Here is a 72,089-nt window from a genome sequence, read left to right as displayed (position 1 = left end):
CTGAAGCTGCGGCACAGGAAGGTGCCGTTGTGTTCTTGGAGGAGCTGGTTGGTCAGCAGTGGGATCCTCAGGGACAGAGTCAGAGCCCACACCCCGCAGGACATCGCGGAAGCCCACTTCACAGACAGATGGTTGATCCTGTGGTGTGGGTGGACAATCTTGAAGTAGCGTTCGGCGGCCACCACCGTCATGAAGCTAATGCTGGCCGAGCGGTTCACAGCCAGCATGAAGAGGTTGATGCGGCACAGGGGATCCCCGAAAATCCATTGCTCCCCTCGCATGAGATTGTCGATCCTGAAGGGCAGGCTGAGGATGAGCAGGAAGTCCGCCAGCACCAAGTTAAGCAGGTACACCATGCTCGGCCTCCGGACTTTCATACGGAACCAGAAGATCCACAAGGCGATGGCATTCCCAGGAATCCCCAGCAGGAACTCAATGATGAGAACTGGGGGGAGGATGGCGGCAACGTTGGTCTGCGAGGACAAGCAGTGCATAGTGCTGTTCTTCATAATGGTGACCCTGAGAGGCGCACAGTACTGAGAGCTTTATTTGTAAAGGACAGCACTTCTGCAAATTACTACCTTATTGGTTTCCTGTCTTACATCCGTTACTTCATGAGATTCTGTGAAAAAAGACACAAAATTCAAAACAGTAAAAAGAAAACTGCTGTGTTTTCATGCGACGTTTTCTTCACTGAACTTAAGTTTCTCAGTATTTCTAACTTTAGCACTACTGAGTGTTTGATACTTATGGAGGGTTTTAATAAACTCAAAACAAAAATAAACTGTGTCTCACAATTATTTTAACAATTAATCACACCTGTTTGCTAGTGACATGAAATTTTATTGAAAGACAATTACAAGTAATCACTTTTAGTGACATCATGATCTGACATTTTATTTTGAGCTGTACTGCCCTGTTTGCGTTTCCTTCTGCCAAATAATATGTCTAAGAAAAAGATTAAAAATACATGAAGAGTGTATATATTACTGTCAATTACCAGTAGCACTACAACCTAGAGTACTGTATTTAACAGATCCATTGCTGGAGTACCATAAGTTTTAGGTTCGCTGAAGAGAAATGTTATTTATTGAGTGCTATTTAATTTTAGTTAGTTGAAGACAAATATAGCTGTAAATTGTTTAAAAGAAATAAGTTGGACAAAAAGAAAAATCAACTTAATTGTGAAGTTTCAGCTAAGATGATACGATAAACTGCCATGAAAGCAAAGCATTGATGTGCAAATAATGCAGTATTATTTTAGTTCTTAGCAGAAGCCCTTATCCAGGGCGACTTACAATCGTTACAAGATATTACATTATTTTTACATACAATTACCCATTTATACAGTTGGGTTTTTACTGGAGCAATCTAGGTAAAGTACCTTGCTCAAGGGTACAGCAGCAGTGTCCCCCACCTGGGATTGAACCCCCAACCTTCTGGTTGAGTCCAGCACCCTAACCACTATGCCATACTGCTGTCCTGCAAATGTTGCAAGTTACAGTCTTTTTTGCTACATTCTGAGATTTTTGCCCCATTTCAAATTTGCCCTTTCTAGCCAAACTACTAGAACGAGCTGTCACTAGGCAATTAAACTGGCATCTCACTGCTAACAATCTTTCTGAACCCTTTCAATCTGGCTTTCGGCATCTTCATAGCACTGAGACTGCCCTGGTCAAAGTAACTAATGATCTGTTAATGGCTGCTGACTCAGGTGCATTATCAATTTTAATCCTCTTGGATCTAAGTGTGGCATTTGACACTGTAAATCACGAGATCCTACTTGATAGATTAGAGTGTCTATTTGGCATCTCTGGCACTGCCCTCAACTGGTTTAGATCATATCTAACAGGACGTCAACAATTTATCTCCCTGGGTGGGTTTAGTTCTGAGGCTGGGCCATTAACTTCTGGCGTCCCGCAAGGCTCTATCCTTGGCCCCCTGTTATTTAGTATTTATATGTTTCCCCTCGGCCACATTTTAAGGTCTCATGGCATACACTATCATTTTTACGCAGACGACACTCAAATCTATATTAATTGTAAACCTGATATCAATGTTGCTGCCTCTGCCCTAACTTCCTGTATCTCTGATATTAAAAATTGGATGTCGCAAAATGTTTTACATCTTAACTGTGACAAGACTGAGGTAATGCTGTTAGGTACTACCCGCCAGCTAGGAAAAAACAATGTTTTAAATTTGTCTGTTGATGGAACATTGCTTGAGTTCAGATCTAAGATGAAAAATTTGGGTGTGATTTTTGATCCTGGGTTAACTTTTGAATCGCATGTGCTGAATACTGTCAAGGTTTCTTTTTTTCACCTTAGAAATATTGCCAGACTGTGTCCCATGCTTTCTATACCTGCAGCTGAAAAACTGGTTCATGCTTTTGTTTTCTCCAGGATCGATTACTGTAACGCCCTGCTTGATGGGGTGTCTAACAGCATCCTCACTAAAATTAAATTTGTCCAAAACTCTGCAGCCAGAATTTTGTCTCGGTCCCACTCAAGAGATCACATCACTCCTGTCTTGGAGGCCTTGCACTGGCTGCCTATCAGGTTTAAACTGATTTTAAAATTTTAATGCTGACATATAAGGCTCTTCATGGGCTAACTCTGAGTTACCCGCAGATCTTTTATCTTTTTACACTCCTACTCGCAACCTCCGCTCTGCTGATCTCAGACTGCTGTGTGTCCCGCCTGTTCGTCTGCGCTCTATGGGCGACAGGACCTTCTGTTGCTATGCCCCCAAATTCTGGAACTCAATTCCACTAGAGATCAGGGACTCAGCTTCTTTGAGTGTTTTTAAAGCTAATTTAAAGACTTACTTTTTTAGAAAGGCGTTTTTATGATTTTTATGATTGTTTTATTTCCTTGTTCTTTTTTATGTATAATCTTTTTATTTTATTTCTGTACTATTAATTGTGAAGCGCTCTGAGATGATTGCTTTTAAGGGCGCTATACAAAATAAAGTTTATTATTATTATTATTATTATTATTATTATTATTATTATTATTATTATATTGTGAAGTATCCTCCACCATTTTTTAAAGATCTCTTTTTCATGCAATGTTTTTTGTTAGCGCACTCAGGTAGACAAGGTTAATCGATCAATTATGTTTTAATTGATCAAAGCCCACAGGTGTGATTAATTGATTAATCATGAATCGATTCACCCCTCTAGTTTTACTGAATTAATTGCCTGCCTTTATCATTACACTTTGAATTCACTTTTTGATTTTGTTTTATCACTCGTCATGCTCATTGAAACAGCTTTCTGATGCATAACTATGCTTTATTACTACACTTTGCTATGAGACACACATCAATTGTGAATACAGCCATCAAGGCAGAAAGAGAACGTAACCTGAAAACAGGAACTGCATTAGCAGAACTAACCCTAACACTGCAGAAACAGGTTTTATTTATAGTCATGTTAAAATGTTTTTTTTTTTTTTTTTTTGGCTTAATTTTCAAAGCTTTTGGTTAAACTACTGTCCTAAATGTTTTAGTTGAAAAAGATCACCTTTGTCAGGAATAAAAAAGTAGGTCATTTATATACGTCGTTTGTAACTACAACTAGTTTTGTAACATTATCATTTAAATACATATAAACACAATTCTAATCTAAATAAGGATCCGAACATTTTATTAAACTTCACCAACAACTTGAAATGGAGAGTTATTTTTAAACTCTTAGGGCTGGTTTCACAACCCCCGATTATCACTAGTATTGGACAATGCTAAATTAGGTCAGGTCATCCAGGATTAGTGCTAATCAGGGTCTGTGAAACCACCCAATAAACAACCAGCCTAAACCCAATAATAAGTTACAGAAGGCATCTACTAATTACAAGCACTAAGAAACAAACAGAACAAAGTGTACAAATACAATATATTTTACAATCAAACCGTTAACAGTTGTTTTCTCTTACCTCAACGACATGTCAGCATGCTCTAACCAGTTCAAAGCACAAGGACTGTATGGAAGTTATAGAGAAGCCTTCACATTTGCTAGACTTTCTGTTTCTAAACTGTTACATTATCAAACACCATCTTTCAGCAGATTAACACTGACGTGGCATTTCTCATGTGCAATACACAGTGTTATGTGTTTGGTTATTTTACGACATGTCTTCTAAAGTTAGAATGCCTGTAACAATTCCAAATTCTAACAGCAACAAAAGTGATAATGAATAAGTGTCAAAACAAAATGGCAGTTGAACTTATACAGATTGATACTTTGCAAGATGCACTACTACATAAAAATAAATAAATAAATGCTTTCCAAAAATGTTCTAAACTTTTAATGGGCACATTTGATGTGAAACACCTTGCTCCAGTGAGGTCTTCATACCCAGCTTTCCCTCTGCATGCATGCAGCTTTACAGCATGATAAACATAACAGGTATGTACACTGTAATAGCACAGTAACTACACAGACTGGCCATGTAATTACAATAAAGCCAACGTATTTAAAAAAAAAATGAACCTTGCAGCTAGTTACTACCGTCTTTAGTGATTACACAAGATTAATATGGGCTAATTTATAAGTGAACAACATATCCGGTGACAAACACAAAAATATGGTGTGAAATTTGTTCTTGCACTTGTGTGGTAAGAGAGAACTGGCACAGACTCTGCAGCTTTAATTCAATCAGAAAAGATCTGCTGCATCTGTTTGGGGGATGCCTGCAAGTCCAATTGAATAGTGCCAGAAAAATAGCATATTCCGTAAATACAGTATAGTTCCTGTATTTCACATTCAATTCAAGACCCTTGTTCTTGCCTACCACTCTCTTCAGCACACTGCCCCCTACTACCTCCAATCCCTCATGTCTCCCTACATCCCCTCTCGCCGACTAGTAATGCCTTCCCTCCACTCTCCATCCTCCCGTGCCTGCTCCTAGCTCCTCTGTGGTGGAACCAGCTACCGGAGAACTTCAGGACTTCTCTGACTCTCACTGCCTTCCGCTGTCTCCTCAAGACCCACCTGTTTAGACTGTAATTGTACATCTCTTGCTCTACTGCTCCTATAATGCACTGGACTTGCTTGACCTATGCACCACGTTACTGGATCCTCAGCTAATGCACTCTCCTTGCACTGCTATGTCATTGTAGATATAACTTGTAATCTTAACTTGTTGCATCCTAGTTCATATTGTATTTTGGTCGTATTATTTGCACTTACTGTAAACTACACTGTATTTAAATATGCAGCATGTATAATCCTTTACTGCCCTGTAACACCTGTAAGTTGCCTTGGATAAAGGCGTCTGCCAAATAAATAAGTAAGTAATAATTTTCAACTGCATTTGAAATCTTAACAGAAATCTAAAGCAATGGCTGTATTATACTACAAGTGTTGAAACTGTACTTGTCCATATTCAACATTTTTTTTTTATCCGGATCTCAAATTTGAATCTACCCTGAATGAATTAATATCCAGTGTCAGAATGATTAGGTAAATCACACTGTTCCAAATCGCACCCCCTTGCTAAGCAGATGCAGAGCTTGATCTAAGAAAGTAATTAATTTTGTTCTGTTGTTTAATTCAGGTTTAAACATACTTTTCTCCATACATTGTACTACTTACCTAAAAAGAATACCAATACAGTACTGTAGTTATTTTTACTTATGATTTTGGAATAAAAATGAATGACTTTTCATCTATTTATTCTACAGTTTTTTTTAGGAGTATCTATATTACTTACAAACACTTCTGTAGCAATGTTTCTGAATTGCCAGTGGTGTGGAAGAAGCCAGGACCCTGATTGCTTGCAATCAGTGAATTAATGAATGCATTTGGTTAATTATAAAAGGCTGCAGGATGTCCATTCAGGGTGGTAGAATGTAGGAACAGTTTGTGAAGGAAGCTGTTTCAGCTCTGAGACGAGCGCAGACTGGTTAGGGCTGTGTGTATCAGGAGAGGCTGTGGCTCACTTTAAAATCCCCTTTTGTTTATTTTGTGTCTGGCAACTATGTAATAGCGATAAGATATCAGTACAAATAATTCACTGTTTTGAGTAGGGTGCCAAACAGGCAATATATCAACTTTGAGATATATATATATATATATACACATCAATGTTTGATATATATGGATTGATAATTGAGATAGATATATATATATATATATATATCTATATATCTATATATCTATATATATATATAAATTGTGAATGATTGCACCCTCTCGGGTTCGTTGCCCCTTTAAAAATAGACCCAACACGACAAAAATGGATTTTTTAAGCGCTGGTGCGCTATGTTTAATAAACACAAAAATAAACAAAATACAAAACAAACGCCTAGCTCTGTACGAGCATTAACTAACACACAGGAACACCCTGACTAACACGGGACAGCTACGCTGTTTCCCCGTCCTTACAAAACACACTGGTTTTCTACAGCACTTACTTTTTCACTCCCGACTGCCAGGAAGCAGAGCACCCCTTTCTGCCTCCTTCTCCTCAGCAGCCTCGAGCAGACTGCCTGCTCCCCTTTTAAACCCCACACCTGGGTCTAATTCCCCAATAACGCCCAGGTGCGGATGATCATTAATAAAACAATTAAACAATTAAATTTAAACAATAAACCAAAAAGTGCATTCTCACATGTTTCTTTTGCAGGGAGGTTTTAACCCCCTCCCTGCTGTCTCTCACAACCCGCTATCTTACAATATATATATATATATATATATATATATATATATATATATATATATATATATATACAATGTTTGATATATATGGATTTATATTTGATATATATATATATATATATATATATATATATATATATATATACACAGACGTGCTCAAATTTGTTGGTACCCTTACAGCTCATTGAAATAATGCTTCATTCCTCCTGAAAAGTGATTAAATTAAAAGCTATTTTATCATGTATACTTGCATGCCTTTGGTATGTCATAGAATAAAGCAAAGAAGCTGTGAAAAGCGATGAATTATTGCTTATTCTACAAAGATATTCTAAAATGGCCTGGACACATTTGTTGGTACCCCTTAGAAAAGATAATAAATAATTGGATTATAGTGATATTTCAAACTAATTTGTTTCTTTAATTAGTATCACACATGTCTCCAATCTTGTAATCAGTCATTCAGCCTATTTAAATGGAGAAAAGTAGTCACTGTGCTGTTTGGTATCATTGTGTGCACCACACTGAACATGGACCAGAGAAAGCAAAGGAGAGAGTTGTCTGAGGAGATCAGAAAGAAAATAATAGACAAGCATGGTAAAGGTAAAGGCTACAAGACCATCTCCAAGCAGCTTGATGTTCCTGTGACAACAGTTGCAAATATTATTAAGAAGTTTAAGGTCCATGGAACTGTAGCCAACCTCCCTGGGCGCGGCTGCAAGAGGAAAATCGACCCCAGATTGAACAGAAGGATAGTGCGAATGGTAGAAAAAGAACCAAGGATAACTGCCAAAGAGATACAAGCTGAACTCCAAGGTGAAGGTACGTCAATTTCTGATCGCACCATCCGTCGCTTTTTGAGCAAAAGTGGGCTCCATGGAAGAAGACCCAGGAGGACTCCACTTTTGAAAGAAAAACATAAAAAAGCCAGACTGGAATTTGCTAAAATGCATATTGACAAGCCACAATCCTTCTGGGAGAATGTCCTTTGGACAGATGAGTCAAAACTGGAGCTTTTTGGCAAGTCACATCAGCTCTATGTTCACAGACGAAAAAATGAAGCTTTCAAAGAAAAGAACACCATACCTATAGTGAAACATGGAGGAGGCTCGGTTATATTTTGGGGCTGCTTTGCTGCGCCTGGCACAGGGTGCCTTGAATCTGTGCAGGGCACAATGAAATCTCAAGACTATCAAGGCATTCTGGAGCGAAACGTACTGCCCAGTGTCAGAAAGCTCTGTCTCAGTCGCAGGTCATGGGTCCTCCAACAGGATAATGACCCAAAACACACAGCTAAAAGCACCCAAGAATGGATAAGAACAAAACATTGGACTATTCTGAAGTGGCCTTCTATGATTCCTGATCTGAATCCTATCGAACATCTATGGAAAGAGCTGAAACTTGCAGTCTGGAGAAGGCACCCATCAAACCTGAGACAGCTGGAGTAGTTTGCTCAGGAAGAGTGGGCCAAACTACCTGTTAACAGGTGCAGAAGTCTCATTGAGAGCTACAGAAAAAGTTTGATTGCAGTGATTGCCTCTAAAGGTTGTGCAACAAAATATTAGGTTAGCGGTCCCATCATTTTTGTCCATGCCATTTTCATTTGTTTTATTATTTACAATATTATGTTGAATAAAAAATCAAAAGCAAAGTCTGAGTTCTATTAAATATGGAATAAACAATGGTGGATGCCAATTACTTTTGTCAGTTTCAAGTTATTTCAGAGAAAATTGTGCATTCTTCGTTTTTTGTGGAGGGGTACCAACAAATTTGAGCACGTCTGTATATATCAAACATTGATGTATATATACCAACAAACATTAATCCATATATATCAAACATAGATGTATCTCAAAGTTGATATATTGCCTGTTTGGCACCCCATAATAAACAAAGGAATGTGAACCGGGAACAGAGAGTAAAGTTATTGCTCATTTTCCTAAACCTAAAAGACTTAAACATCATTGCAAGTGATCAGCTTTTGAAAAGTACAGAGGCAAAATGTAAGTGGGCTGTAAGCTTGTTTTGAATGATGGTTAAATGAAAGAAATGCAAAATCTAAGTTTACATCTAACGTCCACGTAATTGATGGAGATTTACTAAGTGATGATGAAATTGCTGTTGTTCCTCAACCTGTCCAGAAGAAATACAAATTAGAAAGGGATGTTTATGTGGAAGTGAATTTCTAATTTTGGAAACTTTTTTTTTTGCATTATGTTAATAATGTATAATAAAATGCTTTTCTGTTGTGTTGTTATGGCTGTGGAGAATTAGTTAATCAACAATATATCTTTTGGTTAAACTACTGTCCTAAATGTTTTAGTTGAAAAAGATCACCTTTGTCAGGAATAAAAAAGTAGGTCATTTATATACGTCGTTTGTAACTACAACTAGTTTTGTAACATTATCATTTAAATACATATAAACACAATTCTAATCTAAATAAGGATCCGAACATTTTATTAAACTTCACCAACAACTTGAAATGGAGAGTTATTTTTAAACTCTTAGGGCTGGTTTCACAACCCCCGATTATCACTAGTATTGGACAATGCTAAATTAGGTCAGGTCATCCAGGATTAGTGCTAATCAGGGTCTGTGAAACCACCCAATAAACAACCAGCCTAAACCCAATAATAAGTTACAGAAGGCATCTACTAATTACAAGCACTAAGAAACAAACAGAACAAAGTGTACAAATACAATATATTTTACAATCAAACCGTTAACAGTTGTTTTCTCTTACCTCAACGACATGTCAGCATGCTCTAACCAGTTCAAAGCACAAGGACTGTATGGAAGTTATAGAGAAGCCTTCACATTTGCTAGACTTTCTGTTTCTAAACTGTTACATTATCAAACACCATCTTTCAGCAGATTAACACTGACGTGGCATTTCTCATGTGCAATACACAGTGTTATGTGTTTGGTTATTTTACGACATGTCTTCTAAAGTTAGAATGCCTGTAACAATTCCAAATTCTAACAGCAACAAAAGTGATAATGAATAAGTGTCAAAACAAAATGGCAGTTGAACTTATACAGATTGATACTTTGCAAGATGCACTACTACATAAAAATAAATAAATAAATGCTTTCCAAAAATGTTCTAAACTTTTAATGGGCACATTTGATGTGAAACACCTTGCTCCAGTGAGGTCTTCATACCCAGCTTTCCCTCTGCATGCATGCAGCTTTACAGCATGATAAACATAACAGGTATGTACACTGTAATAGCACAGTAACTACACAGACTGGCCATGTAATTACAATAAAGCCAACGTATTTAAAAAAAAAATGAACCTTGCAGCTAGTTACTACCGTCTTTAGTGATTACACAAGATTAATATGGGCTAATTTATAAGTGAACAACATATCCGGTGTGAAATTTGTTCTTGCACTTGTGTGGTAAGAGAGAACTGGCACAGACTCTGCAGCTTTAATTCAATCAGAAAAGATCTGCTGCATGTGTTTGGGGGATGTCTGCAAGTCCAATTGAATAGTGCCAGAAAAATAGCATATTCCGTAAATACAGTATAGTTCCTGTATTTCACATTCAATTCAAGACCCTTGTTCTTGCCTACCACTCTCTCCAGCACACTGCCCCCTACTACCTCCAATCCCTCATGTCTCCCTACATCCCCTCTCACCGACTAGTAATGCCTTCCCTCCACTCTCCATCCTCCCGTGCCTGCTCCTAGCTCCTCTGTGGTGGAACCAGCTGCCGGAGAACTTCAGGACTTCTCTGACTCTCACTGCCTTCCGCTGTCTCAAGACCCACCTGTTTAGACTGTAATTGTACATCTCTTGCTCTACTGCTCCTATAGTGCACTGGACTTGCTTGACCTATGCACCACGTTACTGGATCCTCAGCTAATGCACTCTCCTTGCACTGCTATGTCATTGTAGATATAACTTGTAATCTTAACTTGTTGCATCCTAGTTCATATTGTATTTTGGTTGTATTATTTGCACTTACTGTAAACTACACTGTATTTAAATATGCAGCATGTATAATCCTTTACTGCCCTGTAACACCTGTAAGTTGCCTTGGATAAAGGCGTCTGCCAAATAAATAAGTAAGTAATAATTTTCAACTGCATTTGAAATCTTAACAGAAATCTAAAGCAATGGTTGTATTATACTACAAGTGTGGAAACTGTACTTGTCCATATTCAACATTTTTTTTTTATCCGGATCTCAAATTTGAATCTACCCTGAATGAAAGAAAGTAATTAATTTTGTTCTGTTGTTTAATTCAGGTTTAAACATACTTTTCTCCATACATTGTACTACTTACCTAAAAAGAATACCAATACAGTACTGTAGTTATTTTTACTCATGATTTTGGAATAAAAATGAATGACTTTTCATCTATTTATTCTACAGTTTTTTTTAGGAGTATCTATATTACTTATAAACACTTCTGTAGCAATGTTTCTGAATTGCCAGTGGTGTGGAAGAAGCCAGGACCCTGATTGCTTGCATTCAGGGTGGTAGAATGTAGGAACAATTTGTGAAGGAAGCTGTTTCAGCTCTGAGACGAGCGCAGACTGGTTAGGGCTGTGTGTATCAGGAGAGGCTGTGGCTCACTTTAAAATCCCCTTTTGTTTATTTTGTGTCTGGAAACTATGTAACAGCGATAAGATATCAGTACAAATAATTCACTGTTTTGAGTAGGGTGCCAAACAGGCAATATATCAACTTTGAGATATATATATACATCAATGTTTGATATATATGGATTGATAATTGATATATATAGATATATATATATATATATATATATATATATATATATATATATATATATATATATATATATATATATATATATATTGTGAACGATTGCACCCACTCGGGTTCGTTGCCCCTTTAAAAATAGACCCAACACGACAAAAATTGATTTTTTAAGCGCTGGTGCGCTATGTTTAATAAACACAAAAATAAACAAAATACAAAACAAACGCCTAGCTCTGTACGAGCATTAACTAACACACAGGAACACCCTGACTAACACGGGACAGCTACGCTGTTTCCCCGTCCTTACAAAACACACTGGTTTTCTACAGCACTTACTTTTTCACTCCCGACTGCCAGGAAGCAGAGCATCCCTTTCTGCCTCCTTCTCCTCAGCAGCCTCGAGCAGACTGCCTGCTCCCCTTTTAAACCCCACACCTGGGTCTAATTCCCCAATAACGCCCAGGTGCGGATGATCATTAATAAAACAATTAAATTTAAACAATAAACCAAAAAGTGCATTCTCACATGTTTCTTTTGCAGGGAGGTTTTAACCCCCTCCCTGCTGTCTCTCACAACCCGCTATCTTACACATCCCCCCCCTTGTCTTTACAAGACACAGGCCACGAAACGGCCACCTCCTCCCCTAAAACACAACCACCCACCCTCGAGTCCACAAATGTCCATTTTCGCCCTCTTCCACGGGCGAACTCGAGGGTGGATCGGTCCACGTCCCGGCTCAGCCAAGTAGGGACCGCGCACCAGCGACGAAGGACCCCAACGGTTTGACATGGGCGACCAGAACGACAACCGGGGCACTGGAGGCTGCAGCAGCGGGCAGAGGTCTGCAGCTGGGACCCAGTGCTGCGACGTCCGGTCAGCAAGGGGGAGCGAAGCAGTGACCAGGGGGAGCGTAAGCGACGTCTGGGAGCAGCGCAGCGACGTCTTAGTGTCCGGGAGGAGCGGAGCAGGGGACCAGGTGCAGAACTGTGCCCGATTCTGCCGACTCCTGGGCTCCAGGTCTAGTGACGGGAGGTCCAGGCTAACCGACAGGGTGTCCAGGAGCAAGGGGTGAGGGACCGGACGCAGTGACGCCGGACTGGACCGTAGGGGTGGTGGTCGGGGCTGTGGTGGAGGTATGCTTTTCACCTCCTCCCTGGGCTCTGGCAGCGGCAGCTCCTCCCCTCTAGGCTCTGGCAGCGGCAGCTCCTCCCCTCTAGGCTCTGGCAGCGGCAGCTCCTCCCCTCTTGGCTCTGGCAGCGGCAGCTCCTCCCCTCTGGGCTCCGGCAGCAGCGGCTCTTCCCCTCTGGGCTTGGGAGATTGCGGAGTTACCCATACCTGCTCCCACTTCTGGAGCAGCAGGTCTAGCTCTGTGGGCTCCGGATCAGGTAGCCCCCAGTCCTGTCTTCACTTCTTTATCTGATTGACCATTTCAATCAACTCCTTTAAATCCATTATTTTTTTTGGGTCGTAGGGGCGCCCACACACGCTGCCACCAAATGTGAACGATTGCACCCACTCGGGTTCGTTGCCCCTTTAAAAATAGACCCAACACGACAAAATTGATTTTTTAAGCGCTGGTGCGCTATGTTTAATAAACACAAAAATAAACAAAATACAAAACAAACGCCTAGCTCTGTACGAGCATTAACTAACACACAGGAACACCCTGACTAACACGGGACAGCTACGCTGTTTCCCCGTCCTTACAAAACACACTGGTTTTCTACAGCACTTACTTTTTCACTCCCGACTGCCAGGAAGCAGAGCACCCCTTTCTGCCTCCTTCTCCTCAGCAGCCTCGAGCAGACTGCCTGCTCCCCTTTTAAACCCCACACCTGGGTCTAATTCCCCAATAACGCCCAGGTGCGGATGATCATTAATAAAACAATTAAACAATTAAATTTAAACAATAAACCAAAAAGTGCATTCTCACATGTTTCTTTTTAACCCCCTCCCTGCTGTCTCTCACAACCCGCTATCTTACAATATATATATATATATATATATATATATATATATATATATATATATACAATGTTTGATATATATGGATTTATATTTGATATATATATATATATATACACAGACGTGCTCAAATTTGTTGGTACCCTTACAGCTCATTGAAATAATGCTTCATTCATCCTGAAAAGTGATGAAATTAAAAGCTATTTTATCATGTATACTTGCATGCCTTTGGTATGTCATAGAATAAAGCAAAGAAGCTGTGAAAAGAGATGAATTATTGCTTATTCTACAAAGATATTCTAAAATGGCCTGGACACATTTGTTGGTACCCCTTAGAAAAGATAATAAATAATTGGATTATAGTGATATTTCAAACTAATTAGTTTCTTTAATTAGTATCACACATGTCTCCAATCTTGTAATCAGTCATTCAGCCTATTTAAATGGAGAAAAGTAGTCACTGTGCTGTTTGGTATCATTGTGTGCACCACACTGAACATGGACCAGAGAAAGCAAAGGAGAGAGTTGTCTGAGGAGATCAGAAAGAAAATAATAGACAAGCATGGTAAAGGTAAAGGCTACAAGACCATCTCCAAGCAGCTTGATGTTCCTGTGACAACAGTTGCAAATATTATTAAGAAGTTTAAGGTCCATGGAACTGTAGCCAACCTCCCTGGGCGCGGCCGCAAGAGGAAAATCGACCCCAGATTGAACAGAAGGATAGTGCGAATGGTAGAAAAAGAACCAAGGATAACTGCCAAAGAGATACAAGCTGAACTCCAAGGTGAAGGTACGTCAATTTCTGATCGCACCATCCGTCGCTTTTTGAGCAAAAGTGGGCTCCATGGAAGAAGACCCAGGAGGACTCCACTTTTGAAAGAAAAACATAAAAAAGCCAGACTGGAATTTGCTAAAATGCATATTGACAAGCCACAATCCTTCTGGGAGAATGTCCTTTGGACAGATGAGTCAAAACTGGAGCTTTTTGGCAAGTCACATCAGCTCTATGTTCACAGACGAAAAAATGAAGCTTTCAAAGAAAAGAACACCATACCTATAGTGAAACATGGAGGAGGCTCGGTTATGTTTTGGGGCTGCTTTGCTGCGCCTCGCACAGGGTGCCTTGAATCTGTGCAGGGCACAATGAAATCTCAAGACTATCAAGGCATTCTGGAGCGAAACGTACTGCCCAGTGTCAGAAAGCTCTGTCTCAGTCGCAGGTCATGGGTCCTCCAACAGGATAATGACCCAAAACACACAGCTAAAAGCACCCAAGAATGGATAAGAACAAAACATTGGACTATTCTGAAGTGGCCTTCTATGATTCCTGATCTGAATCCTATCGAACATCTATGGAAAGAGCTGAAACTTGCAGTCTGGAGAAGGCACCCATCAAACCTGAGACAGCTGGAGTAGTTTGCTCAGGAAGAGTGGGCCAAACTACCTGTTAACAGGTGCAGAAGTCTCATTGAGAGCTACAGAAAAAGTTTGATTGCAGTGATTGCCTCTAAAGGTTGTGCAACAAAATATTAGGTTAGCGGTCCCATCATTTTTGTCCATGCCATTTTCATTTGTTTTATTATTTACAATATTATGTTGAATAAAAAATCAAAAGCAAAGTCTGAGTTCTATTAAATATGGAATAAACAATGGTGGATGCCAATTACTTTTGTCAGTTTCAAGTTATTTCAGAGAAAATTGTGCATTCTTCGTTTTTTGTGGAGGGGTACCAACAAATTTGAGCACGTCTGTATATATCAAACATTGATGTATATATACCAACAAACATTAATCCATATATATCAAACATAGATGTATCTCAAAGTTGATATATTGCCTGTTTGGCACCCCATAATAAACAAAGGAATGTGAACCGGGAACAGAGAGTAAAGTTATTGCTCATTTTCCTAAACCTAAAAGACTTAAACATCATTGCAAGTGATCAGCTTTTGAAAAGTACAGAGGCAAAATGTAAGTGGGCTGTAAGCTTGTTTTGAATGATGGTTAAATGAAAGAAATGCAAAATCTAAGTTTACATCTAACGTCCACGTAATTGATGGAGATTTACTAAGTGATGATGAAATTGCTGTTGTTCCTCAACCTGTCCAGAAGAAATACAAATTAGAAAGGGATGTTTATGTGGAAGTGAATTTCTAATTTTGGAAACTTTTTTTTTTTGCATTATGTTAATAATGTATAATAAAATGCTTTTCTGTTGTGTTGTTATGGCTGTGGAGAATTAGTTAATCAACAATATATCTGCCCCGCACTTGCTTATCTTCAAAGTCACACAGCCACTTTTAGAACTAATCACTGAAAAGATCAATGGGTGACGTCATGGAAATGTTTTAAAGTACAAGCACTGAACTCGGTATTTATCTGTTTCTACTGACATGCAAAAGACAGTCAAGCTTTCCAGTACTTCTTGTGTCGAGGGACCTTCAGCATTGCAGCTTACTGTGCCCAAGGATTGCAACAGTACTGTGCCCATTAGTCTGGTTACTTGATGTGTGCTTTAAAAACTAAACCTTTATAATAATTGGTAGAAATCTGTAGTTATTTATAGAAACATGATCACTATATAGATCTTTTACACAACCTAAATAACAATGTGTTATTAGGTAGCATTGTTATGAGATTTAGAAGCTGACTCTCAGCTATGGTCCACAGAGGAGGAGAGGGAATGTTCAGTTTTTACCTGTCAACGCTTAACCTAGGCAGTAATGAAGTTACTGAAACTCTTCACCTGTAACTGCCACACCTCACATCTCGTAGCAGTACTGCAGTGGCCATTAGGGTCACAGGTTCATTAGACTTACACATCGGTCGCGTTGTTTTATTCACCGCTGCAAAGAAACTGGAGAGGCGGAAGTACATGCCCCGGGGACTGGATGCAAACAAGTTTGGTGATATCAACATGGCGACTCGTAGTCAGAGAAAACTTCGTGCTGCAGCAGCGGGCAAGGCTGTAACAGACTCGCTGTTGTCAGACAAATGACATTTTTAGAACGACAGGTGAAAGGTTTGACGATCTGTTAAACAGATTGGGACCATTGCTTCAATTAAAAAATACACAGTGATGTAGCGACACCTGCAGAAAGACTTGCAGTCACACTGCAAATAGCAGCTGGCATTTCCCAGTAAAGTGCTGCCATGAGCTTCCGACTCCACTCTTCAGGGTTTTCTTGACCTTCATAAATCAATCACACAGTTTTCTCCATCGGGCTTTACGTTCTCAGTAGTCCTCTATTCTACTAAGCAGTACTCTTTTTGTCTTAATTGCTATGACATGAAACCAAGGTTAGATAATAAAAATAGTGTCATCTTTACAACTTAAATTCAAATGTATTTTTTTTTATTCTACTACTTAATAAATGGAAAGGAAAAGTTAATAAATGAATGGAATTTGGTAGGACTTCTATTATTTACCATTTCTTAAACAATTTGTCATCAGAGTCGACTAAAATGTTTAATTTGGTCTCCCCCACACTCCACATTGACAGTCTCCATGACGGTGTCCATGTTGTTCTGGTGAATCTCACCAGCTTTCTTGCCCAGTGAGTCTGGTGGCTTATCAGTGAGTTTAATAACAGTTCGTTGAGCATCACCTGTTGAATTTAACAACAGTTCAGTGACCACAGAGTAGGGTTGGCCGTGCTCCGGCTTTGCTAGCTCCAGCTCCGGAGTGGCTCCGGTAGCTCAGCTCCAGCTCCAGAGCTGATGGAGACCCCCTGCTTCAGTTCCATGATGGCTCCAGAGCTGATGGAGATCCCCTGCTCCAGCTCCAGTGCAGCTCCACACTGCTGCTCGAGCTCCAGCTGCTTTTTGCTGCTCTGGCTTCGGCTCCAGAGCCACTAAAACCTCTAATGAGTAATGTATGTTCTTGACTATCATAGTAACATCCTGTTTAAGTTTTTTTTTTAATTGTTCAGTCAGGTTAAATTCATTTTTTAGAGACAACAATGTGAAATTTGGTTAAGGCATTTTTTAATTTTAATTTAACTTTCTATTAATGTCGACTATATTCTTCTTGTATATTTAGGGCTGTCCAGAATGACTGCCATTTTCTGAAAGCCTATAAAGTATGCTGGGGTGGGTGGATGGGGGGGTTGAGGGCAGTGTACACTTTTTGATCAAAAAGTGATAGCATTTTTATATAGCTTGAAGTATTCCCATGCCTTCCTGCAAAAGTACTACAGCCATCAGAGATGTAATTTTTGTAACAGTTCATGATATTTTACTTTTGGTTGAGGAAAAGGATCTTCTAATGTTTGTTTCTTTTCCAGCGCACAAGAGTATAGAAGGCAAGGAGAATCAGCAAGCTCCAGTTATTTTTCCCAGTGTCAATATTTAAAACTTGTCTTGGGCGTATCAGATTCCTTACTGATGCAGTACACCATATTATACAAAAAACAAACCAAAAAAAAAAAAAAAATACTGCCTGTCACGCAATTCAGTTTCATTGCGAAATCAGCGTACAAAACGGGATTTATTTATTTTTTAATGGAGTTTCCGGTATTTGGAATGTTTCGGTTCCAGAACCCTGGCCCAAAACACGGTGCCTACAACCTAAGCGATGCTTGCCCGTTTGATGACAGTCCTTAAAATGAACATGCCTTTAATTGTTGTTTTACTGTTAAAGAAAAGGAAGTAGAAATTCAAAACACCAATCAGGCACAGCAGAGCGGCAGCCTGTGTTGGTTGATTGGCTGCGGGAGGAAGAGGGGTGAGTTTTGGAGTATTGTGGTGTTGGCTGGGGTGTTTGAAAATGGTGTCTGATTGTTCTGGCGTTAAAAAAAAAAATAATAAATTATATGAAGACAAAAAACATCACAAAATAATTGTAAAAACAAAAAACGTTAGCGTCATAAGAAAATAAGAACATAAGAAAGTTTACAAACGAGAGGAGGCCATTCAGCCCATCTTGCTCGTTTGGTTGTTAGTAGCTTATTGATCCCAGAATCTCATCAAGCAGCTTCTTGAAGGATCGCAGGGTGTCAGCTTCAACAACATTACTATGACTATGAAAATGCAACGCTGTTCGGAGCTAAACAAGGAGGTTGATAATCTGTATGTGTTATTAATATTATGACTGATATAATCCCGACAAAGCGTTAAACAGATTTATATTGGTATTGGTGAATTGGTTTATTAAGCAAAACTTACAACGGTTTGTATATAGCAGAATAAGAGCTATGATGTCAACTAAGACATTTCAAATGTAATTTTAAAGCAATTGAAAACATAGCTATATATTTCCATTAAGTAATATTTTACGTAAAAAAAGCAAACAAACCAAAAAAATAAATAGTTTCATGTGCTGCAAATCGAAGCTGGTCTACTTTTGTCAAATGACGATACACATTATATATATATATATATATATATATATATATATATATATATATATATATATATATATACACACACATACATACATTGCAAATTGCTGTGTCCGTCTGTGTTCATTACACTGAATTATCTCTTTGTTGTGTTAATATCAAACTTTTTCCAGGTTACTAGTGCAATTTTAGAAACTGTAATACATGCATTCCAGTTTGTAAAATTGATGCAAAAATGGTAGCCGTGTAAAGCTGCAACCAGATTCTTGGTTTAGTGCTATTGAGAAAGCATGCAGGTCCAACGTCATGTTTTGGTATAGAAATTGAATGTGGCGTGCATGCTAAATGAGAAAGGTGGTTAGGGGTAAATGCCGCTGACATTCTTGTTTTGTAGGTCGGATGGATTTTAATAATTTAATAACATTACTTTGTTTATGCTTCTATGCCACAAAAATCCCATCCCTGTTCATACACTGAAGTCCTTAACAGATGATACTGTGCGCTTAATGAAACATTGATGGACAACACATATCGGTGCAGTGTGCATAATCCTTCTCTTCTGCTTGCATGTTATACTGAAAGCTACTGGAGTTTACACAAGTGATATTCTACAGATAGAATAAACAGGTTGTACGAAATGAAATCACTATCGCACTAACATGCACTATCATTCGTGTTTTTAGTTTTTCATCGCATCCTTGAAACTTATTTGTATAAAGTTTGAGCTCAGCATAGTTCATATCAATGTCAATTAACGACCATTACAAGGTGTTTCTAGTTAGTTCATCACAAGGACTTGTGAGACTGGAGTTTGATATCGGCCTCCCCTTTTACCACCCAGCTGCCCATTTATTTTGGCAATTTGCATGTTAAAAGATCTTTTTTTCAGATTTCATTCTCAAATAAGCAATTTGGACAGTTCAAAACAATCTCTGCTATTTTTTTTTTTAAATACACTATTATTTTGATTGATAAACAGAAATTTCAATAGAACGTAAATAACAATGTGTTTACAATTGTAGCATAATATAGATTACAACATAACATCATTTTTTTTTCCCAGTGGCACCATTATATATAGTGCCCTCCATAAGTATTGGGACAGTGAAGTCAAAATTGCTATTTTTGCTGTACACTCAAGCAATATGAAAATACGATTAAAAGATGAATATGAGGCAAAAGTACAGAATGTCACCTTTTATTTCTGGCTATTTCGACACATATGTTTTACCAACTAAGAATAACAGCACTTTCAGAGTTCCATCCCCATTTGGCTCACAGGTGTTTCTAATTGATCAGGCGTTTCCTGTTGCATTGATTGTTCACACATAAAAGAACTGTGAATGTGTAGTCCCAGTTCTATCCTTTGCTTTTGCCTTTGGAGTCTGCGTTTGGTGTCAGTAGGCATAATCCAACATGAAGACTACACTAGGGAGCTGTCTATGAAAGAAAAGCAAGCGATTTGGATGCTAAAAGAAAAGAGGAACTCAATAAGGCCAGATTAGAATTTTCTAAAAAGTACAGAGATGAGCCAGTAGAGTTTTGGACAGATGAGATGAAGATTAACCTTTATCAAAGTGATGGGAAGGAAAAAGTGTGGAGAAAAAAAGGAACTGCAGATGATCCAAAGCATACCACCTCATCTGTGAAGCATGGTGGAGGTAGTGTCATGGCATGGGCATGCATGGCTGCCTCTGGAACGGGCTCACTCCTCTTTATTGATGATGTAACGAATGATGGCAGCAGCAGAATGACTTCAGAAGTGTACCGAAGTATCTTGGCTACCAATGTACAAGAAAATGCCACCAGACTCATTGGGCGGCGCTTCACAATGCAACAGGACAATGACCCAAAACACACTGCCAACGCAACCAAGGAGTTCATCAGGGGAAAAAGTGGAAAGTTTTAGACTGGCCAAGTCATTCTCCTGATTTAAATACAACTGAACGTGCATTTCACTTGCTGAAGAGGAGACTGAAGTCAGAAACTCCCCAAAACAAGCAACAGCTGAAAATGGCTGCAGCACAGGCTTGGCAAAGCATCTCAAAGGACGATACCAAGAGTTTGGTGATGTCAATGGGTCGCAGACTCACTGCTTTTATTGCATTATATTATATTATATTATATTATATTATATTATATTCTTATATTTGCTTTAAGTTGAATTGTCCCAATAATTATGCTCACATACAATGGGGGGATGGAACTCTAAAAGTGCAGTTATTCTTAGTTGGTAAAACATGTCTGTCTTAACCACCAGAAATAAAAGGTGACATTCTGTACTTTTGCCTCATATTAATCTTTTACTCGTAATTTCATATTGCTTGAATGTACAGCAAAAATAGCAATTTTGACTTCACTGTCCCAATACTTATGGAGGGCACTGTAAGTATATATATATATATATATATATATATATATATATATATATATATATATATATATATATATATATATATATATATATATATATATTTAACAATGGCAGCATTATAATACTTGTGCAGACATATTACTTTTTAGAAATTATTTTGTGTGATAGATTTCAAAGCAAACATACTTCAAACCCTCATCAATGCTAACGTCTTTATCTAGCACATATACATCAGAAAACTTGCGTCGCAAATTTTCAATCATGTCATAGACAGAATCTTCCCCAGTTTCAGGCACAGGTGTATAGGACTGTTATATGAATTACCTGTGAAGTGTAGGTACAATAAATAAATAGGTTGTTTTGACCAGTACCAAACCTGACAAGGTTTCCTTACAACCTGAAACACCAACAAATAAATAATGTTTTATTCTCTGCAGTTACACAGGCATCCATTTTTCACTCTCAGCTGTGTGTATACAGATGACCCGGTCTGTCAAGCACATTTCTTGGGGACTGCTGCCATCTGCCAGTAAAAAACAAAACTGCATACACTTTTACAATAGTTTTATTTTTTCATTGAAGCATGTTAAAAAGACATCTTAAACTTTGCTGATGCACATATAAGCGCCTGCACGCTATTCTCATAGGAGTGACAAATTCTGACTCGCATTCGCTCCACGTGGAAATTGTGAGATAAGCGGCTGGGTGCACCCATGTGAGCTTTCATGTAATACAAAAAAAACAAACAACAAAATCAGATTCATTGCATCTCCTTAGCAGCAGCAATTACTTCATATTAAAGTTGCTTTTTCCCCCATAAACATTTTCTGATGTTCACAGTCATTCTCAGTGGTTCATATTGCAATTTCTGTAAAGATGTTCAATGTTCTACATGGTCTTACACTTAGGTACATGCTGTTTTCTGGGAAACACCAGTTGCTCCTTTGTTTTCATGTATAAGCACCCCCACCCAATAAATACATGTAAATGCAACATGTGGGGGCTGAGGTGTTTATAGATGTCCATTTATCCATGTTGATTTCACCTCCAATTCATCAGTGCTATTTTTATATAACTTTACACTTTACAAACACTGCTGGTATTTTTGCATATGCATGTTACCTAATGTTTACAAATCTTTCTATCAATGACCTGCGTACTGTGCTTTTGTTTTTGACCTCCATTTATAAATAGATCCTTTTTCCTTGTCCAGTGATGAGTGGGTTCTGTTGAAAAGGTGCTTGCCACAAAGATTTCCAGACCAGAGGGAATATCACAGTGGAGTTCACCAACACATTAGAGTGTGTGGAGGTGTGCTGATACTCATATTTTCAGAGTAATTGCCTTTAATAAGTATTTGTCAGCAGGTATGAACTACATCAAAATACACCTATTTATTAATGTGTTGATTTCAAAGTAAAATTTCTCTCACCGGGGGCGCTGACATTTTTGCTGCCATACCGAGGCTGTAAACTGATAATGAAAATATGTTGCAAAACTAGCAAAGGCAACTGATTTGTAACGTAATGTGACCTTTTCTTAAACCTCCACTGTGGAATCTGGGATATGTATTACTTTGTCGAGCTTAATCAGAAATAACAATGCTCTGCAGAGATGATAAAACTATGGAAAGTGGCAAAAAATTGAATAGCAAAAGAAAGGTAAATCACTCGCTTATAAAATATAAATGAGTTTGGTAACATGTCAGATTGATACTCAATAATTGTGTAAAACACAGGAAACAGGGACTGCACTGTTTCATGTTGAGTAATTAGTGGGGCTTGCGAAGCAAGAGTCCCCACTTTAAATCTTCGACATACTACTTCTTCTTACTCCCGAGTAGCGCATCCAGTAAAGGCGCTCCACGTGGAGTGCAGGATGCGCTCTATAGTCTGGACATCGCGAGTTTGAGTCCAGGCTATTCCACAGCCGACCGTGGATGGGAGTTCCTAGGGGGCGGCGCACAATTGGCCGAGCGGCGCCCGGGGGGAGGGAGGGTTAGGTCGGCCAGGGTGTCCTCGGCTCACCGCGCACCAGCGACCCCTGTAGTCTGGCCGGGCGCCTGCGGGCTTGCCTGTAAGCTGCCCGACAGCTGCGTTGTCCTCCGACGCTAGCTCTTGGGTGGCTGCATGGTGAGTCCGCAGTGTGAAAAAAGCAGTCGGCTGATGGCACACGCTTCGGAGGACAGCGTGTGTTAGTCTTCGCCCTCCCGAGTCAGCGCAGGGGTGGTAGCGGTGAGCTGAGCCTAAAAATAATTGGCCATTTCCAAATTGGGGTGAAATTAATAAAAAATAATTGGCAACGACTAAATTTATAAAAAAAAAAAAAACAAAAAACACTTTATTCTTTGGCACGCTACTCCTCTTACACCGTTTAAGCTAGAAACGCCATTCAAACTTTAAAACGTGTAGACTTGTCTGGAATAGTGTGCTTGTATACAACTTTTTGATATCTTTTATACTTAAGCTTTTTGTCCTTTTTTGTCCTTTTTTGTCCATCTTCATTCACTTTAATGGGACTTTTATCAACATTCTAAAGCTCCCCATTGTTTAAAAACTCCCAGACTTCCAACATTTACTGTAAACTATGTAACTTGACACAAATCAGCTACTTTGACCACTTTCCCAACAAGTAATTCAAAACAGAAATAACCAATCAAGAGATACAGCTGTTTTAGTAACTGCCTCAACTAAATTCTCTAACTTTTTATAAACAACTGAAATTGACCACTTTCCCAACAAGCTAGACAAAAAGTTAGAGGGTATGACATCTTCCTCTACTCTGCTATTCAAATATGAAATCAAAACAGAAATAACTTTTACCAATCAAGAGGTAGGCCCTACACCTGTTTTAGTAACCTCACCAAATACGTTTTCTGTGAACTTTTAGAAAACTGCCGTTTTGACCACTTTCCCAACAAGTTAGACAAATACTTCTTTCAACTTCTTTCAGTAGGCTACTTCCCACTGTTGAATTAACTGTCATAGAATTAGTAAACAATGTGACTTGACACAAATCAGCTACTTTGACCACTTTCCCAATGAAGCAAGCCCCACAACTTTACTTGTAAAGTTACCTTCTAGTTGACATGTTTTATTACACTTTAAATACCCAACAGCTTCAAATTCCTTAAAATGTAAATACTCGGAAAATACAATCATCGGCACACCCTCAATATATACTGTAGTTACCAGTAACAGTGAGGCAGACTAATCCCCATTCAGGCCACTTGCTCACTACATATGTCCCAGTAATGGGGCTTCATTCCCATTCTAATAATCAAACACGCATAAGTGGGCCTACACAGGATTTGACACATGGGGAAAAAAAGAATGTGGCAACAGACAGGTTTCTCTGCAGACAAGGCCTGTGATGGTTCTATTAAAGGTGGAACAACTTTCAAAGTATTTAAAGGCAAAATTTTCATCTTATCCTTCTTCACTATTTACCAGCAGTGATGTAAATCAAGCAATTTAACATGAGATTATAGACTAATGTTACTTTCATCTCCTGATGAGAGATTCACAAATATTTTTGTTGTTTTGAATAAATAAATTAATGAAAACAAAATACAGATATAAAACAGTTTCTAAAAAATCTTAAGTACCAGATTCTTTATTAAAAAAAAAAAAAAAGTTTTACACATGTTCCAGTTAACATGGATATTCAAGATGTTTACATTTGGGAAGTTATGGACTGCCCTGTTTTCTGTACATTGTTGTTAAAGTGCTTTTATAATGAATGCAGTTCGATTCAGTAGGATTGCTTTGTGAGGTTGTAACCCAGCATCTCGCCATGTACAATTGCAGAAAACTATGTAACATTTTGAGGAAAGAAAGGAACAGGATGGAGAAGCAGGGCCAGTAGGAGTTTGATGAAAACCAGAAGGAAAGGTGCTGCTGGCCACATGTATTCCTTCAGAGGTAAGAGGAGGAATGGCTTGTGCATTCAAAACATAGTGTGAGTTTCTACTACGTGTGGGACAATAATCTGATTATTGAGACCATTTTTTTGTACTTCCGACACAAAGACACTTTCACACACTGCAGTCGTTCACCAATACACTGAGGGACAGCACCTATCAGTGTACCTTTATCATAGACACTTTAATAATAATATACCCTGCTCCATACATGACAGCGGCGCCATATAGCATTGCTACATAACGATTTGGTAGTGGATTTTAATACAACTTTTGTTTAAGTAATTTGCATTATACAAGTCAAAAGATCAAATTTTGCATGCAAGTGACATTTAAATGTGTGATTTATAGTATTCACACAATGTCAAAGGATTTCTGTTGAGAGAGAAAAAAAAAACAAACAAAAAAAAAACCCAGCACACAGTGCCTGAAAGTCATCCGACGAACCTTCGAGGTTTAAAACAATCTTCGAATTCCTGGCTAGCTAACGACCCTTCTAATACAGCCCTAAAATAGGGTATGTTTTTAGTCTGCTTTGTGAGTGATGGAGGGAAGGGAGAGGCTCATTACAGCAGTAGGGAAATGTATTTGGTGGTGTTCATCTTAGCAGGCACCCTCAAAGGGACAGGCTAAAGATGACCATGGACAATGAACAGATAGCTTCACACCCAAGAAGTTCCTGCCCATCCAGGGAAGGCTAGAGCTAAATCTAGTCTGGGGCAACCTAGAGGCAAATAAACTAAACTACTCCCCCCTAGTCTAGGGCAGGCTTGAGGCATGGCAACTGAACTGCTCCCCCCTAATCTAGGAAAGGGTGCTCCCTCTAGTCACGGGCAGGCATTCTAAAACATGTTTATCACAGGAATGTTAAATAGCTCACTTCCTTGGCTAAAACCAATAATCAAAATGATGAGGCTGCCCTCTTGTGGCAGAAATAAATGAGACATGTTGGCCATTTCCTATTTGTGTGACATTATTACACAAAGGGAATAATAAGCACCTGGATCTCCACGGAACTATCCCTGCTGTACATCACAACTTAAAAAAAAACATGTTAGTTTATTCTGGCCATTAATGGGGCCTGTGTAATTATGGATGGTCATCACTCACCAAGTTCTGAGTCACACTTTTTACATGGAGTTCTGAACACTGCAAGGGTTTGCACAGTATTACTGTACTTCATACTCTACCAGAGCATGTTCAAACTACTGAACTCAAATCAAACCAATACAGTACATGATTGTAATAGACTACCCCAGGACTGTCCAACTGATTGCTTATTTGGCTGTAGAATATGACTGCAAAACTGCAGATTGCTCCAGTAGTGCAAGAAAAAACAAAACTCAAAAGACAAGCTCCAGTAGTAAAGGAAAGAACGCTACTGAACACTGCAGAGCACTCTTAATATAGGAAAGAGAACTCCGTTCAAAACTGTAGAGCGCTCTAGTAGTACTGTGTAGGAAAGTCACTCAACACTGCAGAGCTCCAATAGCATAAGAAAAGAGAACTCCACTAAACACAGCAGACCAGTAAACTAGTCTAAATATACTTCTATGTATCCATTTAGGTTTATTTTTATTTTTTTGCAAGTAAAAGGCACTAAAACTATTTAATTAAATCAGTTAATGGAATAAGTTTTAAGAGTCAGAAACAGCATCCTCCGTTACATGCTGGTGGACCTTCAAATACTCTATCTGCCCTTTTATAACCATTGTGTATAAACCACACACAAGTCATCTGCAATAGACTTTTAGTACATGCTGAAAATGTTGACATTCACACAAATAAAATGTTTAATTTTTTGGTGAAGCATTGTTGTTGACAGACCTAATTCAGTAACCTTTTTCTACACACACAACTGGCATTTAGAATTATTTAAGCAAATTAAGGGAGAAATGCAGCCTTGGAAAACAGGAAAAATTACAATTGAAATGACAGTTTTGAAAATTAAATAACTCCCAATCAAAGAATTTGCATGACTGGGTATAATGATATACATTGTCCAACTATCAAGTCCAGTGCCAAATCAAACCCAGTTAGCTAGAAAAGGTGCTCTTTCTGTGTAACACTGTAGAAATATTTGGATCATGAAAACAAACTGGACACTCAAACAAGACCTACATTCATTTTACCACCAAATCATATTGCACTTGAGACAAATATCCACATTTCTTCATTTTTATCTCAAAGGAATGACTGCAGATTATCACACCTCCTGTTTCTGTGAAAACATCAGAGGCAGTAAATCAACACCTCCCACCCTCACTACATACATTCTAAAACTTCCTTAAAGCAAAGGAGTTCCTCAAGGTCACTAAACTACTACCCACAATTAGAGGTTAGAAGACAATGTAATATCCTATACCACCAAAATAAATAATTCAACCCTTAAATTTCATCAACACTTTATTCAAACAATCCCAAGTCCTTTGCTCAGGTATTTATAGAACAGTAATGGTTGTTCAAGAAAATAAAATAAAAAGCCAGAATTCTAATGCATTTGGAGGTTTCTTGATTACACATAATTTGATTACCCAATCAAATTAATTTTGCTGAATGCATACACAAGGTCATTCATCCCAGGTCAAGAACACCAAGTTAGGCTAGATCACATGTGAGATGTGTGCTCATATAAAAGGGATATGTCATTACATAAAAGCTTGTTGCACAGGCTTGCCAACAGAATGTATTGGTTGACAAGTCCTTGCTATATGGGGGTCCACTGGAGCTGGAATGAGAAGGTGAGCGAGTGTGCAAGAGAGGCCTGGGGCTGGCTAATGAATAGGTCTTAAGCTGCATACACACTGGACACATTAGAAGTCACTGCAATCAAATGGGAGTACCCACACCAGCAGCGAGCGATGTCGCTTTGAGAATTTTGTGTTGCTAAAAATAGAACTGGTTTCTATTTTTTTTTCGTCACACAACTGGAATGAAACAAACCAAATCAGAAGCAAGGTTAACACCCTTGAAACACGTCAAACACACGCCTCAAAACAAAGTCACGCCTCGCAACAAGTTAAATCATTTTATGCAGTCCCAGTAGTTGTAGCTTGCAGGTGGTGCACTTAGCAGCACCGAGACATTTTTACCCCCCCCCCCGATTATGCAAGTTGCATAAAAATAGGTTTGTTAATCAAAATTAAACCAGACCATACATGCAGTCTATATATCCAGCATTTAAATGCAAAATGTGCACTTTCGCTGGCTTGGTTTGCATTTGATAAGTAACATTTTGTTCACTAAATTGTTCTGTGGCACAAAATCTGTGACAAGAATGTCTTTACATATCACCAAACAAAAAAATTAAATATAGAGGTCCTACTATTCTATACGTTGTAAAACAAAGCCACCAACATGTTTGTATTTTATGCGACACATCCCAACATAACCAAGCTCACAGTTTTGAAGATTGAGCCATATCTGTTCACTGGACTGTTTTAAAAGGAAAAACTAAATAAGTCTTGCATCTTGCCATGGCACACAACCTTGTTCTGCGTATAATTATTCATAAGTAAATTAAGTCAGACAGCTCAAACACTCACCTATGATCTGAGGCATCAGTCTTCAGTAGATTTGAAAAATAGATTTGCAGCACAGCATTGGTAGTAATACAAGTTAAGTGGTGACTTGCACATAACACAGATAATAAAGTTGCACTTTAAAATACTTAATAAAAATGATCAATGAAGGCATTTGTAAAGAAACAATTGATATTGCAGTAAGTTGTATATATAAATGTATAATAAAAATAATTGTTGAAAATATCACTTCAACTATACTATTGTACCGGGCTTCAAATCAGACTACGACTACTGCTGGTACCAAGGAAAATAAATAAACACAAGTACAACTGTATAATTATTACCAATATGATAACAATAAAACTGTTGGATATATAGGGATGTTCAATAACTCTGATCTATAGATTTTACAAGTCCAACCTTTATTTTACAATGGAGTTGTTGGAGGTCAGGGTGGTAACCTTTTATCAAAACAAGACCTGTTTTGTAATTGAACAGCCCATCTGTAGTATGTCCAATAGGAATGCATGGGCGGGGTCGTGTGTTTATTTCCAGTCTTTTGGATCATTTCCAAGTCGTGTCTGGGGTGGATTGACATTCGGCGACTTCGCTTGCTCACATCCAGCGTGGATGCAGCGGTACACAAGACTAGAGTCCTTTAAAATAATCTATTAAATGGGCACTATTTTACACCAGATATTTTGCTTAAGCACAGCAGTGGCACATTAATGAAGTCCATTCAATTTATTTTGTTTCAGTATTAGATCTAAACCAAGATCCCAAACTAAAAATTGGCCAAAACCATCACTGAAATATTTGTCTACAACAATATTTCAGGGCTTCTTAATAAAACCATGAAATAAAAGGCAGTATGTTGTCCAATTTAAATGCCTTTTCACAACAGTAGGAAAATGCAAGAATTACACACGCCATTATAAAACGCATACTCCGTTTTACAGTTCATATGAAACCTGAATCATAACCGTAATTCAAGCGAGGTGGCACACATTATGACATCAGGAGGAACTTAATTTGAGTAATCTGCATGATCCTAAATTGGTCAGTAAACCATTAATGAATTTTACAGTAACAGGGAGACTGATTCACAAGATGCTATATGAAGTGTAAACTTTTATTTTTGATATATAGAAAAAGGAGTTAAAATGAACTTAAAGCCCTTAATTACATCTAAACATTAGTCAGAAATACAGGAGGTAGAATAGAAAGAAATATATAGAAAGACTCCTGTAACAAAACATTCTACAGCTCCTGTTGCTATTTTATTTAACACAAAACCTTTGTTTCAGGGTTTAATCGCCTTCTTCAGTATCCGACTCGTCCGACTCTGAAAACACAAAAAACAAAAACACATTTAAAAATGCATTCCCTGCAAGGCATAGTTTATGAAACATGAAATAAAAGTGGACATGGTGCCTTTTTGTGTTTACATGTAAAACCTCATTTCCCTTTGGAACGCCTACTTTGCCCCGAACGCTACATAAATGGAGGGGGGTCAGATTTAAAATGAGCTATGCTGATGGCCCACTTAGATTCTCATGCTGTTAACTGTGAAAGTCCCCAAAATTTTGTTTACATGAGCAGAAAACAGTTTCACGAAAGATAATCTATGTGTCAGTGTGTGACGTAAATGGTTATTAAAACTTTAATACTTTGTTTTAGTGTTGTTGCCCACGCTGCTTTTCATATATCTGTGTGTGTGTGTGTGTGTGGGGGGGGGGGGGGGGGTGGTTTAGATCTTTTAATAAACTGGGCCAAATCTGAATGGTGGTTGAACAGGCGTTTGGGCTATTGCAAGGGAGGGGGCGGATACTACTGAAGCGAACTGAAGTGAACCACAAGCTTGTTCCCCAAATTATTACTGCCTGCTGTATCCAATCTATCAGGACCGTAAGGTGTTCAGGCAAGCGGAGGAACAGCTATCTCAGTCGCCAGCAGGAATTGTAGAACAGCAATATGAGGAGGGTCCTGCTATTAGAGATGCACTGCTATCTTTACTTTTTTTATAACCCGACGGTGTACTTTTATTTTGTATCACTTGTTTCATTAGCTTATTTTGTATCTCTTTATACCAAATATAGCATCCTAATTTGCGCTGTACTTGTACGACTACTTCTGCTAAATAAAGAATTGGAATATTGGAGTAGTATTGTTGATTCCCTAAGAAATAAGTCGCAAAAATTCCACATTTTATTTTGAGTGGGTTAAACAAATGTTCGTGTTGTGCATTGTATCAAGCTGCCTCATGATATCCTCTTCTTAAAGATTAACACACGAGTCTCTTCAATCACTCCAACAGACGTGATTGGAGGATGAACACAGGTTTTGCTCAGGCATAAATAACTATGAGAAACTGCATTGGAGTATAGTTACACATTTAAACATAGTACTTCGTAGTACTTTACAACAGACGTTTTGACAGTTGTTTGGAAAGCTACTTGGAAGTGTATTCTGAAGTACTGTACAGTAGCTGTAACCACCTGAAGTACTGTACAGTAGCTGTAACCACCTGAATTCACAAACCCACGATGCAGTTTATCAAACATTTTTAGTAATAGTTTTAAAACAAACTTGGAAAATACAATCTGTACGACACTTCACGAGAACTAGTGTTTACATGTAAGTGGGCGTTGATTTCACGATTTCCTGGAATCTCACAAGAAAGACTGACACGGTAAAATACTAAGACCGTTTTTGGGACATTTTCACAAGCTTTGTCTGCCAAGTTTAACGCGCATTGTCCATTCACGTGAAACAAACCAAAATGTAAAACTGGCCTAATGTTACGATAGAGTACAAGGATTAACAAGGAGAGACTACAGTAAATGCCACAGATTTCGGTGCAAGACTAAACATGATTTGTGGTTTTTAGCTGAATGAATTGCTCATTCAGATGACACTGTTGCATTAGCCTACTCACTTTGCAACAGTTTAAGTCTTAATCTCTATGGGCAGAAGGTAGGTGGCAGCTTGCCAGTCTATGTTGCTGTAATTACACAGGAATAGGGCCTTACCCATTTCATGGCTGTGAAAAACAGGACACGGACTGTGAAATTAATTCTGCACTGTGAAATCTGGTTTGTTTAGTGTACTTTTACCCTGCAAGATCCAATGAAGTTATATGTACCGTTACAGATTCCTGATCCAATTGTTAGTTTGTTTCAATTTAAGCTCATCATTAACGGGACAGGATTTATTGATTGACAATTAACAGCCAATAACTGGGCTCTATCCATTGGATTGGTAGACACAGGCATCCAGGGCGGGTTTAGTACAGATCAACTGGTAGTACCGTCCCGCAAGTCAAATAAGACCTACATTTAAAAAAAAGTGTCCAAAATAATCAAAAAGTACTACAATCATTACTGCAGCAGGTCATGTAAAATAATTTGGAAGCCAAATATATACCAAGTAGTAGTATGAGCAGAAAAATACATTAAAAAGCACTGCAGGACAAAAAAAATAAAACATGGTCAGTAACTTCCGAGACTTCTATTTAATTTTTAGTCTGTGGATATATTGTCCAGCTACAGACCCGTCCCTAGGTTGGCGTTGTGTCAATTCCAACAAACTCTGTGGATGCAGAGAAAGGATAAAAAACCTATATATATATATATATATAAATATTTTTTTTTACTGCATTGTGTTGCTTTAAAATAAGCTGCTTTCAGGAGACCCAACAGCTGTTCACTGTTAGACAGAGCACTCTCCATTGCTTTTGCCCAACAGTTTTTGCATGCAGCAGAAGAAAACATGTGCTTTTCTTTTTAACCAGCACTTCATTTTTTTTTTTTTTTGAACTTCACACAGCTCTATTTCCACCTATTTTTCACAGTATTAATTTATGTGTTTAACTACTGGATAGTTAGTTACTTGCATGCAGTACATATCAAATGAAAGGCCACAAAATGTTACATATGGAAGTTGCAATAGGATCAGGCATACTACACGTGGCAGAGATGAGAATATATGAAAAAAAAAAAAAAAAAAAAAAAAAACACGCTTCTCCCCAAAAAAAGTTTGGTCACTGCTTTATATATTGTAATCATAGATGGCAACCCCCCCCCACAATGCACAACTGAACCACAATATGAAATGAACATACCGCCCCTTTCATTCTAGCTGCTTTAATGACACAGCAATAGACGTAACGAAACCAAAGCTGTGAACTCTGTCACGTGATGACAGGCTTAACTTCAGGCAGTCGTAGTTCCGGCTAGGAGTACTGCATACACACACTGAATAAGTCTTTGGAAAGACCGGAGTCTGTACTTTTAAACAAGCCACAAATAATGTTTTATACGGTGCCCGAGCAATACGTGCGTAACCTTTGGTGCACTGGTGCCCCAAAATGAATGGGGCTGCGTTTTAAGAGTTAAAGCGAAAGTCACCACTTGCAAAACACCTAGATAGACTTAATCCCCCCCACCCAAAAAAAACGGTTTACTTATACTGCAGTGTACCGAGTTTCTATAATGCTTAAAGATAGCGGCCAAGAATCACGTACGAGAGAATAGTCTCGCGGCACTTAGCCAGCACTACTATTTTATTTATTTTTATTTTTTTAAAACTTTAAAAACCAGAACTACTCAGAATGCGGCTCATAGCGCTTTCGTCACCGACACCCACTTCTTTAGATCTTGTTGTAGCGTTACAGGCAATCCAAATTGTGTGAAAAACAGAGTAGCTTGGTGTCTTAAAATATCTCTCTGCTGGATTTTCCTGCACTGAAAGCTACAGATATGCGGGAGCAACTTGGAAAATGCGCAATTCCCGCGGTGAAATTCAAGCCCTGTAAATAAATTATGGACAAGTATTTACACCAAAGACAGGGAACGAAGAAAAATAGCATTTCAGAATAGTCCGAGTTACTGTTTCATACAATGACGTTTCAAACCAGAACAGTTATTTTTGGCTTTAACAAACGCAACAAATCAGAGCAATTCTCTGGATTTTGTTTTCTTTTAGCGTTTCTGCCTGTTAGTCTCATGCTTTTGTTAACTTCACGGCTTTAAATGTTTAAATTTTGCCGTTTTTAACTACATTCATACTTTGTTACATTGTGAAAAATAAGACTTAAATAATCATAAATTTCACGATTTTCGACTTTTATAATGTTATGACAAATTTATGAAAATATAAGATTAATTTGGTAGGGCCCTGCACATGATGTTGACCAGGGATGCCAATAAGTGGTTTTAGCCAGGGTTTATTTACGCAATAAACAGGTTTATTACTACAAGTTAACCCTATGAAAAGGTCCATGCCATGTTAATTGGCCCGCCAGCAGGACAGTACTCAAACTAATTTTACTCGGACACTAACAGACAGACGCGAGTGTGGGGCATTGACGTAAAAGGCAGGCTTGTGGCTTTCAAACATGCCCTCATTTGTGTATTTCCGGTCAATCGCTAGATCGTGGCGAAGAGAAGTTGTCAGAGCAAAGTGGAAGCACTGAAGGGAAGACGCTCGGTCATAGTTGAGAACTCCGAATTTTCAAAAAGAATTAAATAAAACATAGAAAATGGCTTCATCTGAAGGACAGAAGCGGAGATATACTGCACAGGAAGCTTTTTATTTGATTGAAGATCAGAGTGACAGTTCTGGGTCTGAAAAAGAGCTGCGATTTTGCAGAAGGACTGGATCCACAGATAGACAAGTAAGAATATAATATTTCATGCTGTAACCATATATTATTCTGAAACTAATTCCTACATTTTATGTATTATATTTTGAGAGTTATCAAATACGCTTCGTGATCACCTGGATTTATTGAAAAACAGTAGTGAGAAGATAGGATAGTGCTGTGTCAGTGTGCCCCGCCCATGTGTGTGTTGTGTTGCGTGTGGTGTGTTAATGTTGGTGTATAGGTTTTGGTGCACGGGATATAAATGCGTCTGTGTAGCACGAGTGATTTAAAATATATAGTCGTATTTAAGCACGGGGATGCATAATCACTTCACGTGCAAATAAAGTATGTAATAGTATGTGAGCACAGGATTGCACAAATTAGTTCATGTGCTGGGATTCAAGTGAATAATTAATTAGTAATTGAATCCCAGCACAACAGTATATATAGATGCATGTTTTACTCACTCTGGGTTGTGTGTTCAGGGTGAAAGAACAGGAGACAGTGAGGAGGTAAAAGCAAGAACAATAAAAATAAATAACAGCTACCCGTACTTATTTGGTGTTCATGCCGTTTGTTAGCGTGTTCATTTTGTTTGTCTATTTATTTCGACCTCAATTGCCATGTTCTGTTTTGTTCAAGGTTATTTTCTGCGTGTTAAACTCACTGAGTGCCGCAGCGTCTCAGTTTCACCTGCAAGTACTGTCCGTTTCTTTCTGGCCTGACGTCACCCCTACAGCCAGCCTGTTCACAGTCAGCAATGTATTTTTCACACTTTTAGCTTGTTTTGCGTTTTTGGTAATATGTGTGTGTGTATATATTATATATAGCTGTAACTTTTCTAAATGTTCCAGTTTCACAATCTTTTTTTCACATGTTCCCAACACGTTGAACTTTGAATGTAAAAAACCAAAAGGTTACTGACATGCCTAAAAGTTATTTATAATAAATATTGTTTGCTAAAAAACAATTTTTGTGTGGTTTTGGTTCTGTACTAAATAGGGTGGGTATCAATTGAATTTTACTTTTTATTGAACCTCAGTTTGTGCCGATTAATTCTATAGGACATGTACAAAAAATACAGTTAGAGTTATAAGCATAAATTGCAAAACAGGCGAAAATAGCGCAGACTTTAAAAGGATTAACCTCAGACAGCTGGTCTATCGGGCATCTCTACTGAAAGTGCATGGCACGCCACAGCATCTTGTCTAAAACGCTTCATGGTGGAAGGATTTGGAACACTACTATAAAAGGAAGTTAAAGGATCATACATCATTGTTAGCACTCAATATAAAGTCTACATACCTTCTTCTGCATTTTTTAGCCACTCAACAAATTTCTTCATTTGTTCTAGGAAAACACTTTTTCCTTTAGCAACATGGGCATCCGTGTACCATTTCAGAATAGCTTCTTCACTCAATACATCAGCTGCAAGGATGAGAGAACCCAAAAAAAAAAAAAAAAAAAAAATTAGAAGCAGCTCAATTAGTTCAGATACAGTACATCTGCGCTACAAGGCCCTTCATCCTAACAAATCTGGACCTCAAAAAAAAAAACCTTAGAAAAACACTGTCAACATCTGTACGCACGGGATGCCACCTCCGCAGTGAAGTCAACTCTTGGAAACTATATTGATCCTTTATGGGGGGGGGGGGGGGGATAATAAATTGAGGATCCGATTAACTTTTCATGTCAAACTTTGCGTCAGCTGCTTGATGAGATTCTGGGATCAATAAGCTACTAAACAACCAAACAAGCAAGATGGCCTGAATGGCCTCCTCTCGTTTGTAAACTTTATGTTCTAAGGAGTCAAGCAGCAAATTGACAATGGACAGGGAGAGCCATGCACAAAGTTACCTTTGTAAAGAAGCACCACAATTTTCTGAAAGGTCTTCATGAAATGAATGTTGTCGTAACAGTAGTCTTGAATCTTGACCATCAGAGTGAGCTCCGAGAGGCCTTGGGAAGAGAAGGCTTTGAGGAGAGGGCTGTATTGCTAGATAAGAAAACAGAAGGGGGGGGGGGGGGGGGAACACATTAAAACTGATTTACAGTGGTCAGAATACACCCTTAAATAAAACACATGTCCCTTTGACTAAGTACAATAAAAGCAGTAACGGCAACCAATATACAGATTGGCATACAAAGTGGACAAAACTGCAGATAACAGGAGTAACTCTGATTATGGTTCAGTTTGGTGCCACATAGCCAAGACTTCCTTTACAAAAAAGGATCTCTTACAGCCAGAGACAAACAGTGGTCCTTTAAGAGGTAATGTAATCATTTACATCACGGCTTTGTGCAGGTTAACCCTGGACTGCAACCACAAACATAGTCATGCAAACTGAGGATTGACAGATAGAGGGGCTGCTGACTGGGTGACTTCTTTACCTTCAAGTGTTTCATGGCTTGTTCAGTTACCAGCTCTTCCTTTTTATTCCACTCCACAGCACTCATCACGCTTGTCCACACAATGCCAATCATGGTCTGCTCGGAGATGTTGGTTTTCTTCATCTCCTCTTTGACATACAAGATAATCTGGAATGACCAAAGGTAAAACGACAGTAAGACTCCAGCCACTGGCAACAGACTGTGGCTGCCAATTAACCTACAAGACAATACAAATTAATGCGACCCATTTACCAAGTAGATTACTAAAATACGACTTCCAATGTACTTCCAATGCCATCTCAAGCCAGTTTATTTGGCTTTTGTTTCAGAGAGGAATGTGGCCTTGTTAGCAGAGACCAACAGGATACTCGAAATGAACACACATTCTGTAGCCATTCCACTCAACTTCTTAGGTTGAGTAACTTGAGTGTTTAACTCCAAGTTACCCATGTGCAAATTTCAGAGAGGCTGGCTTAGAGGGCTTTCAATAAATCTCTCCACATGGAGGAACAAAGTCCCTGTCTACAGGTATGGACCCAAGACTCCCATTGTATAGCAGTTTGATCCATTTCTAGTTTTACTACACACCTGAGCTTGTTACCGCTGCACTGTGGCTAATCTAGCACGTTGTAAAACCTGGAATGGGTGAAACTGCTATACAAAAAGGAGTATTATTTCCATCGCTGCAGTCTACATATGCACACAATGAACCCGTACATCTTTGAACGGCTCTCCACGTGACATCTGTTCCTGAAGCTCTTTCTGCAGCTCCTTGCGAGCGCCGATCGACTGCTGGTTCCGAGCGAAGTCAGACAGCTCCTTTAGTCCGGCATCAGTGAAATATTTAGAGAAGTGTTCACAGCTCCTCTTATTGGCAGGAAACAGTTCCTGAAAAGAAGACAAAACTGTTCAGGGTAATGTCGCGAAACAATTCTACAACAGTAAAGGTGTTAAAAGGACCATTATTTTATTGTGTTACATGTTCATATGTGTTGCTATAATTGTTTAAGCAAGGTGTGTGTACCGTTTTAATTTTATTATTTTTTTTTTTTTCACTTTGATATATAGATTTTTTTTTTTTAACTTTTAAATTGCATTCCCTGCCTCAAGATGGCTTCCCATGTACCCACATGGACCTCTCAGAACTACATTTCCCATCATCCTCCTGCTCACATGTAACAGATAGATTTACCAATGTAAAAACAAATTAACACAACACACACTTTAAGTAAACAGTTGTAGCAACACAATAAAACAAAAAGGTCCTTATGCCCTTTAAGGCAATTGCAAAAAGCAGTAGTATTAAGTGCAGACTACAAAATCACGAGTGTGCCAATGTCATAAAGCCATATTTAATATTTTTTACAATGCTTTACGCTGTAGCTTTTTTGGTTTAACCTTTAGCGGTCCATTTATTCACCGCCTGTCGTGTGTCAGGTCCAATTTATTTTCACACGCGCCGTTTATTTTACATGTGCTGTTTAAAAGTAATTTTATTCAAAGTAAAACAGGTTTAAAAGGCACTGCATATCAACAGGACACTCAGTACTGCATCTCCAGCCCCACCCCTTGTTCGCTGTATTTACCACATACCTCTTCATAGTCATGCATACTGATAAATCATCTCCAGATCACTCATTTGATCATCACACTCCTCAATAATGCGATCCAAGTCATTATTTTATTACTATAACATCTCCAAAAGCTTGGCAAATGTGCGACAGTCTGAGCGTTGGATGCGGAAGCAGCTATCTTGCTTGTTTATGTCCGCGTTAGGTCTGTGGTGCATGGGATTATGTGTATTGCTCAGATCTGCCCCTTTTTTTGGCTTCTCTCGACTCTGATCAGTCTCACCATTGGCCATTGAAAGGTTTTCTCTGCTTTTTCCGGAGAAAAAACAACTAGTGACCTGTGCTTGACATCTGTCAGAGTCCGACAAAAGACCGGAAAGGGAAAATTGTAATGTCGGACCTAAGGACCACAAAGGGCCAAGAGCAGCACGGAAATATGCTGAACTGGTTCATGTCAATTCAATCCGACTGTACAAGTATTTTAATTTAGCCAATGTAGCTCATATGGCTTTCCTGAATAAACAATTTAATAAATTTTATACATTATAAACAGTGAAAAGAAAGCAGTACTTTTGATTAGGTACAACATAAATGCCAAGTCATCTGCAGTTTCTTGAAAAGCATATCAGTTTATGGTAGATCTAGTATTAAGGGTACGGCTTGAGTTCTGGTCTCTAGCTTAGTGTTTACCATTAGTCGGTTGTCCATGCCAACCTTCCTCAGACTGCTAGCCACAGAACCAATGTCCTTCTCATTAATCCAGGCTTTGAACAGTTTCACAGCAAATGCTGCAGAGACACCTGAAATAAGAAACACATACAAGAACAAAGTCAAGGCACAGCTTCTTTGACAATGCACAGAAGAGAGGACTACGGAACAGAAGCAGTAGTGATATTTTGGGGGCAGAACTGAAACGACTGTGGTACATAGCAGCTTTATATAAAAGTTATTGGATTTTACACAATAGCCCTATCCAAAAAAAATTCCAAACAGAAAGCTGTTCCAGATATATGGAAAAATGTGGAATAATCAAGTCAGACCGCCTCCTCCAGATACCCTTTGCAGGGGATTTCACCCCCAGGAGTGGGGTGGGGATATTAAGTCAACTAGGCACACACTGACAGTGCCCCAAAAAAGGCAGATATATATATATAGATATATATATATATCTATATATATATATATATATATATATATAGGGGCAAAATTTGAGTATACGACAGAGCAACTTTATTTGCCATACAGTTTGCTTTTCCACAATGGCACCATTCTAGAGCACCGTGTTTTTCGCAAAGACGTTATAGCGCAAAATAACAAAATGCAACATATAAGCTAAAAATAATAAAGCAAACATAGAATGACTTAAAACTGGGAGGGTTATACAACAAATACTTTAAACAAATACTTGCAATCGTTGTCAAGTTCAGCCGTTACCATAGACAGGGTCTGAAGTGAAACGGAAGCTCTGACTAGCACTTGCGCTGATGTATAATTTGGAGCGAGTAGTATGGGAAGATACCGTTAAGCATTAGCGGTTTACTCCTTTTGGGGAAAATATGGCTGGTTTGCTTGTACTGTATTTTGCATTAGTATGCCAATTTTTTTTATTTTTTTATTTATTTATTTTTTTTAAGTGGTGCAAACTTTGCACTGGAGCAAATGCTGTTTTGGTTTTGAATGAATGAATGAGCTTTGCGTTTAAATACCGAAAAACCCCAAGCTTGTTGTATACGCTCTGCATCAGTGCAATGGGATTGAAATACAATAACTTTTTTTTTTTTTTTTTTTTTTTTAAATGGGTAGATTGCTGTTTGAGCAATTATAACAACCCCGCCGCAATAGTAGGGCAGCGTAAATATATCTTATTTTATTGTATTTTTATAGCAGGCATGGGCAATATTTATTAAAATTGACAGTTAATTAAAAAGTGGGTGACTGTACATTACTGTTACTGATGCTAATGAGAAATGATGTAACTAAAACTGTGCAAGGTCTGTTGGTCAATGTTTAAAAAAATAAATAAATAAAAAAAAGGGACAATGTTTAACACATGTAGTTAACATATGTAGTATACTATACTATTACTGACATGAATGTATCCAATAATGTGAAATAAAGCTAAATGTGAAATTATAAATAAAAAAAGAATTTCACAGGGCTCTATGCCTTCCTATGAAGCACTTACTATGGACACATATTGTGAGCACTCACCTTCCTTGACCAGGTTCTCATTGTAGAGACTGATCACAATTGAGGCAGATAAGGTCCCATTCCCCAGTAGAATGCCAGTCAGCATCGCCAGTTTGTTGCGCTCAGATTCTGTGAAACCCTTTAAAAACAGCAGCAACTGGAACAGAAGACAGAACTAACTTAGGTCATCTGACCACCAACAGTCAACACAATGCAGGCTACCATTCCATATAGTTGAAACAGCCTTACCTTCTTGATTTCCTCTTCAAACCCTTTCTCCAGGTACTTGTAACGCCTTATTAGCTTATTAAAAACCTGCAATATAAAAATGGCAAGACGTTCTGGTAACCAAGGCTTTACAAAAAAAAGATGCACTATATATTCAGCTTGTATTCAGGTTTCATTTCTGTAAATTCCTCAAGCAGTATTATAAAACTTGTTTGCATAAACACTACCAAATACTAATGATTGACAGTTAATTGTAATTTACAGTGGATTTCTACTTCTAGACGGTGACTTTTTGTAGAAGTACTTCTTTATACCAGATTTAGAGAAAGAAATATTTGAAAATAGGGAATGCATAATTCCAGAGAAACACAAATTTAAAAATAAATAAAAGAAAAATTGACAGTGCTTCTGGAAATCAGATTCATTTAGCAGGCTGCTTATAAAAATGCATGTTTAACACTAACCTGAGCGTATGCTTGCATGGTCTCGAGATCTTCTTGTGCTGTGAAAACACAGAACTCCGTACGAGTCAGGTCATCGGACAAAGTACCACCTGGGGCTGAAGTCGAGAGAAAACCAAGAGTTAACTTAACTCATCTGTTTATAACACATTGAAGACTGAACAGTTAATCAGGAAAGGCACACTGTAAATCTGCACAATCATTGTAAAATCTTCAAACCAAGAGATGGGTGGAGGTAAAAAACAGACGAGCGTCAAAATGGGCTTAACGTGAACAAATGCCACAAGTCTCCATCAGTCATTTTACACTCATGCCGGGTAACATCCTGGTGTAACTTGGTTAGGATTGTAGCAATATACTAAACCTCACAATACAAAACATATCACAATATGCACAGAGGTCACGCTAGCTTTTCTGTTCATGCTTCCCTTAAAACACACATGCCCAAAATTTTGCATCTCATCCATCAGATACTAAATGATCAGTTGTTAACACAAAGGCTAATAAACTCCAGGGATGTGCATTTTGGTACATTTTTATGAACGTTTAAACAATCTGTCTGTGTATAGATATACATATGAATTCAGACACTTCATTATGCTAGTTGTATATACCAACAGTAGACTGTTCCCATGACAATGGGACGGGATTCCAAGCAGTGTTTGTTGCCTTCATTTACATGTCTTTTTGCATTCCAATAACAGCGTCACCGTTTCTGCTTCGTGAATATTCTTGAAAATCTGTATATCTGCGTGTATATGCACCTTTTTCACACTCATTACAGTACATCTTGCCGTCTCAAATAAGTCACGGGTACTTCATCTCCCATCCAGAATAAAGAACATATTTTTCATTTGCATTTTTCTGCTTGCAATTGCTGTGGTCACTGTAATACAGTATCGGGAAGCAAGCAAAATGTTCTCCAAGATGGAGCTGACCACCAGACAATATGGAATAAATAAATGTATTACTTGTCATGATGCATATGCATCAACACGTAATATGATATGAAATCAACTAAATTAGTATGTGTATATTAATAATTATAATAACAGTAACAGACAAACTAACATTAATAAAAACTGTCAAACTAAAGTGACACAGTACCCCTACACACGTTAAATGCAGCAGTAATAAGACATGCACATTATTTAATGGTGAAGCAATTCACCAGAAATGGAAACATCAAATTGCTTGGTGACTTGTGTCTGGTTCAGGTTTAAGAGGTCGAACAAATTTCCAACTTCTTGTAGCAAAAGAAACAGCGGCACATTTTGCTATTTTGGTGTTCTCTCTGCCTCGCTTCTCCACTGCTCCCGATCACCGCTCGCATCCAGTTCAAGACTCTTGTACTCGCCTACTGATTCCATGACCAGACTGCACCCAGCTACCTCCAGACCCTCATCTCTCCCTACATCCCCACCAGACCTCTCCGCTCCTCCTGCAATAGAAGACTGGCTGTACCTTATCCACCCTCACCCTACAGTGGTGGAATTACCCTCCTACAGATGTCAGGACTGCCCAGTCCCTGACTACCTTCCGGTGCCTCCTCACGACACACCTCCCCAGACAACACCTGTAAAACTCAACTCCCCTTCTACTCTATATAGCACTCTGCCTTTAATGCACTTCTGTTCCCTATTTTACTGCATTTAATCCTACACTTAACCCAATCTGTAGTATTTTGCATTTCACGAATGTTAACTATCAACACTTATCTGCCCGGATATCAAATCATACTGGGTTTTGTATTTGCTCTTATTAGGACTGAAGTCATTGTATTTTGTATCTTGCTCTTAATTGGACTAATTCTTGATAAGTATTTTTGTATACAACTCTAAGTTGCCCTGGGTAAGGGCATCTAAGAAATAAATAAATTTGGATCAATGAGGTGCACTCATGGAAATCAAAATACAAAACGAGTCAATGACATAACGGTGGTTCTGTAAAGATTTAATAAATCAAGGTCGGTGTGCCTCAAGACACTCGCAATGACAAGTTGCTTTTGAAAAGGCTGAAAACAAATTTAAAATTTCAGTTTGATGACAATGAGTTACCAGGTTACATGGCTTGAATTTCAGCGTGGAATAGCAGGAATCGCACATTTTCCAAGTTGCTCCCGCATTTCTGCAACTTTCAGAGCGGGAAAATCCCGTACAGATATTTTAAGACACCAAGCTACTGAATTTTTCACCCAATTTAGAATGCCTGAAACGCTACAACAAATGTAAGGAAGTGGGTGTCAGTTCTGAGTCGTTCTGGTTAAAATAAATAAGAGTAGTGCTGGATATTTTAAGTGCCACAAGCCTATTCTCTCGTACATGATTCTCAGCCTCTATATTTAAGCATTATAGAAACTCAGTACACCGCAGTAAGTAAACAGTTTTGAAAAAAAAAACAAAAAAAACGACAATATTAAGTCTACCTAGGTGTTTTGCGAGCAGCGACTTTCGCTTTAACTCTTAAAACCCAGCCCGATTCATTTTGGGGCGCCAGCGCACCGAAGGTTACACACATATTACTCAGGCACCTTAAAAGCCACCTACCAGGTTCAATGGGTTTTCCAAAGACGTATTCAATGTGTGTATGCGGTACTCCTAGCTGGAATTATGATCGCCAGAAGTTAAGCCTCTCATGACAGAGTTAACAGCTTAGGTTTCGTTTTGAGTCTATTGCTCCGTCACTGCAGCAGCTAACAGTAAACGATGTGAAATTTCTTTAAAAAACAAACAAAAAAAAACTGAGGTCTGCCTTCCTGCTCTCAAAAGCCTACAATTAAAGTACTGCACTGATAACAATGTTTATGAATGCCGACATTTATTACATCTGGCATATTAAATATGTAGACCTACTAACTAAATAATTCTACTAATGTACACCTTTGTATTTAAGAAGGAACTACAGGTTTGTTAATGTAATTAATTGGTACATTTTTATATTGTAGCTTCACAGCATGTTTACGTCTCATGACAAAAACATGCATTATGATTGGGTTGCATAGTTGTTGCCTGTGTGTTGCCAGCTTCTCGACTGCAGGTTCGTCTCTCATTTGACCACTGCAAACTGCAAGGCAACACGTGTTCCTCTTGTTGCCGTCGCCAAAAGTCGCCTGTGTGACCAGGCCTTTAGGAGGTGTCCCACAGAGGACTACTGTACATGTGCAGTCAGAAGATGCTGACTGCTTAGCAAAAAAACTTCCAATTGACAACTGCTTCGCCACATTGTCAGACACTGGTCTGGCACCAGAAATGCCTAAAAGTAAATATCCTTAATATTGCTGCGCAAGCCAAAAGCTTATTGCTGCCACCTACAGGACTGGAGTGTACCTTAAATCAAGGCTGTTATTCTAGAACAGTTTTTTTTTTTTTTTTTAAACAAGCATTTACAGTCATTTTGCTGCAGGGTAATAGATTACCACGAATATGCATGTCTGCGTCCCTTTCCCATTCTGTGCGTCCCATGAATGCAAGACAAAATATTTTTTCCTCCAACGGATTTATTTTGTGTATAGGACGCAACATTTTACATTAACACGACTTCTGCATGCAGGTTGTGATACAACATGGATTACGAACCATGTGATTGTCCAGATTACTTGTACGACACATAAAATAACTATCACTTAATTGACCATTTCATCTTGGGTTTTCACCCACACTTCATTTCACACTTGGATTACACTGCCAGTACTGATAAAGTATTAGTCACATATGCCGTAGTGAAGATTGCAGGAATTGTAATTTTCTATAGTATTTAATTCCAAGACCCATTAACGTAACAGCACATTTATGAAAAAAATGCCAACAGAAGAAAAAAATAAAAAATTGCACTCTGATCCACATCTCACAAAGACTAACGGGCATTTTACAGCAATTCCTTCCAGTCGTGAAAAAAAACTGCACGATTCTGGCAAGTTCAAGTTGCCTTTAAACTGGCAAATCCCCATTTGAGAAACGTAGTTCTGACTGTGCCACACATCCATAGTGAACCTTAATGAACAGATGCATAGCAGTTTGATCTACTCCAGGTTTTACTAGGAACTTGATTAGTGTATAGGCAACAAGCTCAGGTATGCATTACTCAGTAAAACCAGGAATGGATCAAACTGTTATGCAATGGGGGTATTTCTACCCCTGCAGAGAAGCCCAACAAAACTTGAACCTTTGAAACTAATTTATTTAGATTTATTTTCTTACCCAGCATTCCACCAGCCACCAGGATGTCAAACAGGGTCTCTGCATAGCGACGATAGTCAAGTTTTCCGCCAGAGGCATCAAGGAATTTAGCTACTGCTTCCAAGTCGGTGCCAGTTTGATTCAGACCTTGAACAATACTTTCCTGAAACTGAGTAGGGTCAAACCTCTCCTTTTCATCTGCAGAAAGAAAACCAAATAATCAAGTACATAAAGAAAAAGGATGAATTCAAAATTGTATAAAACCGTGTACACAAGCCGGGCAAATATACAATACCTCTTTTCCTAGTTTTAAAACGCTGGCCTGTTAGCGTTGGCTTTTGCTGCTTTTGATTATTCATAAAAGACACCCTGGGGGGAAGAGAAGAGGAAAAAAAAAAAAAGAGAAATTTAAAATGCAGTTGAGATATTTAGTTAATCCCAAATTTATGTATATGATCACCTGATTATTCAGATGCAAAGCAAACATTTAAAATCTGGTGTAATTGTCATCTCTCAAGCAGCATTTACCAGACCTTATTGGCAGTGTTTGAGAGTTGATCTGGGAAGATGACGCCATTCGTCAGTGCAAATATAGCACAAAACGACCACATTACAGTTTAGGGCTACAGACAGGATTGTAATTAACTAACGCAGGGTAGGGAGGCTGGATCGACAGGGAGCCAACTGGCTGCTTTGAGTTAATGTAGGTATATTTGTATACAGTTTATAAATTACTGATATTATGAATATTGACCAGGTGTTTGGAGCACGTTCAAACACTAATCTGGCCCCTTGTTTTCAGTTTAAATTAAATACATCCTTCACGCATGCCTTTAAACTATACTGTCCTGCAAAAATAATGACAGAAATCCGGGGCATTTTGTTTCCATGCGGGACAAAACAAAAACTAGAATTCCCAGAAAGAGCATTCCATTTGCTCACCACCAACAGACTGAAAAAGCTCCCAGCAGCGGTTTTGCACAAACTTGTTTGCATAACACTCCACACTCACGGAGTCAGACAACACAGCCACAGAAAGATTTTACATGTGTCTTAAGATTGGAGAGGACCAAAACAGATGCAATCTCCCTCCAATGTAGAACCCCACACGGCGACCTGAACACATTCTCTTATTTCGGCCTGAGTGCGCAGTCTCACGTCACAGGAAGGTCGACATTGTTTCCGATACATTACTAACGGCATTTAACCGAGATTTGTAAAATTTGAAAAGATAAAGTTGAATTTAATAAACTGAAAACAATCCACCGAATCGCGATTGCTAGCTCAAATTTGACGTAGAGTTATCAACCAAAAAAGCAGCTTTGTGCAAACGAGATTCCATGCACACGCACAACAAAGAAACGCGTCCACGTTGAAAAGTTTTCTCTTCGTGTCAGACAATTTACACACCTTTCACACCAGCTAATCTTACGTTACAGAAAACAAGTCAGATTTACAATGTAGCCATCATATGTATTAATAACCATAACGCTAGAGCGGAAACATGAAAATAAATGCCAGACGTTACTTCCCATAACAAGGCCCAGGCATCGTACTCATTACTAATTTTAACCACATTTATATAAAAAAAACAAAAAATAAAAAAATATAGTCGTATCATCACCCACGAAGATAGGCCCGTTTTATCACAGAACTATCCGTCGACACAGTCGTTAGGCTAATGTCAATATGTCATTTTCACTGAGAGATACATTTCCAAATAAAAGTAGGCCGGGGAAATCAGCTACAATGGTTTTAACTCGAGAAAAAACATGATTAATAAATAAAACGCCAACCTACACAACGTCGCGGCTTAACTAATTTCAGATGTAATGACGAGGAAATACTTACCGAAATTAATTCAGATAAAAAACAGCAAGAGAAACAAAAAACACTGCAAAATCCTCCAAACGTTTAATTATATCAAATTCAACCTGAATATAAGCCAGTGCGGCGGCGGCGTCGAGATAATACCACTTGGGCTGATCCACTGGCATAGGGGTCGCTCACATGCGAGAAGATAACCTCTGTTTGATCTCCCATTTTCAAGAATTAATTTCACAATACAGATCAAGCTACTTTTACATTTTTTAAATATATTGTTAATAGAATCATATATAAATAATGTTATTTTTACACAGCGAAATATTAAAAGGGATGCTATTTACCTGTAAAATAGTTAGATCGTCCGGCGCTGCGCCTTTACTAAGTCAAATCTATTGTGCTACAGCCGAGGGGTCCTAGCCTGGTACGAAATATAAAATGTACTTTCAAAGTGATTTGTAAACCCCCACACCTCAGTCATCTATGTTTACATTTCTACATAATCTACGTTTACTTATATATTTAATGTTTGGATACATACAAATATACATGGTTGAATCGTGTACTGTGACACTTGAGACACCCCCTTTTTAATTGCGTTTATAAAGTCCTTTGGCATGGTCCAATATGGTATTGTCACGCAACGTGAGCGTGACGCCTGAATCTCGGTTATTGCTCAACAAGCCTCCGACTGACGCTATACCAAACATGTTGTTTTGCTCAAGGCACGATATACGTAAGTCAGTGTGCCAGTAACAGGAAGACTCGCTGTATTTGGTTCCCACCCAATACTAGTCTTGTTATAGGTGCATTCCATTGCCTACCCTGCACACATTGCAGTTTTGAAAGAAACACATGTTATAACAAACATGTATTTTCATTTTAAAACATTGTATATGGTACTACACAAGGTCAAATAAAGTTCTCAGTTTGTTTGTCTTGCCTTCCAGGAAATCTGTTACTGCTTTAATGGTCATTTCATCCTCACAGTGTCTTTGGGGTTAAAGCAGCTAATTGGCTGTAAAGTATGTCAGTCATCAGTGGAAGCAGCTGTTTTGGTTACTGACAGTAAAGACTGTCCAGAAGGTGTGGGGACAATTTCACGCTACAGGTGACATGACCCAGGAAGTGCAAGACAGTCTAAAAGCGCAACTTGCGATTATCATGTTTTAAACTGAAAATGCATGTTTGCTAGAACATGTGTTTCTTTCAAAGCTGCACATTTGAGACCTGCTTAGTGAATGAATGGAACTGGTTTGTTAGTTACAATTACTTGCTCACAAACTTGTTGTGGTAGCCTGGTTTTTACAGCCTTTATGTAATTACAGTTACAGTTTTAATTGAGGATTCTGCAGAATTGCTCATGCAAAGTGTGTGATTTTCCTCATTGCCCAAACATTCAAATACTGACTGATTCAAAGACAGAAGCTTCACAGTGAAACAGTTTCCATGAGAATCTAATCAAACACACCCAGTGTTCCCTAAGAGAAACCATCACCAATGAATGATTAGCTTCAGGGACTTTAAAAATCAGCACCCACTCTGTGCTTAAAAAAAGAGATTTACTTGCCAGTAATGCAACTGTCAGGCTGTCTGTCTGCCAAACTTACATTTTTACATATAGCTAGAGAAACACTTGTCCAATTGAGATACATTATTTAGCAGAAGTTAGTGAGTTAGAAAATGGAAACACACTTTCAGATTTTTTTCTTGATTAAACCATGAACAATTCTGCTGGAATAATTAGTCAGCCTGGTAAATAATTATCCAAACAGAAACAACATAGAATCATACAGAACACACATAATAAGATACCAAACTTCTAAGAAATGAAAGAGTACCGAAGTGAACAGAACAAAAAGTTTTACTAAATCTTTGCTAAAGTGCAAAACTTTGTGAGGAACACCATACAGTGAACCCTGCTTACTATCACTCCACCTCTGCTTGTTATCACCACATTGAAGTGGCCCGGCCAGGACAGCATGGGAGCCAGTGGAGACAGGCTCCTGATAATATCACTGCATGCCATACAACTAATTGCAACCTGAGTTTTATATCACTTTGCAAAATAAAGGAATGAGATTAGAATATCACTGAACAGCATGTACAATGTGTGTTTGTGTACAGTATAATAAACCATATATCTCATTTTATTATTAGGAATGCAGTTCTACAGCAAAACACTCATATTTGTTCTATCAACACATCTTAATGCTTATTTCGCCAGGCTATTGGTCCTGATGAAGTGAATTTGATCTTACCTGGTTAAGGATTCAGACATGGAAACTACAGTTCTTATTGGGACAATGTATAGTGCAGATTGTGCTTATTATTGCTAATATAATGGAATCTGGGTTGACCGTGATTAAGCGCACGTGTGTGTATAGGGCCTGGTTCCTAGCTTCAAATTACAATGTCTTGTTTTTTTTCTTCCCTTTTTATGATGTACTTTGCAATCATTCTGAGTTATTGCAATTACTCAAGTTAAGTCTGTGTTTCTTTTCAGTTCTAGTAACTTGACATAGATACATGTAACGCAAGCTAAATCAGACAGCGTCTTTATATTAGTAAGCATCAGCACCATCTAGTGCACAGTAGTGTATTGCCAGCAAAACTAAAGGGAATTTGATCCAAAGTGTCAGATCTTACCTCTATAAAGACACTCTGGTGGATGTGACTTGTATTACATATACAGTTGTAGTCAAAAGTTTACATACCCCAATGTAAATTTATAATTTCTAGAAATTTCTTGAAAAACAAAGAATTAAAAAAATATTTTGTTGTAAAAGCTTTGCTTTAGTGGATGAGGAAAAAAAGTTACAAAAATACCGGTAGTCTACAATTATTTCCAGCAACTGAAGCCTCCCTTCCCAGGACTGCTGGGTTTTTAAGGGGGGTGGGTGGCCGTTGAGGCCATGTGTGCTGCGTACAAGGGGGGGTATATGTGGCAATGTGCCCCGCCCCTGTGTGCATGTGTGTGTTATATGGTGTATGTTGCGTGTGTTAATGTTGGTGTATAGAGATTGGTACACGGGATATAAACGGGTCTGTGTTTCACGTGTGATTTAAATTGTATATTTGTATTTAGGCACGGGATTGCACATCACTGCACGTGCATTTAAAGTATAGTATGTGAGCACGGGGTTGCACAGAATTAATTCACGTGCTGGGATTCAAGTGAATAATTAATTAGTAATTGAATCCCAGCACAGCAGTATATATAGATGCACATTTCTTTCACTCGGGGTTGGGTGTTCGAGAGTGGAGAACGGGTGAGAGAGAAGGAGAAATAAGTTAGTTTAAATATCAATTGCTATTACGTGCTGGTAGGACCAGCACGATACTTGTTTATTTAAAACTCACCGTGTTTGTTTGTGTGTCTGTATGTTTACTGTATAGTCCGTTTCGTTTGTCTCTTTATTTTGGCGTGATGGGCTGTGTCCTGTGTTCTGTTTGTTAAACCTTTTTATTTATTTGTTATTAAACGCTGAGTGCAACCATCGCACTCAGTTTCTCTCATCACCACCGTCTGTCTGTGTGTTTCTCTCTCTGGTCTGAGTTCCTCCCTGCAGCCAGCCTGTCACAGACGTACAAATAAAAGAACACCATACACAATATCCTTCTATGGGGCTGTTTTTCCTCTAATGGCACAGGACATTTATTTCCAATACATGGTAAAATGGATTCCATTGCATACCAAAAGATATTGTACAAAACTTGCTTTAAAGCGCAACTGGACGTTCCAGCACAACAACGATCCAACGCACACATCATAATCTATTTCAGAATGGTTAAAGAAGAATGAAATCAAGGTTCTGCATTTTTTTTCCTCATCCACCAAAGCATTGGGGTATGTAAACTTTTGACTACAAATATATATATATATATATATATATATATATATATATATATTGAGAGGAACGGTAGTTCCTCTTACAAGTTTGAAACTACCGAGAGTCTCTATACAGCTCAAAGAGTTTAGCTGTTTTTACCATGGTGCAGCGGCAAAACTAAATCACTTAGAATTACCATCTGTACCAGTATCAAAAGTCTAAAACTTTCTTACCTCAAATGTGAAAAACGTACATACCTCTTATACACAATTAGATATAAGTCGTCAAACTAAGGTAAAATTGTTGTTCTCCTTCCTCTTCCGTCTGCTTTTTAATGCTATTATAAACCAAATCAATGTTTTTTTGTGTGTACTGTGCAAAAGCATTTTTAAAATGTGTTTTTGGTTTATATTTTGGTCTGGATTGTTGGGCTGCTTGAAATGTATGTCTCCAATTTTAAAGCAAGTTTAATATTCTAAAGCTTTCAAGGTTGAGAGATAGCAAGAGTGGCTTATAATAGTGGCGTGGAAGCCCCATCAATAAGCAAAGGTGCGCTAAACAATGCTTTACACTCAATGTTCTTACCTTATTAACATTATAATTTGTTTTATGTTAATTGAGGATAACAGATATTTTAAATGCAGCTCTGTAGTTAAACAGCTACATCCTGGTACCTTTGCTGCTGGTCACATGGTCTGGTTGCAGTGAGACCATTGGATTGAGTTTGAATTCAACACATCTAGAATGTGATCATTGAAACCTCTTTCACATTGAAGTGTAAGATACAAGTGCCAAAAGATCTGCCTATCTATATTTAATTGCTTAATCTTCTTCAGCAAAAATAGAAAGCATAGCAGCATTGTGATTTTTCATGTTTCATGGTAGTCTGGTACCTTATAGAAGCTTTTTACAGCAAAGGGTGTCTGTATTACACCTGAAGTATTTCAGCTCATTAAAGTAGGCCTCATCATCATCACCAATGTCATGTTTCCTGAACTCAGCCCGTTAGTCATTTCTCTATCAACGCCTGTCTGCTGCCCATCGTTTCACTGCATGGCGTTGCCGTAACGACTGTGGAAGGGGTGAGGAGTACCAAGACCAAGCTCCATCCTGTGCAGGTGAAAAAAAAAAAACACATTCTGAAAGAGAGAGAACTCAGTGCAAGGACATGCTTGGATTGGACTGTTTTTGTTACTTGTGCATAAATTTGCATTTTAATTGACCCAAACATTAATACAACTGGGTTAAAATGAAGAAATAAGTAGAGAAATTGTTGATATCCTGTGGCAAAGTGGTTAACAGTGTGCAGGCGCATGTGGTCAATGAACAGACAGACAATTATAATCCAGCTGCAAAGTTGTTTAATGGGTTTGTATGTCCAGTGCCTGATGACAAAAAAACAGTAAACAATAAATGATGCTAAGTAATAAAACGGCGTGTATTACTCATATTGTAATCCCCGGGTTTGTCCCAAAATAATAGTCCCATTTATTATACACCTACACAAAACACAAAACACATACACAAGTCCATTAGTGCATGAATTAGTGCTTGTGGTGCAAATACAGTTAATTGTGATACAAGTGCAGTGCTGTTCCGGGTTTGTGCTGGCCCTTGGTGACAGTTCCAGAACGTGTTAGCCGTCTACAAATAACAAGACACAGTTGGAGACAAACAAACAAACACTCACGATATGGATACACAAAACACAGGTCCTTCCAGGTTCTTTTCTCTAACCAAAATGAAGGAACATATTACGTCACTTTGTCCCCTACTTATACCGTCACTCATGACCCCTTGGCAAACGATTGCAGCCGCTCCTCCAATCAGTGGCTTGCCAGATCATTTCCCTTCCGGGTCGATGAGTTAATGTACCAAAGCTCCATCCCTTTTCTAAATGACCGACTTCCTTTTAACCCTAGGAACGAAGTTTCAGGCCAAGCAGTCCAGGGTACTCTGTTCCCGTTACTTAGCGCCCTCACAGTTCGGGAGGGAGATTTACCACCAAGAATCATTGTCTTTCTGTCACATATCCTTCTAGTGTGTTTTCCAGTATTGTGTCTTTTTTCTGTTGTTTTGGTATTTGACGTTGCATAAGTCTAGCGCTTTTGAAAATAAACTCTGTTCCTCACATGTATTTTGCTGTTTAATTTTCTTATTGTTGCCTAAAGATCACCTGATTCTAACTTCTCAGGTGGATACCCCATTGCTTACATAATATTAACACACCACAGAATGCAGTGGATGCAGCTTTACAAAAGCAATATTGGCATAAAATAAGGAAGGCTGTCTACAAAAAAAAAAAAAAACAACAAAGCACCTCTGTGTCTTTTGCAGATCATGCCTGTTTTATTAACATTGAAAAGAACCCTTGTCGAAGTGTTTAACTAGAGGAAGAAGTTTACTTTTGCTAAATGGAACTGCAAACATGCAACTGTAACAAGTATGGAGATAAGACTCCCATTCCATTCCTGGTTTAATGAAACACACATGAGCTTGTTACTTATACACTGTGGCTTATCAAACTTGTATTAAAACCTGGAATGGGTGAAACTGCTATGCAATAGGAGTCTTATTTCCATCCCTGTTGCTGTTGCATGTTTGCAGTTCTTGCGGAATCTGTAGTGCGCTGACTTCATGCCTCTCTGTCTCCTATGTGGAGTTGTTGCTAAATGTTGTGTGGTGCCAGATACTTATATTTCAAATTGTGCAGTTCTTGCTGAATAACACTGTGCGTGTTTCCCTCTCCCTGTCTCTCTGTTAAAGGAGCGCATTGCAAAGGCTCATGGGTCGCAGTGTGGGTTCTGCACCCCTGGCATGGTGATGTCCATGTACACCCTGCTGAGGAACATTCCAGAACCCTCATTGAGGACATCAGGGAGGCTCTCACACGTACCCCGGGTCTGTAAAGCAGTTCTCATTGATTCCCATTCGAGGCTTGTTAAGAGTGCCAGGGCAATTGGTAGTCTCTGGTGGAAACAAGTACAATCGTAATTGATATTTACTGTATAACAGTGAAATAAATGGGAGTGGGCTTACAAGTGAGATAGGTTTGTATGCAGGACTTTTTTTGTAGAAAACAGATGAAGAGAAAATTGAATATTAGAAATCTAATTACTGTGTCTAAATGTAGTCTTCATCAGTGTTACTGTCACAATTCAACAGGCTGGGGTAAAGTAAAACAGGCCTGGGTTTAAACTGTGGATTCCACTAATGAAGGCTGCAATATAACTATATTACTTCCATGAGGTCAGAATCCTATATAACAGAATGTGAGACAAGCATCGTGAAAATTCAAGAGGAAGAACAATGACCAAATGGGATTTTTTTTATCGTTGTTCTTTTTAGGTAACCTGTGCAGCTGTACGGGATACAGACCCGTCAAAGATGGCTTTAAGACCTTCTGTGGGGTGAGTATTGTGTAATGTACAGCGACCCCTAGTGGTCAGCAAACACCCCCTCTGAGACATAACCAATCAGCATCAGCGCTGGAGTTGAGGGAGCCAATGAAACCCAGACTGTGCTTACTGAGAGAATAGAAATCGCTTCTGAATCAAACCATTTTCTAGGGCAGGTTTTCATAAACTGAGATTGCCTTCTGTATTGTCTGTGTCACACCTGCTGTTGGTGTTTCCAGGGTTTCCTAATTTGGTGCATGTTTTGTTCTCCAGGCTTCAAAGTGTTGTCAGAATGGAAATGACACCATTAACTGCTGTTTGGATCAAGAGTCTGAGCTGAACCAGGTCAGATATTTGGAGATTTATTTTGGAACAGAAACCAGGACCAGAAGACAGAGTAGGAAATTAAGGGGATAGACTTAAGACAGAGAGTCCGGTGAGGGTATGGGATGGGCTACCTAGCCAAGCTGAGGCAGAATCACTTGGACTAGCTTAGATGTGCAGAATGGCCTCTCGTTCATAAATGTTCACATTTATTTCTCGAATACAACCGAATGCAACCTTTACTGAAAAGCTTGAAAATTTTTATTTGTCTCACATTATAATCCCAATATATAGCACATAGATACTAGCAGAACCATAACCAGACCACAGCATTACCAGCAATGACAGCACAATGGATATGGAATGTTGTCTTGATATAGTAGCACATTGCCTGTTAGTGATAGGGTACAATGGGACTGCAGTGATCTAAACATCTCAGCCCCCATCTATTGTATTTACACTAATCTCAGTGTTGGGGTTGCTTGGGGGCACATGGGATTATATATGAAACCAAAGGAGTAACTACATTTAAAAAAATGTTTCAGCCCATGCTCCTATTTGTGTGATTATATGGCAAGAAGATGTAATAAAACTGCTTAGTCAAGTTCTCTGATCCTCTAGTGAATTGGTCAAGACAGATGATTTCTTACCCCTGGATCCCACACAAGACCTAATTTTCCCCCCTGAGCTGATGGTAAGACAGAGGTCTACCGAATGATTTGTTGCAAACAGTTGCAAATCTAAAGCTGTATTGATCCCACTGGTATTTTTCAATAGATCAATAAAATATCCACACAATCTGTTACACTTCACCAGTTAAATGACTTCTGTTATGTTAGTAGATATTGCAAAAATGTAAATTGCAAAAAATTATACAATTTGATTCTGTCCAAAGTCCAATATAGTCTCAGGTTTTTTCATCTAGTAATTAATTTGTAACTGAGCAGAGAGCTTACATAACTAGAAATGTCAGGGTGTAGCAGCAACAAATGTTCTCGAATTCAAGAGATTACAAATTAAAGGAGGGACACTGCCGGTATCCCATGTACACTGTGAAAACATTTGCTTCATTTATCGACACTAATTAGGTACAAATGATTTAGATTATTATTTTTTTTTGTACAATGCTCTTGTTAACATTTACCATTGGTATAGCAAAGTTGTATTAAAACTGGAATAAATACAATTCATATACATAACTTTTAATAATAATAGTCAGGTTTAGGGGATATTGTCTCAAGAAGTATATAATTTTATTTATCTGCAGATTTACCTTCCATTTGGTTAATTCATGTTTGATTAATACTGCAAAAATATCTCTTCAGAAAATAAATATGGTGCAACATGGTTTAAATTGGATACACCTTACACACAACCTGTACATTTTAGCTTGACTTCTATTTGAGAGAAAATCCTTTACAATGTGTTTCCAATAGGTCCGAAAATGAAGTTGATCATCACCCCCACAAGGATAGTGGAGCTGAGTGTTGAGAAGAACTTGGGAAGATGGTAAGGAGCTTAATATTGCCGCATCAGAGCGCTTGCAAACATCAAATAGGGAAATGTGACATTCCATGCAACTTATTATTTAATCAAATCTTTGGAAATTCCAGGGATAAAAACATATTAGTTTATTTTAATATGTATAGTTCAGCTTTAAAGCCTGTGCTCCTAGTAATTTAAATACATCATTTAGAAATGATTATCTGAAGTCGATTCTGGTCTGCATGCAGTCCAATCTGGTATATATTTGTGTTTGTTTCCGGAAAAAATATTTTGAAAGTTTAACTTTCATTTAATCACTGACAGTTGTGAAGTGTGCAGCAGTAAATAAACTCATGCAAGATTTTAAAAATGACAGGAAGGGACCCTTTTCACGACTCTGCTCTAATGTATACTGAAGAATCAGCTGCTTTATTGGTCAGTCACAAATACTAGAAACAAGCATGTATATACTGAACTATATGGTTTCTCTTGAGGGATCTGCTTTGGCGCGGGGTGCAGCCTGTATGTGATGAAGGACGACCTGAAGCGCGTTGTGTCCGAGCTGCTGGAAGACACTGAGCTGCCTGGCAGGGAAACAGATCTGCAACATGGCAGTAATACCATCAGCTGACAGTTCTGGAGTCCTGTTCAATTTATCTTATTAACATCAGCGTTAAGAACGTCAATGGACAGTAGGAGTTTCTGTCTCTTCTGGACTGTTTAGGGTTCACACAACATGTAAATGTCCCATCTCACAATTGTGGTCATATTCTTGACTTAGTTATTACTACAAGCCTATCAGTTACTAATCTCCAAGATCTCGATTTAACAATTTCTGATCATTTGGCCATTTTGTTTAATTTGGATTTACCAGTGCCTGCAGTAAAAGTTAAGTGCACTGTTAAATTTCGCAATGTTAATTCTATTAGTCCAATCACCTTTGCTAACAGTTTGTTTTCTACTCCATTTTACGACGATCAGACTCGGGTGCTGGCGGATATGGTGGAGTCTTATAATACAAACCTGTACAATGTGCTTGATATCCTGGCTCCTGAGAAAACCTGTTCAGTTTCCTATACCCATTGTTCTCCATGGTATAATGATCAGTTACACTCCATGAAAACTGCATGGTGTAGGCTTGAACGCAGGTGGAGGGATACTGGCCTAACTGTTCATTTTGAAATATGGAGGGAGCATAAAACTGTATAGGAATGCTCTAAACTCAGCCAGATCGTTTTTTTATTCTAACCTCATTAGACAGGACTCTGCTAATCCCAGGCATCTCTTCTCGACAATAAATTGCATGCTACAACCTAAACATGTTTCTGTATCTACTGGTTCTAGGGAGCAATTTGATAGGTTTCTTGACTATTTTGTAACTAAAATTGATAACTAAAATTCATCCAGGAACTGTTAGTTTCTGCCCCGCTTGCCATTCTGCCCCCTAATATATTGGCTTTTAATGGTACCTGTTTGTTCTGTTTTGCTGAGGTTACTTTGTAGCAATTCCCATGCTACATAATGTGGGTGTAAGTCTCACCCACCTGTCCCTTTAATTAGGGTCAGTAGCCTGGCCAGGTTAAAACTTCATTTCCCATAGTTCCTTGCAACCACCCTCTGTTCATCCTCTCTCCCCATTGGCTCATTCAGATTTCCACCCCTCCAATCTCAGAGCTCCTTAGTAGCCAGCACTTGTATTAAAGCTGGCTAATCAGGCCTGAGGGAGACTCCCTTTCTCAGAGGAATCCATTAAACTACAGCATTTTCTTTACTTAAATTTCAGTGAATCCATTACCATCCTTAGATAATTCCAGTGCATCCGTTCATTTTCTTTTGTCGCTGCGCTTTGTCTAAACTGCTCTTTTTGTTTTCACTGTTACTTGTTTAAGTTTAGCTGTTTTTCTAGATCTGTTTAGTGTTTGTTGTTTTATGTGTGACAACCTCCATTTTTTCCTGATCCTCCTGATTTTTCCAAACAACTGTTCACCATTCAACTCAACACTACAGGACAGTCTGAACAATTTCAACGTACTCAATGTTTTCAACCTTCTACAATCACCATCATTTCGGGACACTTTGCTGGACTGCCTTATTTGTGGGTGAGATCATTTCTTTTTTGTTTGGATTTTTTCTACTTTAATTTGATTACTTTGTTATTTTGTTACTTTGTATGGATTTCAATTACCCTGCTATTACTGGACTTGTTGGGCCTACCTGTCATTCTCCCACCATTGCCACAGAGACTGTTAAATGTAATTGTTTCCCCACCTGTATCTATTTATTTATCCTTTATCTTTATCTGTGTGTGTTGTGTTTGTGAGTGTGGGTTTATTGGAGACCCTCCGGACACTACATTCATTTCTATTTGGTGATACTGTTTAGCCTTCTGTTTGTCCCTACATACTTATCTGTACCAGCTTTTCTTACCTGTTACCTGCAATTATTTGAATTCCTTTCTTATCATTATTCATTTAATTCAGTTGTTCATTTTTTCATTTGTTGACATTATTGTTCACAATAATAAACCGATTGTTCATGAAATTGACACCTCTGACGTCCCTGCTTTTGCTGTCTGTCACTCTTGCTGACTTATTTAGCTATAGGAATAGGGCCAGTAGTATCTCCTTAGGGAGGACAGTGCAACTGCTTCTCAGTTGTGCAGAGTGATCGTTACAACTTCTTCAAGGTTGGCTGAAATAGTCACTAAAATGAGGCCTACCACTTGATCCCTAGATCCAGTCCCTTCACCACTCATTGTGTCACATTTTTCAGTTCTCAGCCCGGAGGTGACTGATATCATCAACGAGTGAGTCACTGAGTTCTGGAGTAGTTCCACCAGCATTTCAATATGCCGTTGTGCCTTCTTTGTTAAAAAAACCTTGATGCAGATATTCTTTGTAATTGTAGGCCCATCTCTAATCTGTCGTTTCTGTCTGAAATCCTAGAAAGCGTGGTGGCTAAGCAGCTACAGAGTCATCTATCGGAATGCGATATTTATGAACCTTTGCAGTCAGGTGCATAGTAATCGATGGGCTTGAAGTTAAATCTAGCTCTGTAGTTAGGAATCTTGGTGTGGTCTTTGACCCTAGCCTTACTTTCTAGTCACATATCCACAATGTCACCAAGGTATCCTTTTTTCACCTTCGTAACATTGCACGTCTGCACCCTATGTTGTCTGTGCCTGATGCAGAAAGGCTAGTTAATTTCTTTATTTCTTCCTGGCTCGATTATTGCAACACGTTATTTGCAGGTGTCTCCAAGGCTGCTATTTGCAGGCTACAATATATTCAGAACTCTGCTGCTCGCATTTTAACTGGGACTAAACTGGATGCCCATATTACATCGGTTCTTGCTTCTTTGCACTGGTTGCCGGTTGAGAGCAGGATTGATTTTAAAATACTGTTGTTAACCTATAACTTGGCTCTGAATGGCTTAGCTCCATGTTACATTACTGAATTGCTTACACGTTACACACCCTTAGATAATCTACGTTCTTCATTCTCGGGTTTATTGGCAATACCCAAAACTAAGCTTCTCTCCATGGGTAATAGGGCTTTTTTCCGCTAAGTGCCCAAACCTTGGAACAACCTTCCTCAATCTATCAGGGATGCTAAGACCATTGATGCTTTTAAAAAACAGTTAGACACATTTTTACATTCAGACATTTTTATCATGATTTGGTTTTTGATTTGTGTAATTTCTTTTTTTATTACTGTAACAGGACGAGCAGCCCTGTACGTATTTATTTATTTATTTATTTATTTATTTAGTTAGTTATTTTTAGAACAGGGTTTCCCCCTCCGCCCCTGTGTTATTTTGTATTTGTTTATTGTATTTATATGACGGCGAGGCGCCGTGTGTTTATTTGTATTTATTTAAAAATGTATTGACGGAGTAGCAGAGTGTTTTGTTATTTTTGTATTTAGAAACGTATTTAAATGATGGCGTAGCCGCATTGTTTGTATTATTCAGTAGCGTGGATGGGACATAAAACACAAGAATGCACACAGGGGTGGGGCACATTGCCACAGCTGTTCATAGGCCTGTATTATTGTATCGGGTGACAGCGTTTGCGGGAATGTTCAAATCTGCAGCAACATCTTTATTTTTCTTGTACAGTGGTGCATCATATACCGCTTTCAACAGCACCTCTTTTGTCAGCAATGATACTGCACATTTTTGTGCTGCTTCATGGAAATGGTATTGATGCGTGAACACTATGGCAACTCAAAATGCATCATAGGATAAGTAGTCTCAAAACAGCACTAAAATACAGTACAGAGGCGTTAATGTGGATGCAAGCTAATACATTTGATTAATTATGACAGGCCTGCATGCTCTCTGTGCTCATTCAGACCCTGGTGGGGAAACATCCTGAGTGTGAATCCAAAGTATGACCTCAACAGCATACTGTCAGCTGGGGGCTGCACTGTCACCATCGCCTCGAAAGGTAAGGAGTGGGGCTGGAACCAGATCGCATCAATCGGGATATTATCCAGAACTTGTTTAGTCCCAATTATTTATTCTTCTGTTCTTAAATGATAAACGTATAATTGTGCTTGTGAGTTACTGAAAGGTCTTGTTCCTCTGGGGTGGGGCGACGATTGTGTTTTTTTTAAATAACAATGAAAAAAGAGAGGAACTATGAAGCAGGGAGTAAATTGTAACTAATTGGAATATAAACATGATTTATGAAGGCAGTGTGGTCCAGTGGTTAAAGTCCAGGACTTGTAACCAGAAGGTCACTGGTTCAAATCCAACCCACTCACTGTGTGACTCTGAGCAAGTCTAACCTCCTTGTACTCCATCCTGCAGGTGAGATGTAAAATCAATGTCCTATTGTAAGTGGCTCTGCATATAGTGCACAGTTCACAGCCTACCTCTGTAAAGTGCTTTGTGATGGTGGTCCACTATGAAAGGCGCTATATAAATTTATTATTATTAAAGATTATCTTGATTATCGTTATAGCCACTAAATCGATACCTGACCTGTATACTGGTCTAGGAGAGAAGTCCACTCAAAACTGCAGATCACTAAATACACTAATATACCCATTTTTATTTATTTTCAGTACAAGAAAACACCAAAACTATTCAATCAGTTGGCAAGAAGGAAGCCATTTCTGAAAAAAGCCCATGTAAAATCCTGCTTGGAATTTGCAAAAAGGCATGTGGGAGACTCTGAAAAGATGTGGCAAAATATATATAGGTTGGTGTTTGTTTCATTTCTTCTACTCTCCATTAATGTGGATTAAAGTCAACAACAATATATATATATATATTTATATTTTTTTAATGTACTTCACAACACATAAACAATGTGTTTTATTTTAGATACACACTTTTTGGAGCAACAGTCAACAGTGGAAACAACTTTATTTCCGTGATACGAAGAAAGAGTAATTGGATTTTATATGATAACTGAAAAAACAAAATAAAAGCTGCAATGTAATTTTAAATACAGGTGTGAGTTTCATCATGCAATTAACACGTTTTTAACAGGTTCCTTTCATTTTTAAGTGATGCCTGTCAGCTTACAGCATGTTAAAGGTGGAATTCGGAATTTGGATCTGAGGTTAAGATGTCTGTTTTGTTTCGTTTTGTATCTCATCCCACATTTGTTTCTTTACATACCTAAACCTTGATGGTTGCTATGGCTGGTACTAAGTCTAGTGATATTGGGTACCAGGTTAATTTTATAAGCTGGAATGTCAAGGGGCTTAATCACCCAGTGAAACGCAATCGAGTGTTATCTCACCTTCAACAACTGAAAGTGGGCATTGCTTTTCTGCAAGAAACACATCTTTGAAATTCAGACCACTCCTGTATGCGCAGGAGTTGGGTGGGGCAGATATTTCATTCCAAATTTCATGGCAAGGCTAGGGGAGCAGCAATTTTAGTACACAAATCCATTCCATTCATTGCCTCCCGGGTGACTGCGGACTCAAATGGTCGTTATGATGTTGTCACAGGTACTCTTTATAACACCCCTTTAATTTTAGCTAATGTCTATGCTCCTAATTGGGATGACAGTCAGTTTTTCACTAACTTTCTTTCTTCCCTTCCTGATGTGCACACACACCACCTCTTACTCGGGGGGGGGGGGGGGGGGGGGGGGGGACCTGAACTGTACTCTTAATCCTAGGTTGGACCGCTCCTGCCTAAATCCAGCACCCCCTTCAAAATCTGCTCTGATTATTCGTTCATTTCTTGACACATATGGGGCCTCTGATCCGTTGCGCTTTCTTTTTCCAACTTTTTCCAGTACTCTTTTTTTTTTTTTTTTTCTCCTGTACATCAAACATACTCTCGTCTTGACTACTTTTTTCTGGACAAAAAACTGCTTCCCATTGTACGTTCTTGTACGTATCAGAGTATAGTCATATCAGATCATGCGCCTCTGGTTTTGGAGCTTGTTTTTCACAGGCAGGTGGCACCACGTCACCCTTGGAGGCTCAACCCCCTATTATTATCTGATCAAGACTTTGTCCAGTTTATTTCTTCCCAGATAGACTTCTTTCTGGATACCAACTCAACACCTGGGATGTCCTCCATCACTTTATGGGAAACCTTAAAGGCTTATTTACGAGGCCAAGTAATCTCTTATAGTGCTAGACTCAACAGGCTTCGAACAGGGCGACTCTCAGAACTAACTGACCTTATTTTGAAGTTAGATCAGCAACATGCTCTCTCTCCCACTCCAGAACTCTATAAACAACGATTGTCCCTACAGACTGAATTCAACCTTCACTCCACTAAACAGGCAGAGCAATTAATGATTAGATCACGGCATGCACTATATGAACATGGTGACAAGGCTAGCAAAATTTTAGCACATCATCTGCGTCAATCTGCTGCTTCACATTTGATCCCACAAATTAATTCTTAATCAGGTCTGCCTACAACTGACCAGCAGGAGATTAATGATCAATTTAAAACATTTTATTTTTCTCTTTACAAATCGGAATCACCTGCCGATCCCGCATTAACCGATTCTTTTTTTGAGAGCCTTCCTGTTCCAGCGTTGGATCCTGACTCAAAAGCCCATCTGGAGGAGCCCTTTGCCCCAGATGAAATAACTCAAGCTATTAGGTCAATGCAGAGTGGTAAATCTCCTGGCCCAGATGGGTTTCCCATAGAATTTTATAAGAAATTTAGCTGTAGTTTGTTTCCCCTACTGAGCACCATGTTTGCTGAATCTTTTACATCTATGTCCCTACCGCCTACGCTGTGCCAAGCCTCTATCTCTGTACTGCTTAAACAGAATAAGAACCCTCTTGATTGTGGATCCTACCGCCCCATTTCGCTGCTTAATGCAGACTTTAAAATTCTTGCTAAGACCCTGGCACACCGTCTTGAGTCGGTTCTCCCCTCTATTATCTCCTCTGACCAGACAGGATTTGTGCAGGGCAGACACTCTTATTTCAACCTTCACCGCCTGTTCAATATTATATATACTCCCTCTTCTCCCCTGCCTGAGGTTATTCTTTCATTAGATGCAGAGAAAGCTTTTGATCGTGTTGAATGGGACTACTTGTTTGCTGCTCTACATAGGTTTGGCTTTGGTCACAATTTTATTTCATGGATCAAGCTGTTATATTCCTCCCCTACAGCTTCTGTTCGCACAAATGATGTGCAATCCAAATATTTCCCTCTCCACCGAGGTACAAGACAAGGTTGCCCTCTCTCTCCCCTTCTTTTTGCAATTGCCACTGAACTTATTGCAATATCCCTGCATGCAAGTCAGGATGTAAAAGGAGTAATTCGGGGGGGACGTGAGCAGAAGGTGTCACTTTATGCTGATGACCTTTTTTTTATATATTTCTGATCCTATCTCTTCCCTCCCCCATGCCTTGGTCATACTGGAGCAGTTTAGCAGGTTTTCTGGATATAAACTTAACCTACACAAGAGTGAATTGTTCCCTATCAACTTGGCGGCTCGTCGCTGTCCCCTTGAGAATCTCCCTTTCAAAATTGCATCCGAAAGCTTTACTTACTTGGGGGTCACAGTCACACGCTCATACAACAAACTCTTTCAATTTAACTTTACTCCCCTACTAGAGCGTATTAAACAAGACTTTCTTCACTGGTCCACTCTACCACTTTCTCTGGCAGGTCCCTAACACTCCCTAAGTTACTCTGTTTCAATGTATCCCTGTTTTTATTACTAAAAGTTTTTTCAATGATCAGATGGTTTCTTTGTTTATCTGGAATAAGAAGCCTCCCAGAATTTGGAAAGATTTTCTACAAAGAATGAAACCAAGGGGGGGTATGGCTCTGCCTAACTTTGTTATATTATTGGTTGGCTAATATCCGAAATCTATTACATTGGTCACATTTTCACCCCCGGCTGGACGGCACTGCGTGGATGGCCATGGAGTCGGCCTCCTGTCGCTTTACCTCCCTGCCTGCCCTACTGTGCTCTTCTCTTCCCCTCTCGACTTCTCAGTTTAGTGTTAACCCATTGGTGTGTCGCTCCCTCCGGATCTGGTCGCAGTTTAGGAGGCGGTTTGGCCTACAGTCCATGTCCATATCTGCCCCTGTTGATGTAAACCATCTATTCCCACCCTCGGTGAAAGACTCTGCTTTTAGTCTGTGGTATAGAAGTGGTATTAAGTCTCTTAAAGATTTATACATTGACAATAATTTTGCATCGTTTGGCCAGCTTGTCCAAAAATGTAACCTAACTCAAACACACTTTTTTCGCTACTTGCAAATTCGAAACTTTGTTCATAATAGAGTGGTTCAATTTCCTCTACTGCCTCCCAAATCAATCACTGATTCGATTCTAGAATTCAACCCTGACAGTAGGGGCGTAATATCTAAAATTTATAACATTATATTGTCTCTGCATTGCCCTTCATTGTCCACTTTGAAAACCCTGTGGGAACATGATCTAGGACTCCAGCTAACTGATGACATTTGGGAATCCATCCTTGCTCGTGTGCATTCCTCTTCAGTTTGTGCTCGGCATGGGCTTATTCAATTCAAGATCTTACACCGTCTTCATTTATCAAAGTCAAATTGTCCAGAATATACCCTGAATTGGATCCAGCCTGTGACAGATGCAAACTAGCACCAGCTTCTCTCATTCATATGTTCTGGTCCTGTCCCAGGCTGGCTCCATTTTGGACCTCTGCCTTTGAGACCCTCTCTCAGTTCTTACAAGTGCCTATTGACCCCACTCCACTCAATGCGATTTTCGGTGTGATTCCTGACAATGTTCCCTTAACAGGGCTGCAGTTGGACACCGTGGCCTTTGCAACTCTGCAGACTAGACGCCTCATTTTGTTTGGTTGGAAACAGGCTGCCCCACCCTCACATGTTCACTGGATTAGGGATCTCATGTACTCCCTTAAATTGGAAAAAATAAAGTTTACATTAAGGGCATCCACTGCAAGATTTCATAAAGCATGGCAACCCTTTCTCTCCTATGTTGACAACCTCAGATTGCCCTCCCCTCCATAATCTTCCTTTATAAAATTAATAATAATGAAAAAGCAAGCACGGCACTTTCTCTGTCTTTCTCTCTGGCTCTTTCTTTTCTTTCTCTTCTGTCTTTCTCCTCTTTCTCTTCTCTTTTATAACAATTATAATTATTATTAATATGATTTCCACTTAAATCTCTGTTAAATTGTGTTTGTTTCATCCTGCTTAATTTGTGAAATCCAATAAACAAAGTTTAAAAAAAAAAAAAAAAAAAGAAAAGGGACTGGATTTGTAGCAGCAATCAGCAGTAAAATAGATTTTTTGTGCATTGAGAATCTCGTAATTTTATATTATTGAATTGCTACTATCTGGTGAAATTACAAAGACAATAAGAATTTAATCACAACAAAAGTTTTTGAAAATAAAAGATTCCACTCTGAATATCACCATGAGTCTCTGCGTTAACTTTCAATATTACATCAAACGTTGTCAGAGTGAAAATAAAAACCCTGTAGCTTGGGTGTTATAAGTTATTCACATACTGTCCCAGTTTAAGGACTTCAAAATCGGGTCACTTTACCTGCAAATGACAAGTTTTCTGCAATTGAAGCACAGACCAAAAATCAAGTAAACCTCTGAACCTACAACGAGGAACCAATTCCCAACAAAGGTACGTGCAGAGTTAAAGTGACTTGCAAGGAAAAGACTGCAGACAGTGTTTGTAATTGTACAAGGGGAACGACAACCTACTTTAGGATTAAGAAAGTGTGAAGTTAGGTCTGATTAAAAGAGTTCACAAATCGACTATGAGGTCATTACTGCAAATAACAAGCCAGTTAATACAGAAGAGTAGGGGAATGCGCTTGCTACTATTCGATTTTTTTTAATTTTTTTTTTATGCCAAATCGATGATTAATATCGACGCTTATTTTTGAAAGAATTTACCGGTTTCTTTCTAGCTTTATTTTTTCAATTCAAGCCGAGCATGGGTGAAATCTACCTTTATGCTTTTTTACAAGCAACAAAACCATGGTTACCAACATTCTAATTGAAATAACGTTTGGTTACTGTGTCACGGGTAGAGTGACCAGGGGTAACCTCAGTAAACCCGCTGTCCAGAGCCTACCTGCCCGGTTCGGAAACCATCTCCAGTGAAAATGACGAGGAGATCCATTTGGACACTGTAAGAAGAGCAATGCTTTCTGTTTCAGAGCAGAAATTGCAAAATATTGCCAGAGAAACTTCAAAGGATGAAACGCTGAAAGAGGTAATCGAAACAGTCCAGCACAGAAGTGAAGTGTGTTTGAGTAAACCATACTAACCAGGGTTCGACATTAACCATGGCCCGGTAGTTATGAAGCACCACAGGCCCGACTGGGCCGGGTACATTTAACTAGTATAATTATATATAGTGCACATGGCTTCTGTTTCATGAATCCAGGAAAATGGCCCAGTGTGCCAAAAAGCTGAAAATTAATTTACAAACCTTCTTAAAAAAATAACTCAGAACTAATCCTAACTTTCCCGCTGCACGTCACATTTGTTGTACTGTCAGAATCTGAGACTACGTACCGAAGTGCTGTGTTGGTACTCGTTTCCGCGACATGGCAAATCTTTTACAAACCAGGTTTTCTACAACTAAGCAAAGCGCTGAAGTCAATAAACCGTAAAGAAAGTAATTATGAAAAAAATGAAGACGAACATTTAGAGTGGAGGCTTCATTATGACAGTGAAAAAAGAGTAACGTTCTACCTTGTTTGGCATCAGTTTCCCAGACTTGCAAATAAAACTGCAGCTTTATTTGTTGTGAATTTAACATTTCGTTTACATCATATCCAGTCTCACAGTAAGATGTCCCGATGGATACACAGATACACGATCGAATTGTCTAACATTTTGATTTGGGATCCGATGTGTTCAGATCAAAAATTCCATTCTCAATCTTTCCAGGACTCGTTGGTATCACTCAGCAAGATTGGCGCTGACTTGGGAGAGGCTACACAAGCGAACGCTCTGATAAGGATTGTTATTATTTTGTATTATGAATATTGTTTTAATAGTATTTATTATTAGGATTAGGGATGGGAATTTCGAATAGTTTCCTATTTGATACACATACACATACATGACAATAGTTTAACATTACTAATTACAACTAGACATCAAGTACTGACATCAGATAAATCTAAATCAAGTTACTTTATTTTTTATTAATAATTCAAAACAAGGATACCTGGTTGTACTTTTAATGGTCAGTGCAAATGTTGATGTTACTCCATCCATTCACAGAAAGTCAGCAGAAGATGTTTTACATTGAACCGCAGTCCAGAGTTAAAAAAATAACTCCTTTCCAACTCCAAGTATCTTGCCTTTTCTTATTAGTCACTGTGTTGTTCTGCCTAACATTTAGTATGTCTTTATATTCATCATAGCGTTAAATGACCTTTCTAATTTCAATGTTACCCAAGTTTGGATTACTTCTTCTAGCACTTGCTATATACATTATTTTATTTCAGTTCACACATTCAAAGTTCACCGGTGCCATGCTCCCAGAAGCTGGTTCACGACTGGCTAGCAACAGCTGCAGAAGCTGCTGTGTACAGTCATTACAGAGGAACTCATGCAAGGATCTGTCAACATTAGCTAAAAACAAGGCAATACAATTGGCAACAATTTCAAACAGAATACGATTACTGTAGAATGTTGCTATTACAAGCATTGTATAATTAATTAGGTTTCTTACTTTTAATATGCAAATAACAACGGGTTTAAGACTGATATAACATTTGTTAAGCGTCAGCATTAAAAAAAAAAAAAAAAAAAAGATGCGTTTGCTTCTACTAGTAGCTAATGTATAGGGATTTTTTTTTTTGGTGTACTTGAATATGTAATATGCTGTTCGAATATTTTTTTATTATTATTATTTTCGTGTAATCGTGTATTTGACTAAACTGACCCATCCCTAATTGGGATTATTATAATTCAGTTTTAGTGTTGCTGTTGCGATATGGTAACAGCTTGGTTGCGGTTTTGCTTGTGAAAAAATTAGTATCATTTGTACATTTTCAAATCTTGAATACAGTATTTTCATTTTCTGACAAGCACACAAATGTGTGCATGTTAAATGGCTGAAGTAACATATATTGAAAGGCTTCATTTAGCCACTTTCTTTCGAGATGTGGGCTCTCTTTGGTTACCATACACAGTTAGAAACATACTGAAAATAAAAACCATCATGAAAAAATATATTGGGCCAGATACAATTGCATCCAGGCCAGTAAAAACACTAGCTGTGGCCCAAGGGGCCAGTAGTTAAAAATCTAACCGTAGAGCCCTGCCAACATTTTTATGGTGAACTGTCTGTAATCAAATGAGTTTTGATGAAAGGAAAAATATATATATATATATCATCGTACCCACCTATATGAGATCTGCAATGCCACAGCTAGCACAGAAGGGACACTTAGGCATTGAAAAATGCAAAAGACGTTCTAGAGACGTATTGTATTGGCCATGTATGAACAGGGACATTGAAAATGTAGTGCAGAAATGTGAAATGTGTCAAAGACACACATTCCAACAGCCAAAGGAGCCACTGAAAGCACACTGCCAACCTGAAGCACCCTGACGAAAGGTTGGAGCAGACCTGTTTCAACTTAAAGGTAAAAGGTAAAGACTACATTTCAGTCACTGACTGTCATTCTAACAACACAGAAGTTGCACTATTGACTGAAACCAGTGAACAAAGAGATTAAACACACAAAATCGATCTTTGCAAGACATGGAATACCGACAACTGTAATTACGGACAATGGACAATGGACCATAATTCAACAGCCTGGATTTTCAAGTATTCGCAAAAGAGTATGGATTTGAACACACTTCGAGTCCACTTTACCCCCAGCCAAACGGAAAGGCAGAAAAGTAAGTGCAAATAGTAAATAAATATATAAATAAATAAAATTCAGAGGATCCCTATCTTGCACTATTAGCGTATAGAGCAGCTCCACTTGAAATCGGTCAATCTCCTGCTGAGCTTCTAATGAATCGAAAACTGCAAAGACTGCCAGCAGCAAGAGATCTACTCAAACCACAGAACAGAGAAAAACAAACAGGAATGTCACACAGCCGGCAGCGCAAAGAAGGAAACAGCTGTGATAGATCCGCAAAGTAAGGATTAGAGGCAGTAAGGATTAGAGGCAGTCACCAGCGTAGATTTAGCTAGGGACGGGCCCTAGGTTCTCAACGGGGGGGGGGGGGGGGCCGTGAAACCTTCCACGGGGGTGCGGTGAACGTTTGAATAATAACGTACTAGTAATAATAACAGTGACGTGCCAAACGATACTACCGATTTCGCCCTTTGAGTGCAGCGAGTTATTAAAGAGAGAAAAAGAGATACCGGTAGCTTGGGATTTGTAGGTGTTTTGGTGGGGTTTTGGGGTGTAATTGGCAGACAAGAAAACTACAAATTCCATAATGCATCACTGTAACACGTACTCAGTGCGCGGCTCACGTCAGGGACCAAGCAGAGTGTGTTGTTTTCATTGAAGCGCGAAAGTGCACAAGGAGTCGGGAGTGAAAGGTCATGCGCCGGGTTTAAAATTAAAAAAATGTAGTCATTCTTAAACGGTGTATATTGTGCCACAATTTTCACATTTATTTTTTAAAATAAGAATAAATCTAATCAGTTTAATTCGATATTTGTGTTTGTTGGTTACTGCGTTGTCACATTATTTCTATCCTCCTCCTTCCTCCCTTTGTAACTAACTTACTCCTTGCTAGATATTTTTGTATTGTGTGTGTAAAAAGCGAACTCAAACATATGTATTTGATTGAATGGACAGTGTGATTATCCAGGCGGCTAAATAAATGCACTATATTATATAGGCAGTAATAAAAAAAAAAAAAAATGTATTACTGCGGGGGGTGGTGACAGATATAAAAATTAATTCCAGTGGGGCGTGAGTAAAAAAAGGTTGAGGCCCGCTGGCTTAGGCTGGATTCTGGAAAGACGCTCGTCTGAAGTTGCCGCTTACCGGTCAGTCTGATATGAGTGCGAGGCACTGACTGAAAGCCAGGTACCGGGGCTGAAGGTATTGTCAGCTCGTCAGCAACATAGTTTGAGTGAATAAACCTACCGACCTACCTAATGGGTAGGTAAGTAGGTTTATTACGTTAGCGACTCATTGCTAGCTGCTAACCCCATGTCCTAGTTGGTGGCTAACTAGCTTGTTTCACAGCTAAATCATTGTGTGTGTGTGTGTGTGTGTGTGTGTGTGTGTGTGTGTGTGTGTGTGTGTGTGTGTGTGAGAGAGAGAGAGAGAGAGAGTGCGTGAGCATGTTTTGATATCATCAACCAACTAAGGTTATCTAATCACTTCAGTTTGGCTTTAGGTGACTAAAGCATAATGGCAGCCAAAAAAAGAAAGATGGACGTAAGGAAGTTTTTTTTTTACAAAAAGTCAAATTGTAAGTAGGAAGATGTCGTTAAAGTAATAAACACAATTGATAATGATTCTCATAGCAAATGTAAAAATAATTTACTAATGAAGTTAGCAGAGTCATACTTTCTCTCTAAACAGCATGCATCACTTTATCATTTTATCAGGCAAATGAAGCAGTGCAACCTGGTAAAAGCAGTACAGAGGCAGGTGGAGCAACGGGGTCGCAGGTGAGGTCTGTAATGGCTTAGTGATTATAACAGTGAAAGTATTAGACTCAGTTTTGAGATATGTTATTGTTTGAGGCACATTGTGATATGATAGTAGGCTAATGCTGTATAGTAATACTCAGCAAATAAAGTTAGCATAGCCATATATTCTCTCTCTATATGACATGCATCAGTTTATTATTTTATCAGGTGAATGAAGCAATGCACCCAGGTACGAGCAGCAGCACAGACACAGGAGAGGCAGGCAGAGCATGTAAGCGTGCATGTGCTCATGCTTGTAGCGCCAGGGGTATTGGTAGCTTACAGTAAGGCTGGGATAGGTTATAATTCTATAGCAGGGATGTCAAACCAGCTTCCAGGAGGGACACTTTATCATAGTGTTTTAAGTGTATACCAGCCAACTTCATGTCAATCAGATTGTCCTCGATTCATGTCCAGCATTCATTTCAAGCCACCAGATGTGACCATTTAACAGCTGTCTCCTAAAATAAATTTTGCCGGGTGGGCATGCCCCTGAACCCCCCTAGCGACTGCGACTCCGCCCCCCTAAATAATTGTAAATAAATGTTCAAACCAAACCTACGCCCTTGGAGGCAGTGGACAGTGGGGACCCGTTGCAAAAGTAATAAAAGAAACAACCCCAAGATCATATCAGGTAGTAACTGAATATGAGAAAGTGTTTATAAGAAATCAGAGGCATCTACTGAAAGTACCTGGGACCTTCAACCCGCTGAGTGAAGAAACTCCAGTACAAGAACTGTCACAAACTGTGGATAACACTAATTGATCAGAAATACAGACACACAGCACACCTGTGTAAGACAACAGCAACGTGATAACAACTTTAGAAAACAAAGGAAAGACAGATGGCAATATTCAGCATAAAAAGACCCTAAGAGACTGAGGGAGGAATGCTGAATGAACGGAGATTAAT

General features: G+C 38.7%; 2 protein-coding genes across 3 annotated transcripts in view; both read right to left on the bottom strand.

Annotated features, from left to right (window-relative positions):
* The window catches only part of hcar1-3 (hydroxycarboxylic acid receptor 1-3), a 5,062-nt gene extending 1,038 nt beyond the window's left edge, over positions 1 to 4,024 (bottom strand). The window contains exons 1-2 of the mRNA XM_034043822.3: positions 3,936 to 4,024; positions 1 to 622 (exon numbers count right to left, since the gene is read on the bottom strand). The exon at positions 1 to 622 is cut by the window's left edge and continues 1,038 nt beyond it. Of these exons, the coding sequence (XP_033899713.3) occupies positions 1 to 509 (509 nt within the window). The 5' untranslated portion in view covers positions 510 to 622; positions 3,936 to 4,024. The remainder of the gene's footprint in view (positions 623 to 3,935) is intronic.
* Positions 4,025 to 29,639: 25,615 nt separating this feature from the next.
* LOC117426117 (eIF5-mimic protein 2-A-like) lies at positions 29,640 to 47,176 on the bottom strand. Of its 2 annotated transcripts, XM_034043431.2 has the most exons (12): positions 47,043 to 47,176; positions 45,487 to 45,560; positions 45,213 to 45,389; positions 41,020 to 41,114; positions 40,577 to 40,642; positions 40,349 to 40,484; positions 38,828 to 38,937; positions 37,284 to 37,454; positions 36,567 to 36,713; positions 36,033 to 36,171; positions 35,481 to 35,603; positions 29,640 to 29,873 (listed from the first exon to the last, which is right to left on the bottom strand). In XM_034043431.2, exons 2-12 carry the CDS (start codon positions 45,548 to 45,550, stop codon positions 29,839 to 29,841), a joined length of 1,263 nt encoding a protein of 420 aa, XP_033899322.1. In that variant the 5' UTR covers positions 45,551 to 45,560; positions 47,043 to 47,176; the 3' UTR covers positions 29,640 to 29,838. The 2 variants fall into 2 exon arrangements, with proteins under 2 accessions (XP_033899322.1, XP_033899323.1); XM_034043432.2 differs by lacking the exons at positions 45,487 to 45,560; positions 47,043 to 47,176 and having other exon boundaries at positions 41,109 to 41,114; positions 45,213 to 45,290.
* Between the last annotated feature and the right edge of the window lie 24,913 nt (positions 47,177 to 72,089).

This window comes from Acipenser ruthenus, chromosome 11, assembly GCF_902713425.1.
Source record: "Acipenser ruthenus chromosome 11, fAciRut3.2 maternal haplotype, whole genome shotgun sequence".
Lineage (NCBI taxonomy): Eukaryota > Metazoa > Chordata > Actinopteri > Acipenseriformes > Acipenseridae > Acipenser > Acipenser ruthenus.
The sequence above is the reverse complement of the archived record's forward strand: the minus strand, read 5'-3'. Positions and strand labels throughout refer to the sequence as shown.

Bases quoted from the DNA above. Each gene is read 5' to 3' on its own strand.
- LOC117426117 (XM_034043431.2), bottom strand. From the start codon at position 45,550: ATGAATAATCAAAAGCAGCAAAAGCCAACGCTAACAGGCCAGCGTTTT. The intron at 40,643-41,019 runs GTTAGTGTTAAA...TTTATATTGCAG, and splicing joins CCATGCAAGCATACGCTCAG to GTTTTTAATAAGCTAATAAG. The intron at 40,485-40,576 runs GTAAGGCTGTTT...CTTCTGTTCCAG, and splicing joins TTGAAGAGGAAATCAAGAAG to TTGCTGCTGTTTTTAAAGGG.